At 41.6% G+C, this 60,524-nt stretch overlaps 2 protein-coding genes across 3 annotated transcripts; one reads left to right on the top strand and one right to left on the bottom strand.

Moving 5' to 3' along the window:
- The first annotated feature begins 492 nt into the window (after nucleotides 1-492).
- On the top strand, nucleotides 493-33,517 carry UGT3A2 (UDP glycosyltransferase family 3 member A2). 2 transcript variants are annotated; one of them, XM_054487053.2, is made up of 7 exons: nucleotides 493-722; nucleotides 3,069-3,170; nucleotides 17,142-17,256; nucleotides 19,688-20,219; nucleotides 29,503-29,734; nucleotides 31,198-31,417; nucleotides 33,241-33,517. In XM_054487053.2, exons 1-7 carry the CDS (start codon nucleotides 629-631, stop codon nucleotides 33,515-33,517), a joined length of 1,572 nt encoding a protein of 523 aa, XP_054343028.1. In that variant the 5' UTR covers nucleotides 493-628. The 2 variants fall into 2 exon arrangements, with proteins under 2 accessions (XP_054343028.1, XP_054343029.1); XM_054487054.2 differs by lacking the exon at nucleotides 31,198-31,417 and having other exon boundaries at nucleotides 33,241-33,506.
- Nucleotides 5,730-6,059, bottom strand: LOC129036102 (periphilin-1-like). The gene has a single exon (XM_054487055.1). It carries the CDS (start codon nucleotides 6,057-6,059, stop codon nucleotides 5,730-5,732), a length of 330 nt encoding a protein of 109 aa, XP_054343030.1.
- Nucleotides 33,518-60,524: the final 27,007 nt, after the last annotated feature.

Below are 60,524 nucleotides of genomic sequence, written 5' to 3'. Positions count from 1 at the left end.
TGGACTTCCAGAGGTAGGACTCCAACCTCTTTTCAGGAATGTTACCTTTTAAAGAGATACTAAGAGATAGATTCCAGGGATGGTAGACTGATTTCCCTTGGGGATTCCCTTCCAGGGAGGTCTTGGGCTTGGAACATCAACTCAAGATTTTAAGCAAGTCTCTTAGGAAATAGATCGTGGGGCTGGCAGTATGAGCTAATAGAGGCAGTTAGAAGGGAACTAGAGTAGGTAAATTCACACAGCCTTGGCAAAAGAGAGGTGGGTCCCATGGAGATAGAGCTTTCATCAGCGCGATTTACTGAGGTCCCTGCCCTCCCCGACTAACAGTAAGAATTTTCCAGGCAGGAGGGCTGTGATCACAAGGGCAGAGCAGGGTTAAGGATGGGCTCACCGACCCCTCCTACTGACTGCTGGTAGTTTGGTAGAGCAAGGATAGATTATCCAATGGAGCACGAGGGAGGAGGGGCAGAGGGCAAGAGGGGATGGACAGAAGAGAAGACTGGCAGGATCCTCACTCCTACCTCTACCCACAGCCAGTGCCTTTGGCTCACTGAGGTGCACAGGGTCCCTCAGCCGGGCGCAGGGCGTGCAGCCCAGGCTGAGATCCGCGGCTTCCGTAGAAGTGAGCATGGCTGGGCAGCGGGTGCTGCTTCTAGTGGGCTTCCTTCTCCCTGGGGTCCTGCTCTCAGAGGCTGCCAAAATCCTGACAATATCTACAGTAGGTGAGTGCTTGGCCGGAGAATTCCCAGACAGGCGCGTCCCAGATACTCGCACTGCCAGGGCTCCAGAGAACAGCGCTTGATCAGAGTCATCCACGTGATTTTCCAGGCTGGGCTTGCGGACCCGGCTGGAGGAGGGAGAAGCCCATTCAGCTGTGGGGCAGAGAGGGGCCTCTATTGCTGAGGTGGGGAAGATAGTTTTTGAGAAAAGAGATTCTCCTTTACTGTCTCTTCCTGTTCAGGACGCGCCCCCATCCCGCAGGGCTGGGGCCAGAAATTTGAGACTCATCCCAGAGCTTGAGTTCCTGGGCTGCCTTCTTCAGAGCGCAGTGGGACTTTCAGAGGCTCACCCTAAGCTCCAGAGGGTGCGTGTGTGTGGGTGCACAGTAGCTTCCAGTAGAAACAGTGGTGAGCGTTTTCAGGCTCTTGGAGACCAGGGAAAGGCGCTCCTGAGGGCAGCACTGCAAATGTTGTGAAGCTGCATCCGGAGCCAGGGTGGCGCAGGCAGGTATTTCATGGCTGCAAGGCCAGTGGAGTGTTTTCCACCAGGGGAAAACTGGAGAACTGCCCAGGGCTGAGGAGAAGATCCAGGTCATTCGCATCTTTTGGAGTATCCTTCCTTTTACCTGTGCCGCTGACCGTTTTTGAGGGATTCATGGGACTGTTAATTCTGCATTTTGGGTCTCAGTTTTACTTCTTTTACTTTTACCCCAAAGGGAATAGAAGATAAAAGAGAAACATATATGAACATAAAGGGATCATCTCAGGATCGAGCTTCCCCAAGACTTTATTTCAACCCATAGTGGGTTCTAATGGATTCCTTTTAGATCACGGAGAATTAGGGCTTGTAGAGCTGGGAAGAACCACAGATCATCTAATTTAGTGCCCATTTTCCTTTCCTGAGAGGGCAATTGAGGGATGGGGAGTGAGATGCCTTCCTTAAGAGCACTTGTGGCCTCCCTGATGTCCCATGAGGAATTAACTCAGGGTTTTCTTACTGCAAGACCACGCTCACCACAACTTCCACTCTGAAGCCCTTTTCACGGGGGATTTTCAAAAATCACTGTTTCAGAAACAGTGCAAGTCCATTTGAAGACTTTTTCCCCCTCTTTCTGAGTGTTAGTAGCAGTGAAGCAACAGAGCTTCTTAACTTCTTGAAAATACACAGCCCTCCTTCCTCAGGTTCCAAGAAGGAGTTGATGTCATTTCTGAGGTGCTGGAATGCTGATTTTTGCCCCAGAAAGCCACCTGACTCCCCAAGATCTACTGCTAACAGCTGTTTCTGTGGGGACCCCTCCTTCCCGGCTCCCCGTTCTTACATGGATTAAAATGTGAGCAAGACCTGTTGCAGATTTGTACTTTATACATCCCTTGTTGCTCCAGACTATTCAAGCCTGGGTATAAGTAAACTGAGTCATTCAGAGAGCTGCACACTACTTCTCTACTCCCTTCCACCCCCACCCCCACCCCCAAGCTTTTGGTATTTACTATTACATTACTTTCTCTTCTGATCTTCCTTTCTCTGCTGCTGAGAACCTTAGATGCAAGCAAAGGCTGTGTATTAGAACATGTACTGAGAAGACATTGATTTCGTGGAACCTGTACCTCTTTTGAGGATCAAGCTTCTCTTTCCTTAGGATGGATGTTTCTGGAATCAGTGATTCCCTAGCCTCTGGTGCAACCAGGATCCAGCAGGCCCACCCCAAGGGCCCCACAGTTGTCCTCAAATGTCTTAATTAGAACTTCATCATTGTTTGGCCTAAATTAAGTACATCCTTTCAAAATACATTAGAATCTTAAGGATTTGGATTCTAAGTAGTGGCCCCTCATTCCTTCTGTTCCAGTGATTTCTTGGACCAATCTCTTAAGGTTTCTATCTCCTACAGCAGCATAAATGTCCAAAGAGCAGGATCCCAGAAACAGCTCTCATTGTTTTTTAGGAACTATTCACACTCATACGTACAACACCATACCTGTATTTCCACCAATGCCGTGATTTCTTTTGGACTCTGTGTCTCCATAAGGCCTTAGTTAAAATATACATGTACCTCAGGATGCGGAACTCCTGTGGCTAAGCACATAGTAGCTCGTTACACTGACATGGATAGCGTGATTCACAAGAGGCAATCTCTCATGGACCAGAGCCACAGGTAAAAATTTGGGTGGCCATGCTCTGGGTGAGTGGGCTGGGTTTTAGCCAGAGGGACATGAGGAGACTGGCAAAAGTCATCTTCCTCCACTCACTATCCACTTCTGTTTCCCTACCTTTCCTCTCCTGGATTGATCACTACCGACTTCAGACACTGTGTTCTTCATCATTCCAGAACTGAAGTTGTGCATTGTTCCTAGGTGGAAGCCATTATCTACTGATGGACCGGGTTTCTCAGATTCTTCAAGATCACGGTCATAATGTCACCATGCTTAACCACAAAAGAGGTCCTTTTATGCCAGGTATCTTTCTCACTTTTCTTGATTTCTCCTACTCCAAGCAAAGAGCAAAATGCTGTTTGCATAGAAAGGCTTAGCAAAATGTTTTTTAAAAATCTAATTCTATTGGAAGGATGAAAAGCTTGTGTGTGTGTATGTAAAGTGCCAAAAAACTTCTTAGGCTCTAATTACCAGGACCTGACACTCCATACTCCCATATTTTTTTTTCCCGTTACTTGACTTCTACTCCATCCCAAGCAACCGTCCACTCATTATTATGGATTATTTTAACAAATACTACTTTATAAGATGGCTTAAAAAATATATTAAACATGGTGGGGCAAGGTGGCTCACACTTGTAATCCCAGCACTTTAGGAGGCTGAGACAGATGGATCACTTGAACCCAGGAGTTTGAGACCAGCCTGAGCAATATAGGGACACTCTGTCTCTACAAAAAATACAAAAATTAGCTTGACATGGTGGCACCCACTTGTAGTTTCATCTACTTGGGAGGCTGAGGGTGGAGGATCGCTTGAGCCAGGAAGCAGAGGTTGCAGTGAGCTGAGAATGCACCACTGCACTAGAGCCCGGGCAACAGAGTGAGACTCCATCTCAAAGACTCTCTGTATATAGATAGAACAGAAATATTCAGCCTTATTTAACACTTCTTACATGTAAGAATCACTTTTCTTTTTATAGATTACTTTTCCTCTTTTTATGATATCGGAATTTAAGTAAGCTTTTGCAGGGAGCCCCTTATTTATGCAGCTAAGTTAGGAGTCTATGGCTGAGATGGTCTTGCATTCTTGAAAAATAAGTGGCTGCCCACAAGTTTGCGCATAGTGATTTCAGATGTTCTTAATGGAGTCATTGAATCCAAAGAATTTTAGCCAAAATGAAGCTCATAAATCTTATCAACTCCTCTGTTGATCCACAAGGAAACAGAAACCCTGAGAACGTAACAGATTTGCTTGATAACAGAGTTGGGTGGATTTAGGACTTTATGCTCCAAATTGCTCAATATGAAAGTGTTGCTCAGGGAAAAGCCCAAACTCCATCATCATGCAATACACCTGGACATGCACCCCCTGAAGCTATAATTTTAAAAAAGAAAAAAATCCAAAAGCAAGCATCTTGGAGGAAGAAAATGCTGAGATATTTTCAACCTTTGAAGGTAATATCAGGCCTTGTCATTGTTCAGATTTCTAAAACAATTTTTTTTTTTTTTTTTGCGAGACAGAGTCTCGCTCTGTTGGCCAGGCTGGAGTACAGTGGCATCATCTTGGCTCACTGCAACTTCCATTTCCTGGGCTCAAGCAATTCTCCTGCCTCAGCCTCCTGAATAGCTGAGATTACAGGCATGTGCCACCATGCCCGGCTAATTTTTGTATTTTTAGTAGAGATGGGATTTCACCATGTTGGCCAGGCTGGTCTCAAACTCCTGACCTCAGGTGATCCTCCCGCCTTGGCCTCCCAAAGTGCTGGGATTACAGGTGTGAACCACTGCGTCCAGCCAAAACCATTTTTTAATCTACATTTTTTCATTTAAATTTTAAAATTTCATTATGGTAAAATATATATAACATAATCTACCATTTTAGCCATATTTTTAAATTGAGTCAGAGTCTTCCACTGTCTCCCAGGTTGGAGTGCAGTGGTGTGATCTTGGCTCACTACAACCTCTGTTACCTAGGTTCAAGCGATTCTGGTACCTTAGCCTCCCAAATAACTGGGACTACGGGCACGTGCTATTAGGCGTGCGGCACCACGCCTGGCTAATTTTTTTGTATTTTTAGTAGAGACAGGGTTTCGCCACGTTCACCAAGCCGGTCTTGAACTCCTGATCTCAGGTGATCTGCCTGCCTTGGCCTTCCAAAGTGCTGGGATTACAGGTGTGAGCCACTTTACCTGGCCCCATTTTCAAATGTACCGTTTAGAGGCTTTAAGGACATTCACATTGTTGTAGAACCATCTCTGAAATTTTCAGAAGTTTTTCATCATCGTGAAGTGGAACTCTGCTTATTAAACAGTGACTGCCTGTGGCTGACAGCCACTATTTCTTCTTGAAACCATCACTATGACAGTTATTACTGTTACTACTTGAGACCATCATTACGAGACTAAATGAAGGAGGACGAATGTAAAAATGAAAACTTAAGAGAAACTGTTGTAAAGGGGCCAGGGGAAGAAGAAAAGAGCTCCCCGCTTCTAGTGAGCAAAGGCAGCCGCTGAGCTTCCACAACCCTTTTTATTGGGTAGAATGAGCAGGGAGGAGGAGGTGATGATTGGTCAGCTGCTTGATTGATCACAGGTTCATATTATTACTAACAGGCTTCAGATTTGCCTAATCACAAGAAACACTGCGCTTGGGGCATGACTGCCCTCAGCATGCCTTCTGGGTGGCAGACGCAGTTTGTCAGTTTGCCAACATTCTGCATTTATGAGAAACAGTTTGCTGTTTACTCATATAGCCTCCAGTGGTATACTGAGTTGATCACAATCCTCACTCTTTTGGCCTCCAACATTTCTCCCTTTTTGTTTTTGAATTAATTTGAGAAAGGCAATTACTGGCTGTGCAGCCCTCAATTGCCGGTTGGTGGTCCAGCTGATCTTACAGATGCACAGGAAACCATGGCCAGCATGGCCACAAACATGGAGTCAGGGGTCTTTGCCTGACCCTGATGCTCTAACAGTTTCTCAGCTTCCTGTGTGGTTTTCTTGATCTGTCTGCATGTCATGGGGGTTGATGTGAGTGTGACTCCAGTCAGTCCTCGTTCCATCTTCACATTCAGATTCAACTGGCTCATGGCTTGTACTGGGGGAACCAGGCCTGTGGTTGGAATCCATGAGTCCCTCCAGTCTCCTGTTCCATGGTCACACACACCTTGAGAGCACTCACACAGTTTGTTCATTTTCTGTGAAAACACAAACATACCCTGGTCCCCACCTTAGTAAATCTACCAAAACAAAAGCAGAGGTTTTTGTAGCTGTAGCCAGGAGGCATGCTGTTGCTGAAGCACCTGCTCCTCAAGCTACAATTCAGCTTCTGCCTCTTTTGGTTAATTGCTGCGGGGTAAAACTTTCCACTGATAACAAGAAACAGGCTCTCTCTGATTAACAGAAGACACAGAGAAAGCAAATCTGAGGCTTATCCTTGTGCTCAGTTCCCACATCTTGACAAGCTCTGAGAAAACCTCCCAAGTCCTCTGCACATCTCACAGGTGCCAGCAAATGTTTACAATCCATGAAAGCCAAAGCTAAAGTTAGCCTTTCTGTAGCCACAGAAGACAGTACAAGCCAATTTTCATCCTCCCTCTCCTGTTCACCACCCTTAATAGGTGCTATAGGTGGGGCAAAAAATTCTCTCAAACCCTGAAATAACAAAAAGATGGTATGTACCAAACTCCAAACAAAAAAGAGAAAAGAAATAACCAAATTCTTCCCCATGTTATTTTGATTCAAAAACTTCTCATTCTTTGTACTTCTAGGGCACTAAACAGTACATTTTTTAGAACACTGACCTTATGTTGCTGCCAGCAGACTTGTAACGGGGTTTCTTGTTCATCTGGTTGGTTTTAATTTTTTCTGGGCTTTAGTTTTTTCTGCTCCCAGACCTTCCTCACTCAAGTCCCTGTAGGACTGTATGTGTCCCTATCAGCGCCTGCAAGTTTCTGCTAGTCTCTGCTAGTCTTTATCTGTCCCTATTTGTCCCTGTCGTCCCTATTAGTTCCTGCAAGTTCCTGCAAGTCCCTGTCTTTCCCTACCTATTTCTATTTGTCTCTATCTCTATTTATTGCTATTTATCCCTGCTTATCTCTGTTTGTCCCTGCAGGTCTCTTCAGGTCTCTGTTTGTCCCTGAATGTCCCTATTTATCCCTGTTCAGGCACCACTTGTGGCAGACTGCCACAATTACTACTTGTTACTGTCATTACGAGAGACATTACTCTTACTATTTGAGACCATCATTACGAGACTGAATGAAGGAGGAAAAACACAGAAATGAAAACCTAAGACAAAAGAAACTCTTATAAAGAAGGGGGCCGGGGAAGAAGAAAAGAGCTCCCCACTTCTAGTGAGCAAAGGCAGCTGCTGAGCTTCCACAACCCTTCTTATTTATTGGGTAGAATGAGCAGGGAGGAGGAGGTGATGATTGGTCAGCTGCTTGATTTATCACAGGTTCATATTATTACTAACAGGCTTCAGATTTGCCTAATCACAAGAAACACTGCACTTGGGGCGTGACTGCCCTCAGCATTCCTTCTGGGTGGCAGACGCAGTTTGTCAGTTTGCCAACATTCTGCATTTATGAGAAACAGTTTACTGTTTACTCATATAGTCTCCAGTGCTATCCTGAGTTGATCACGACCCTCACTCTTTTGGCCTCCAACAATGCCCCATTACCCTCCACCTTCAGCCCCTGATAACCATATTTTATTTTATTTCTCTTTTAATTTGACTATTCTGGGTACAGCATATAAGTGAAATGATACAGTATTTGTCGTTTTGTGTCTGGCTTGCTTTATTTAGCATAATATCTTCAAGGTTCATTCATATTTAGCATGTGTTAGAACTTCTTTTTTATGGCTGGATATTCAATTTTATGGATACATCACATTTTGTTTATACATTAATCCATTGATGGACATTTAGTTTTTTCCACTTTTTGACTATTGTGAACAATGCTGCTATGAACACTGGTATACAAATATCTTTTTGAGTCCCTGCTTAAAACCATTTTAATATCTTTTACGTTAGTTTTCATATTCTTCACTGCCTTTGTATCTGCCTAAACTGGATATCTGATTAAATAGTTGTAGTATATTCATTTTTAAGACAATTATTTCTTAATTTCAAAAATTGTAACTAAATTAAATTGATTTAAATTAAAATGTAGATGAAAAATTAATGATGACATTTCCAATAAACTTTGAGAAACTACTGGCCGGGTATAGTGGCTCACAATTGTAATCCCAGCACTTTGGGAGGCTGAGGCAGGAGGATCACTTGAGCCCAGGAGTTAAAACCCTGGGCAACATAGTGAGACTTCATCTCTACTAAAAATAAAAATAAAACATTAGCTGGGCATGGTGTCATGATCCTGTGGTCCCAGCTACATGGGAAGCTGAGGCAGGAGGATTGTGTGAGCCCTGGAGGCTGAAGCTGCAGTGAGCCATTATCACACCACTGCGTTCCAGCCTGGCCAATAAAGTGAGACCCAGTCTGAGAAAAAAAAAAGAGAGAGAGAGAAACTACTGAAAGCTACAGACCTTTTACCCTTTAACAAATACAAGCAGAGCAAAATCTATAAACAATTCAAGGAATGTGTGGATCCTTTCTGTTTTTTCATAGGATTAGGAGTCCAGAGTTTCTTTTAATAATTCCCTCATCACAGATGTCTCTGAAGCTTTGAAATAGAATTCCCATTTTTCATTTCATCCATAGAGCTTGGCTGAAGGTCTGCAAACAAGGAAACACATGATTGGGTTATTATTTCTGATCAGATGCCCAATTTAATGAATTGAAACATTTGAGACAATTATTAACTCCTTATTTGGAAACACTTTCCCATACTGTTTATTTATTTGCAACTTTAATAAATGACATCAGAGTCACGAAGAAGCAAAGGTTTCTAATACTCACATGTACTACTGCTCCAACCAATCAATATCTGGAGTCACAATTGGATTATACATATTGTCTAGAAGAATATTCAAGAGCATAAGAGAGAAAGCCTAAATTGCTTTGAACAGACTGTGAGTAGAACTAGGGATTCTAAGAACTCTGCTAGTGATGACTCAGAAGGAAGGAAGGAACATGATAGAGAAAATCTGTATTGTCTTAGAGACTATAAATCATCATACACAGGCTTTTTGTAGAAATATAGATATTCAAGTGTTCTTACTGTCTATAGTAAAACATGAAAGGAAAGATAAATTGAGAAAATAACTATGAGGCAGAAAACGAGGACTTCATGGTTCTGGAAATTCTCAGCCTATTAGGATGATAAAATATTTTAAAATTAGGGAATTCAATGTCAGGAAAGCAGTGTATCCTGTTGTCTTGTAGAGAAAGCCAATTGTATGGCTGGACAGCCTTTTGCTATTGCCTCTGAAGGATTAAACGGCCAGAGTATTCAGTCACACAGAGAGCTCATTGAAGAGATTAGCATGAAGCAGGTTTGGTATGCACTGGTTACCAACTTGCCTGAGTCCGCTAAGAAAGAACACCCACATAATGCAACAAATTCCATGAAGTGGATTTATCATTTACACGTGGGCAGCAACCAAAACCTAAAATTCATTGTGAGCTGGTCCTCCAAGGTTCAGAAAGCTGCCTGGGATGAATGGAGTCGCAACTGTACATGCCCCACTTGCATTGCAGATAAAGGACCACGAAGTGCAGACCACCTTGGGTATTATATTCTGGAGAAACATGACGTGCTAAGCTAAGTGTTGAAGGACATCCTGTTTCTAGTGGAGACTGTAACAAAGCCTGGGCTGTTCCACCCAGTGCCTCTCTATCTTAGAGTGTTACATTCCCAGCACATTCTGCAGTTATTCTTGATAACTACAAGTGACAGGCAGAGAGGAAAACAGGGTCAGCCCAAGGCCACCCTGAGAACGGTCCTGCAATTAGGTGTATGTCTCATGGATTCCTTCACCCATAATGGCAGAAGCCACCAATCAAGATGAAACTATCTCGTAAAGATGTGTGGAGGCTGTTATTTGTGTATAAGAATGCTTGTGATTTTTTTACATTGATTTTGTATCCTGAGACTTTGCTGAAGTTGCTTATCAGCTTAAGGAGATTTTGGGCTGAGACAATGGGGTTTTCTAGATATACAATCATGTCATCTGCAAACAGGGACAATTTGACTTCCTCTTTTCCTGATTGAACACCCTTTATTTCCTTCTCCTGCCTAATTGCCCTGGCCAGAACTTCCAACACTATGTTGAATAGGAGTGGTGAGAGAGGGCATCCCTGTCTTGTTCCAGTTTTCAAAGGGAATGCTTCCAGTTTTTGCCCATTCAGTATGATATTGGCTGTGGGTTTGTCATAGATAGCTCTTATTATTTTGAGATACATCCCATCAATACCTAATTTATTGAGAGTTTTTAGCATGAAGGGTTGTTGAATTTTGTCAAAGGCCTTTTCTGCATCTATTGAGATAATCATATGGTTTTTGTCTTTGGTTCTGTTTATATGCTGGATTACATTTACTGATTTGCGTATATTGAACCAGCCTTGCATCCCAGGGATGAAGCCCACTTGATCATGGTGGATAAGCTTTTTGATGTGCTGCTGGATTTGGTTTGCCAGTATTTTATTGAGGATTTTTGCATCGATGTTCATCAAGGATATTGGTCTAAAATTCTATTTTTTGGTTGTGTCTCTGCCAGGCTTGGTATCAGGATGATGCTGGCCTCATAAAATGAGTTAGGGAGGATTCCCTCTTTTTCTATTGATTGGAATAGTTTCAGAAGGAATGGTACCAGTTCCTCCTTGTACCTCTGGTAGAATTCAGCTGTGAATCCATCTGGTCCTGGACTCTTTTTGGTTGGTAAGCTATTAATTATTGCCACAATTTCAGAGCCTGTTATTGGTCTATTCAGAGATTCAACTCCTTCCTGGTTTAGCCTTGGGAGGGTGTATGTGTCGAGGAATTTATCAATTTCTTCTAGATTTTCTATTTTATTTGCATATAGGTGTTTGTAGTATTCTCTGATGGTAGTTTGTATTTCTGTGGGATCGGTGGTGATATCCCCTTTATCATTTTTTATTGTGTCTATTTGTTTCTTCTCTCTTTTCTTCTTTATTAGTCTTGCTAATCCTGAGTTCTAGCTTGATTGCACTGTGATTGAGAGATAGTTTGTTATAATTTCCGTTCTTTTACATTTGCTGAGGAGAGCTTTACTTCCAACTATGTGGTCAATTTTGGAATAGGTGTGGTGTGGTGCTGAAAATAATGTATATTCTGTTGATTTGGGGTGGAGAGTTCTGTAGATGTCTATTAGGTCCTCTTGGTGCAGAGCTGAGTTCAATTCCTGGGTATCCTTGTTAACTTTCTGTCTCATTGATCTGTCTAATGTTGACAAACAGAGAGCCAAATCATGAGTGAACTCTTATTCACAATTGCTTCAAAGAGAATAAAATACCTTGGAATCCAGCTTACAAGGGACGTGAAGGACCTCTTCAAGGAGAACTACAAACCACTGCTCAATGAAATAAAAGAGGATACAAACAAATGGAAGAACGTACCATGCTCATGGGTAGGAAGAATCAATATCGTGAAAATGGCCATACTGCCCAAGGTAATTTACAGATTCAATGCCATCCCCATCAGGCTACCAATGACTTTCTTCACAGAATTGGAAAAAACCACTTTAAAGTTCATATGGAACCAAAAAAGAGCCTGCATCACCAAGCCAATCCTAAGCCAAAAGAACAAAGCTGGAAGCATCATGCTACCTGACTTCAAACTATACTACAAGACTACAGTAACCAAAACAGCATGGTACTGGTACCAAAACAGAGATATAGATCAATGGAACAGAACAGAGCCCTCAGAAATAACACCGCATATCTACAACTATCTGATCTTTGACAAACCTGAGGAAAACAAGCAATGGGGAAAGGATTCCCTATTTAATAAATGGTGCTGGGAAAACTGGCTAGCCATATGTAGAAAGCTGAAACTGGATCCCTTCCTTACACCTTATACAAAAATTAATTCAAGATGGATTAAAGACTTACATGTTAGACCTAAAACCATAAACACCCTAGAAGAAAACCTAGGCATTACCATTCAGGACATAGGCATGGGCAAGGACTTCATGTCTAAAACACCAAAAGCAATGGCAACAAAAGCCAAAATTGACAAATGGGATCTAATTATACTAAAGAGCTTCTGCACAGCAAAAGAAACTACCATCAGAGTGAACAGGCAACCTACAAAATGGGAGAAAATTTTCGCAACCTACTCATCTGACAAAGGGCTAATATCCAGAATCTACAATGAACTCCAACAAATTTACAAGAAAAAAACAAGTAACCCCATCAAAAATGGGTGAAGGACATGAACAGACACTTCTCAAAAGAAGACATTTATGCAGCCCAAAAACACATGAAAAAATGCTCACCATCACTGGCCATCAGAGAAATGCAAATCAAAACCACAATGAGATACCATCTCACACCAGTTAGAATGGCAATCATTAAAAAGTCAGGAAACAACAGGTGCTGAAGAGGATGTGGAGAAATAGGAACACTTTTACACTGTTGGAGGGACTGTAAACTAGTTCAACCATTGTGGAAGTCAGTGTGGCGATTCCTCAGGGATCTAGAACTAGAAATACCATTTGACCCAGCCATCCCATTACTGGGTATATACCCAAAGGACTATAAATCATGCTGCTATAAAGACACATGCACACGTATGTTTATTGCGGCACTATTCACAATAGCAAAGACTTGGAACCAACCCAAATGTCCAACAATGATAGACTGGATTAAGAAAATGTGGCACATATACACCATGGAATACTATGCAGCCATAAAAAATGATGAGTTCATGTCCTTTGTAGGGACATGGATGAAATTGGAAATCATCATTCTCAGTAAACTATCGCAAGGACAAAAAACCAAACACCGCATGTTCTCACTCATAGGTGGGAATTGAACAATGAGAACACATGGACACAAAAAGGGGAGCATCACACTCTGGGGACTGTTGTGGGGTGGGGGGAGGGGGGAGGGATAGCATTAGGAGATATACCTAATGCTAAATGACGAGTTGATGGGTGTAGCACACCAGCATGGCACATGTATACATACGTAACTAACCTGCACATTGTGCACATGTACCCTAAAACTTAAAGTATAATTAAAAAAAAAAAAGGTGTGGAGGCTGGGCGCAGTGGCTCATGCCTGTAATCCTAGGAAATGAAAGGAAGTGAAACAAAAGAAAAGGAAATGAAACAAACAAAGGAAAAGATGGAAAAGATGGATAGGACAAGATAATGACTAGTCTACAAATAAAATAAAATATCTATTTCCGCAAATAAACATAAACAGAGGATCATCACTATCTCACAGACCTGGTGAAAAAGAATGAGAACATGTCCCTGAAAGGATATTTATTCTTGTTCAAAATAAACAGGTTGAAATGAAAAGGAAAAGGAATAGAAGTAAAATATTACGGCTACTTAGGTCAGCAAGGTAGAGAGGAAGCACACTGAGATGAGGATAAAAGAAAAGACGTAAATGAGTAAAATAATTGGGGGGATATTCCTATAAGGCAGCCAGCCAGATAAAAGAGTTTAATGGTCCACATTACAGAGGCAACATATTAAAAGGATGATGAGGTGAACATCTAGACTCTAGCTGGTGGTCTTGCTCTTCTAAAAGGCAGCAGATCCTAGGCCGGGCACAGTGGCTCACACCTGTAATCCCAGCACTTTGGGAGGCTGATGCAGGCGGATCACCTGAGGTCAGGCGTTCCAGACCAGCCTGGCCAACAAAGTACAACCCTGTCTCTACTAAAATACAAAAATTAGCCAGGCATGGTGGCTCGTACCTGTAATCCTAGCTACTCAGAGGGCCGAGGCACGCGAATTGTTTGAGCCTGGGAGGCAGAGGTTGCAGTGAGCCGAGATTGTGCCACGCAGCAGCCTGGGTGACAGAATGAGACTCTGTCTAAAAAAAAAAAAAAATCTGTGGAGCAGCCTCTTGTTTAGTGGAATGAATTACTATGACATACCCAGGAGGGTCACAAGGTATCCCCCACAAATTTTTTTTTTTGAGATGAAGTCTTGCTCTTATCACGCAGGCTGGAGTGCCATGGTGTGATCTCAGCTCACTGCAACCTCCGCCTCCCGGGTTTAAACGATTCTCCTGCCTCAGCCTCCCAGTACCCAAGAATTTTATACCTTCAGAAGTACTGCCAATTTGGACTAAAAGGTATGAGGAGAATATGACAGGGAGGAGAATATGACAGGAAGGAGGGCTGTTGAACTCCCCAGATTCTGCAAGTAGGAAATAAACTGGCAAACCACTCAGCTGTAACCACAAGCAACGATTCATGAAAAATGAAGGAAAACTGAAGGTGAAGCAGTGAGCCCAGATGGCAGAGCTTCTAGCCCAGAAGGCTGAGCCAAACCACAGGATTATTCCCAGTCCTTAAAACCTCATTTTGTTTGCCCAGTTGGAGTCAAAATGTCTTGGGACTGGCACCTCATTTTTTTTTAACTTTCTTTTTGCCCCCATTAGAATAATGTCTATAATTGGTATCCTATGCCTGTCCCACTATTGGTTTTGGGGAGCAGCTCATTTTTTCCTAGTTTCATAGATCCACAGAAGGAGAGCAATTTTGCCACTGAATGGATTACACCCAGACTCTCACCCACACTTGATGTAGATTATTTGGATGATGTGATTTGGGAATTCTGAGCTGATGAGCTTTAGATGAGATTTTTCACTTTGAATTGATAATATAATTGTTTGAGACTTTGGGGGGATGTTGGGACAAGATGAATACATTTTCATCCCATGAGGGATGTATATTAATGTCTGGGATCTAGAGAACACACTGTAGTAGGCAAATAATGCCCCCCCCCAAAGATATACATGTTTGAATTCCTGTAATTATGAATGTGCTATTTTACATATTCAAAAGGCAAAAGGATCTTTGCAGATGTGATTAATATAAGGATTTTGAGACAGGGAGATTATCATGGATTACCCAGGTGAATCCAGTTTAATTACAAGAGTTCTTATAAGGCAAGCTTGTCTAACTCGTGGCCCACCAGCTGCATGTGGCCCAGGACAGCTTTGAATGTGGCCCAACACAAATTCATAAACTTTCTTAAAACATTATGAGATTGTTTTTGCAATTTCTTTTTAGCTCATTAGCTATCATGGGTGTTACTGTATTTTATGTGTGGCCCAAGACAATTCTTCTTCCAATGTGGCCCAGGGAAGCCAATAGATTGGACACCCCTGTTATAAAGGAAAGAAGATGGTAGGAGAGTTAAAGAAGTGATGATGGAAGAAGAAATCAGAGTGATGTGATTGCCTGTTGGAAGGGGGCCATGAGCCAGGGATGCAGGTAGCCTTGAGAAGCTGGAAAAGACGAGAAAATGGATCGTTCTCTAGAGCCTCCAGAAGAAATGCAGCTCTACCCACACCTTGAATTTATTCTAATGAGACCCGTTTTGGACTTTTGATCTCCAGAACTATAAGATAATACCTTTTGTTGTGTTAAGCAACTAAGTTTGTTGTAATTTGTTAAAGCAGCAATAGGAAACTGAAACAGCCATGATAGGTGCTCAGAAGAACTCCAGGAGGCATGAAAGGAGGATGCTAAAGCCTTTACAGTGCAGGTGTCCCTGGAGGGCACTAATGAGAGAGCCTGTTGTATTGCAACTTGGACAGATTCTGGAGCCTTCTGTTACAGGGGATCCTATGCAAAGTGCACTGATTTTCAAGTAATAAACATGATTGGACCTAAGTAAAATTTGTAAATAAGGAACATATTGTCTTTGAAATGTAAAAAAGGCCTAAAAGATGTTGGGCTTGTAACATTATGGGCTCAATAATTGTTTCTTAACAGTATTGGGATGGCTCAATACAATAGAGAGGCTCAATAGTTGTTTCTTAATAGTATTGGGGATAGAGAGGCCTTCAACTAACCAAATGATCCTTTGGAATTTAAGTGAGGGACTGGGTCTGACACTTTGCATGGGACAATAGCTTATCCCCTTTGTGAGCTCCTTTTTGAATGTTTCTGTGTCTTAAATGAGTGTGGCAAATGAATCTCCTCAGAGGAGGACACCCTCAATGTAATGTTATATCTGTACTCCTGGAGAAAGCTGGAAGCAGTGGCTCTTGCTGGCAAAGATCGTGGGCAATAGTAGGGCTGTTGAAGTATACTATGGGTAGCCATGCATTGTGTTTCTTCCAAGGTAAAGATGCACCGTGGCTGAGAGCCTGTTAAAATCCGCATGGAAGAGAACGTTCTAGCCAACTCTATGACTGCAAAGTATTTGCTAGTAGATACTTGGATAGAGTCTTTCATTTCAATTAGCTTGAGTATGAGGGCCTTAATATGTGGGACTATGTGTTAACATACCCCCAATCCTTACACAAAATTTGATTTGGATGTGATGAAGGTACACATGCATTAAGAAGATATGTGAGGTTTATGACTCATAGGGTGAGGTATTTTTTTTTTCTTTTTTTCAGAATAGCAGGACAGACTCTTAGGCAAATCTGAAAAATGGCTTTAGAGAGCAGGGAGGGATGACTGGCTTGAGTTTTTACTGTGAGGAGGGGTAGGATGGGCTGAGGATTTCCCTTCATTGTCCTGACTTGCATGGATTGAAACTCCTGCCAGGGATAAGACAGAAGGTGTGTGTGAGTTTTCTTACCAATTTGCTCAGATGAAGCATGGGGTTGGGAACGGGCAATGGGGCTTGACATTTGTCAAGAGGCAAAGAGTGGAAATGGAGTCAGACTTCTTATTACACATGGATAATGAAGAAGGGGCCAAGCTGGCAAGTCGAGATGTAGGAGACTACTCTTTTAATGAAGTCTTTTAGTACTTTTGACTGAATTTAAAAATTATTTGCATGTATCACTTTAAATAATAAAAATGATTGTTTTTGTAAAACAGAAAGAACAGAGGCTCTGGAATCAAACAAATGTGTACTGTAGTTAAATACAAACTATACCAATGTCTCACACCTGTAATCCCAGTGGTTTGTAAGGGAGCTGAGACTGCAATGAGCTAGGATTGTGCTATTGCACTCCAGCCTAAATGACAGAGCAAGACTCTGTCTCAAAAATAAATAAATGCATACATTTGAAAATACTTAAAGAAGCAATCGTTCAAATACATACTAATCTTTGAAATAAGTTTTGATATTGTTATGCTAATGTTACTCTTTTATGTAGCATATTTAACTTTTTTTTTAACCCGTTGCTGTTTCCTTAGATTTTAAAAAGGAAGAAAAATCATATCAAGTTATCAGTTGGCTTGCACCTGAAGATCATCAAAGAGAATTTAAGAAGAGTTTTGATTTCTTTCTGGAAGAAACTTTAGGTGGCAGGTAATTGTTTTTTTATTCTTTGAACCAAAAGTTCACTATTTTCATAATACAAATGAATGGATGGATGCATGGATACTTGGAATGAGGATAAGAGAAAGTAACGAATGGATGGATGGATGGATGGATTGATAGATGGAGAGACAGATGATGGGGGAGTAGATGAGTACTGCATGCCACATCATCCAGTAAAGTCCCTGGAAATTCTTCCTTATACCGTCTTTCTTACACTACAAGCATGAGTGCTTTTCCGCAGAAAGTGGGAAATTGTTTCTTCTGGGACTTCCTTGCAACACCTCACCTACAACCATTGCCTATAATCTCCCCAACACAGAAATTGGGATAGGCTCCTCAACTTTTCATTGTTGGTGGGAAAATTAGTCACCCTTTCCCACTTACTGTCTTCCCTTCTTCTCACATATGTTCATAAATAAAGGGAAGGCTTATGAACATTGGGTTTGTAGAAGCTGAACATATAGCCATGCAAAGTTCTTTCAAAAAGCAATCAACCGGGTACAAATGGAACGTGAAACTGACTCCTTTTGCTTAATCTGGATGGGAAGGAACACATAACTTTTTAATCTTAGACATAAAAGAGGGAACACAGAAATCTATGCCTATCTTGGTTAATCGCAGTGGCCTTACCTACTCTTCTTCCCTGGAAAATTCTACTCAGTAGTCAAAGTAGTGCTCAAATCTGACTTTTTCCATAAAGCCTCCCTCCTCACCCAAGCTGGAACACCACATTCTCTCCTCTATATGTCTGATCTAATCCACCCATTTGACACTTAGCCTATATCATCTTGCAGAGTTAGTTATATATTTTAAGCATATGCCTTGTCTCTTCTTACCCAGTTTAATATTTTTAAGGACAGGTATAGTTAAGAGTGCATTCTTAAAATTTTAATTTATTAGCTTAATTTTAAATATGATTAATGAACTACAGTCTAAACATTTTTACTACATTACTGGCTTCTTTTTTTGAGATGGAGTTTTGCTCTTGTCACCCAGGCTGGAGTGCAATGGCGCGCTCTCAGCTCACTGCAACCTCTGCTTCCAGGGTTCAAGCGATTCTCCTGCCTCAGCCTCCCAAGTAGCTGGGATTACAGGAATGTGCCACCATGCCCAGCTAATTTTTTGTATTATTAGTAGTGACGACATTTCACCATGTTCGCCAGGCTGGTCTCCTCCTAACCTCAGGTGATCCACCCTCCTCGACCTCCCAAAGTGCTAGGATACAGGCGTGAGCCACTGCACCCAGCCCATTACTGAAATTTTCAAAAACATTTGGCAACTTTTCCTTTGTTATGTGAATCTTTAAAAATATACAACAGAGGATGACTTCAGCCAATCTGCACATCACTAGTGAGGGACCTTCTCTAACTGGAGGGCAATGGTATGGTGGTGTACAGGTTACAGGTGTGTCAGGGAATTGATTCTCTCAGTCTTCCTTGCAGCCAGTATGTTTCTGATATCTAGAGCTCTTGCACTTACTGCAGCTGGCCTAGGCATCCTCATCGATTTCCCCAAAATTCTGTAAAAGAGGATCATATTCTGTGCAGGTATTATTGGGAATATATTGCAAAAGAATCATCCCTTTGCATAGGCATATGTCAGTAAAGCTTTGACATTATCTTATCTGAATACCCCAGCCTGCATTGAGGTGGAAAGAAATAATAATAATAAATAATTAAATAAAAATAAATAATAAATAAAAATAATAATAAACAAATATGTAAATAAATAATATCTAAAAATATGTAAAATAAAAATAAATAAAAGTAAATAATAAAGAAAGAAAGAATAATAAAGAAAAAAATAATGCGTTTCAAAAACCAGGTTCCTTTTGTTTTCATTTTTTCCATTGCTTAACTCCTAGGGGTAGAAAGGTGGAATTCTCATTTTCAGCTGAGATTTTTGGTTGTAATATAATCAAAGAGTTCCTTGACTGCGGCAATCTCTCGTATGCAAACACACAGTGCTAAAACATAGCACATATCATCAATATTGATAAACTCTATCGTCAAGTTACTTACACAATTTGGTTGGATAAATAAGAAAATCACTCATAAAAACTCCACGTGTAAATGAGGGCTAAACAGAGTGTCACCTAATTTATCAAGGAGACAGAACTCTGAGGTCTACTCTGAGAGATGGCTCCCAGAGTAGAAGGACCTTGAGCTGGCATTGATGGTGGTTGGGATTTGGATAAGGAGAGAAAAGGGAAAGGGAGAAGGGTACACTCTAGAGAGTAGAAACATTTAAGCCAGGATAATTATGGCAGAGGGTATTTTTGGGAAACTGGTTGAATTTGTGGGTGACTACTAGAAAGATTGTTGCTTTCCTGGGATATTTTCTTTGTATCTCAAGATACTTTTATGTACTGTAAATTAAACACTTCCCATGAATATTTATTATTATTTTTTTCTTACAGAGGAAAATTTGAAAACTTATTAAATGTTCTAGAATACTTGGCGTTGCAGTGCAGTCATTTTTTAAGGAGAAAGGATATCATGGATTCCTTAAAGAATGAGAACTTCGACATGGTTATAGTTGAAACTTTTGACTACTGTCCTTTCCTGATTGCTGAGAAGCTCGGGAAGCCATTTGTGGCCATTCTTTCCACTTCATTCGGCTCTTTGGAATTTGGGCTACCAATCCCCTTGTCTTATGTTCCAGTATTCCGTTCCTTGCTGACTGATCACATGGACTTCTGGGGCCGAGTGAAGAATTTTCTGATGTTCTTTAGTTTCTGCAGGAGGCAATGGCACATGCAATCTACATTTGACAACACCATCAAGGAGCATTTCACAGAAGGCTCTAGGCCAGTTTTGTCTCATCTTCTACTGAAAGCAGAGTTGTGGTTCATTAACTCTGACTTTGCCTTTGATTTTGCTCGACCTCTGCTTCCCAACACTGTTTATGTTGGAGGCTTGATGGAAAAACCTATTAAACCAGTACCACAAGTAAGTGAACCCTCAGCATTCAGTTTGGGATTCACGCAAGGCCTTCAGTGCATAGTTGGTGGCTGCCACCTGCCAGTAGGATCCTGAGGCTGAAGTAGGGATAGGCAAGGGAGGCACCTATGGTATGCTTTTAAAGGAAGTGATGAGTTTCAGGGTTGTGCAACTATAATGTTAGGCCTTGCACCATCCTGAGATGAAGGGCATCTTTATATGGGTTCCTCTGGCTCCTTTCTTGCCACACCCTAGTCCTAGCCTTGATAAAATAAGCCCTGTATTAAAGTTTCATTTTTTGTTTGCATTTTTATTTTGTATGACCACGTGTACAATAAACATGTAGTTAGTGCCCATTACATGTAATAATTGTTATGGAGATGAGATACTCACAGTGAAATGACAACACTATGGATTTGGAGTAAGCAGGGTGGGTCTGTATGGGATGGACAGCAAGAACTGCCAGTGTTATCTCCACTGTTCCCTGCCTGTAGAGCCCTGGCTCCTGGCTCCACCTAGATCTTCTGGCTTGATTTCTCTGGGGTGGACCCCTGCCACTGTAATTTGCATATGCTGCCCAGGTGATTTGAATGCACAGCGCAGTTTCACAACTCATAACGTCTGCTATAGAAATTTTTCAAAGGGAGGAGAGCTAAGATGAGTTGGCTGCCTGTTGCCTCTGAGCACTGGGTTCCCATTTTACAGAAGTTATCATATTTAATATCCTGCCACCTGTAGGGAGGTGTGATCATCTTCATTTTTATAAACGGAGAAGGACAGAAGCTCAGATGATGTAGGTGACCTTCCCACCACCATGTATTTCAGAGGTCCTGAGGGCCTGGGCTTTCCAGCCACCCAAGTGTCTACTCTTTTAACTTTCACTGAGTGAGCAGGAAGAGTTGTGGAATGATCTATGGGTGATATGGGCTTTGCATTGGTGGCAGGAAGTTTTAGGAATGGAGCTGAGAGAGAAAGCACCCCAGGTTGGGGAGCAGGGGTCCCAATATGTGGAGATGTAATTGAGATTGCCATAAGGCTGGCTTCCCTGGGTGGCGCTGGCTACACTAGTGGAGTAGAAGATTCAATTGCATGAGTGAAGTTGTGGGGATTTACCAGAAACCTTAGCTGTCAGGTGGGTGGATCAGGCCTCCACCATGGAGTAAGGGGAGGACATTGTTAAGAGGATAACAATGGGAGTAAGGGTTGTAATGGCTGTGAGACAATATACACTTAAAAAAAAATAATGTTTCTTCTCTGCATTTTCCAATTTTTATATAATGGTCTTCTGTTGCCTTGTCATTATAAAAATGATGACAAGGCTGTTTTAAAGAAGTCCTTGGGAATGGTAAGTGGTATGCTGACTGGAATCCAGTAGAGTCTGGACCACGTAATAGAATGATGGGTTGGGAGCTGGGGTGAGCCCTTGTAGGGCAGAGAGAATCAGAATCAGAATTCAAAGAAATATTTGGAAGTAAGAATTGACAAAATTGTGCTAAACGCAAAATTAAGACATTAGATAGTGTGAGCCCAAAATATATGACACTGGTCTCACCAATTTAGAAACTTTATTTGCCAAGGTTAAGGATGCACCCATGACAGCTTCAGGAGGTCCTGCTGACATGTGCCCAAGGTGGTTGGGACACAGGCTGGTTTTATACATTTTAGGGAGACATGAGACACCAATCAATATGTGTAAGATAAACATTGGTTTGGTCCAGAAAGGCTGGAGAGGGGGATTCTAGGTCATAGGTAGACAAGAGACAAACAATTGCATTTTTTTGAGTCTCTGACTAGCTTTTCACTGAGTGCACAATTTACAGAAATAGTCACTTATGACTTAGTCTGGGTTAGTGAAACAATAGAGCAGAGGAAGCAAGCTGACATACACTTGTCTCAGGCGAGCAGAGGGATGCTTTTGAGTTCAGTCTGCTCTTTGTCCACAAGGAATTTTCTTATGGGCAAGTGGTGAGGGAGGTGTGTAGCTTTTTTTTTTTTTTTTGAATCTTTGTGGCTATCCTATTTAGGAATGGAATGGGAGGCAGTTTTGCCTGATGCAGTTCCCAGCTTGACTTTTCTCTTTGGCTTAGATTTGGGGATCCTGAGATTTATTTTCCTTTCAAAACACTAACTTTGTTAAGAGCTATCCGGGGGACTTTAAGATATAAGCTGTCCAGGCCTGCTTTTGGGACAGAGCATTACTGCTTTATTTTTTTTTTAATCCACCACATCAAGGCATTGATCATTTCTTTATGTTACAAACATTCCAATTATATTCTCTTAGTTACTTGAAAATGTACTACAAATTATTGTTGGCTGTAGTCACCCTGTTGTGCTATCAAACACTGGACCTTATACATTCTAACTATATTTTTGTACCATTAACCATACCCACTCCCCCATCCCCTAACTACCCATCCCAGCCTCTGGTAACAGTCGTTCTACTCTCTATCTCCATGAGTTTAATTGTTTTAATTTTTAGCTTCCATAATTGAGTGAGAACATGCAGTTTGTCTTTCTGTGTCTGGCTTAGTTCACTTAACATAATGTACTCTAGTTTCATCCATATTGTTGCAAATGACAGGATCCCTTTCTTTTTTATGGCTGATGAGTTCTCCATTGTGTACATATACTATATTTTCCTTATCCATTCATCTGATTTTGGAAATTTAGATTAATTCCATATCTTGGCTACAGCGAATAGTGCAGCAATAAACACGGAAGTGCAGGTATCTCTTCAGTATAGTGACTTCTCTTCTTTTGGGTATATACTTAGCAGTGAGATTGCTGAATCATATGGTAGTTCTAGTTTTAGTTTTTCGATGAACCTCTAAACTGCTTTCCATAGTGGTTGTACTGATTTAAATTCCCACAAACAGTGTGTGAGTTTGCTTTCTCCACATCCTTGTTATCGCCTGTCTTCTGGATGAAAGCCATTTTAACTGGGGTGAGATAATATTTCATTGTAGTTTAGTTTGCATTTCTGTGATAATCAGTGACACTGAGCAAACCTGTTATATGCCTGTTTGCCATTTGTATGTCTTTTGAAAAATGTCCATTCAGATCTTTTATTTTTTAATCAGGTTATTAGATTTTTTTTCTCATAGAGTTGTTTGAGTTTTTATATATTCTAGTTATTAATCCTTTGTCAGAAGAAGAATTTGCACATATTTTTTCCCATTCCATGGGTTATCTCTTCTCTTTGTTGATAGTTTCCTTTGTTGTATAGAAGCCTTCTAACTTGATGTGATCTAATTTGTCCATTTTTCCTTTGGTTGCCTGCATTACACAAGAAAAATAAATCTGTCCAGATCAACATCCTGGAGTGTTTCCCCAATGTTTTCTTTTAGTAGTTTAATAGCTTGAGGTCTTTTTCTTTTCTTTTCTTTTTTTTTTTTTTTTTTGAGACTGAGGACTGAGTTTTGCTCTTGTTGCCCAGGCTGGAGTGCAGTGGTGCGATCTTGGCTCACTGCAACCTCCACCTCCTGGATTCAAGCAGTTCTCCTGCCTCAGCTGCCCAAGCAACTGGGATTACAGGTGCCCACCTAATTTTTTGTATTTTTAGTAGAGACGGGGTTTCACCATGTTGGCTAGGCTGGTCTGGAACTCCTGACCTCAGGTGATCCACCTGCCTCGGCCTTCCAAAGTGTTAGATTTAAGTCTTTTAATCCATTTTGATTTGATTTTTGTATATGATGAGATATAGAGGTCTAGCTTTATTCTTCTGCATATGCATATCTAGTTTTTTTTTTAGCACCGTTCATTGAAGAGACTGTCTTTATGTTCTTGGCACCCTTATCAAAAATAAGTTCACCACAGATGTATGGATTTATTGCTGGGTTGTCCATTCTGTTCTGTTGGTCTATGTGCCTTTTTTTTTAATGCCAGTACCATACAGTTTTGGTTACTATAGTCTTGTAGTATAACTTGAAGTCAGGTAATGTGATTCTTCCAGTTTTGTTCTTTTTGTTTGGGACGGCTTTGACGATTCTGGGTCTTTTGTGGTTCCATATAAATTTTAGGATTATTTTTCCTCCTTCTGTGAAGGATGTGATTGGTATTTTTATAGAGATTGAATTGAATCTGTAGATTGCTTTGGGTAGTATGGACATTTTAACAATATTGATTCTTCCAGTGCATGAATGTGGAATAGCTTTCCAGTTTTTAAAATGTCCTCTTCAATTAATTGCAGCAATGTTTTATAGTTTTCATTGGAGAGATCTTTTACTTCTTTGTTTAACTTTATTCCTAGGTATTTTATTTTGTTTGGAGGCATTGTAAATGAAATTACTTTCTTGATTTCTTTTTCAGATTATTCACTGTTGGCATATAGAATTGCTACTGATTTATATATATTGATTTTGTATCCTGCAACTTTACTGAATTTGTGGATCAGTTCTAATACTTATTTTGGTAGAGTCTTTAGGTTTTCCAAATATAAGATTATATAATTTGCAAACTAGCATAATTTAACTTCTCCCCTTCCAATTTAACTGCCCTTTATTTCTTTCTCTTTTCTGATTGCTCTAGCTAGAACTTCCAGTACTATGTTGAATAACAGTGGTAAAAGTGGGCATCCTTGTCATGTTAGAGGAATGGTGTTCAGTTTTTCCCCATTCAGTGTGATACTAACTTTGGGTGTGTCATATATGGTTTTTATTGTGTTGAGGTATGTTTCTTCTATACTCAGTTTTTTTAGGGTTTTTATCATGAAGGGACTTTGAATTTTATTGAATGCTTTTTCAACATCAATTGATATGATCATATGGTTTTTTTCATTCATTCTGTTAATATGATGAATCACATTGATTGATTTGCATATGTTGAATGATCCTTCAGTCCCTCAGATAAATCCCACTTGGTCATGATGAATGATCTTTTTAATGTGTTGTTGATTTTAGTTTGCTAGTATTTTGTCAAGGATTTTTGACTTAATGTTCATCAGAGATATTAGCCTGTAGTTTCCTTTTTCCGATGTGTATTTGTCTTGCTTTGTTAAAAAGGTAATACAGGGCTTTTATTCCCCTCTCTTCTATGTTTTTTAGAATAGTTTGAGTAGGATTGGTATTAGTTCTTTAAATATTTGGTAAAATTCAGCATTGATGCCATTGGATCCTAGGCTTTTCTTTGCTAGGAGACTTTTTATTACAACTTTAGTCTCGTTACTTGTTATTGGTCTGTTCAGGTTCAGGATTTCTTTATGGATTAATCATGGTAAGTTGTATGTGTTTAGGAATGTATTCATTCCTTCTAGGTTTTCCAATTTATTGGCATACAGTTGCTCATAGGTGTTTCTAATGATCCTTTGAATTTCTGTAGCATCAGTTGTAATGTCTCTTTTTTTAGCTCTGATTTTATTTGGGTTTTCTCTCTTTTCTTAGTTTGGCTAAAGGGTTGTCTATTTTCTTATCTTTTCAAAACCAAACTTTTCATTTCATTGATCTTTTATTTTTTTAATTTTAAATTTCATTTATTTCTGCTGTGATCTTTATTTCTTTCTTCTACTAGTTTTGGGTTTGGTTTGCCCTTGATTTTCCAGTTCTTTAAGATGCATCCTTAGATTGTTTATTTGAAGTCTCACTCTTTTGATGTAGGCACTTATAGCTATAAATTTTCCTCTTAGTATTGTTTTCACTGTGTCTCATAGGTTTTGGTATGTTTTCTTTTCATTATCATTTGTTTCAATAAATTTTTAAATTTCCTTCTTAATTACTTCATTGACCTACTGGTCATTCAGGAGCAAATTGTTTTTTTCCATGCATTTGTATAATATCCAGAGTTTCTCTTGTTATTGACTTATAGTTTTATTCCATTGTGGCCTAAGAAGGTAGTTGATATAATTTCAATTGTTTTGAATTGCTTAAAAGTTGTTTTATGGCCTAATGTATGGTCTATACTTAAACATGGTCCATGTGCTGAGTAGAAGAATGTCTTTTTTGCAGTCATTGGATGAAAATTTCTGCAAATATTATTAGGTTCACTTAATCTGTAGTGCAGATTAAGTTCAATGTTTCTTTGTTGATTTTCTGTCTGGATGATGCATCCAATGCTGAAAGTGTTGCATTTTCCATCTATTATTGTATTGGGGTCTCTCTCTCTCTCTTTACCTCTAATAATGTTTGCTTTATAGGTCTGGGTGCTCCAGTTTTGAGTGCCTATATATTTATAATTGTTATATGTGCTTGCTGAATCAACCTTTATAAAATTGTATAATAACCTTCTTTGTCTCTTTTCATGGTATTTGTCTTGATAGCTATTTTATCTGATGTAAGTATAGCTACTCCTTCTTTTTTCTTGGTTTCCACTTTCATGGAATATCTTTTCCTATCCCTTTATTTTCAGTCTATGTGTGTTTTTATAGGCAGTGTGTTTCTTGGAGGCAACATGTTAAGTCTCTTTTTTTATTCATTCAATCACTCTTTTTGTTTTGATTGGAGAGTTTAGTCTGTTTACATTCAATGTTATTATTTGTAAGTAAGGACTTACTCCTGTCATTTTGTTATTTGTTTTCTGGTTGTGTTGTGATCTTCTCTTTCTTCTTTCATTTCTTTTTGTCTTCTTTTAGTGAAAATGATTTTCTCTGGTGGTATGTTTTAATTTCTTGAATTTTATTTTTTGTATATCTGTTTTGAGTTTTGTGATTTGAGGTTATTACAAGGCTTGCAAGTAATATCTTGTAACTCATTATTTTAAACTGATGACAACTTAACTTTGACTGCAGAAAGAAACAAATGATTAAGCAAAAAAGAACAGTAATAAAAATTCTACACTTGATTTCCCAGTCCGCTAAGTTTTTGTTGTTTCTATTTATATCTTATTATGTTGTCTGAGCTCACTTATTCTTTCTTCTGCTTGATCAATTCTTCTGCTAAGAGACTCTGAGGCCTTCTTCATTACGTCAAATGCATTTTCAACTCCAGAATTTCTACTTTTTTGTTTTTAATTCTTTCAATCTCTTTGCTAAATTTAGCTGATAGGATTCTGAATTTCTTCTCTGTGTTATCTTGAATGTCATTGAGCTTCCTCAAAATGGTTATTTTGAATGCCCTGTCTGAAAGATCACATTTTTCTGTGTCTCCAGGATTAGTTGCTGGTGCCTTATTTGGTTCGTTGGGTGAAGTCATGTTTTCCTGGATGGTCTTGATGCTTGTAACTTGTTCATCAATGTCTGGGCATTGAAGAGTTAAGTATTTATTCTAATCTTTGCAGTCTGGGCTTGTTTGTGCCTGTCCTTGAGAAAGCTTTCCAAGTGTTCAAAGGGAATTGAGTGTTGTGATCTAAGTCTTTGGTCACTGCACCTGTGTCTGCATTAGGGGGCACTCCAAGCCCAGTCATGCTGACTCTTGCAGCCTTGTAGAAGTACCACCTTGGTGGTCTTAGGTAAGAGCCAGGAGAATTCCTTGGATTACCAGGCAGAGTCTCTGGTTCTCTTCCCTTACTTTCCCATATACCAACAGAGTTTCTCTCTCTCCCTGTGCTAAGCTGCCTGGAGTTGGGGGAGGGGTGACACAAACACTCTCATGACCACCTCCCCTGAAATTGTGCTGGATTGCTCTTGAAACCAACACAGCACTGGACCTTGTCCAAGACCTATGATAACTATTGCCTGGTTACTGCTGATGTTTATTCAAGGCTCAAGAGCTCTTTAGTCAACAGGTGGTGAATTCTTCCAAGCCTATACCTTTCCCTTTAGGGCAGCAGGTTCCCTTCTGTCCCAGGTTGGGTCTAGGAATTCTGTCCAGGAACTGGGTCCTGGAATTGGGAATTGTAGGGATCTACTTACTCTATTCCCTCCCTTCCTAAAGCAGCAGACTCGCCCATGGCCACCCCACCCCAAGCCTGTGAGAAGTACTGCCTTGCTACTGCTGATGTTTATTTTAGGCCCAAGGGCTTTTGAATTAGCAGGTGGTGAATCCTGCCAGGCTTAGGTCTCTCCCTTCAGGGCTGCAGGTTCTCTTCTGACCCAGGTCATGTCTAGCAATGTTGTCCAGAAGCTAAGGCCTAGATGTGGAGATGTTAGGATTCTCCTTGGTGCTTAATTTTACTGCAGCTAAACTGGTACCCAAATTGCAAGACAAAGACTTTTTAACTCTTCCCTCTCCTCTCCTGGAGGAAGGAGTCTCTCCTGGAGCTGTGAGCTGCCCTGCCTGGAGTTGGGGGAGGGGTGACACAAGCACTCCCTTGGCTGCCCTGGCTGGTGTCTCACCAGGTCATGTGCACTCCAGGGATTTTAGTTCTTGTGGCCTAGATTGCCTTTCAAGTTTATTTTGAACCCCAGAGCATTTTAGCTTGCGGTGGTTGGTCTAACCAGCACTGAGGTTCCTACTGCTAAGGTGGATGATTCCCTTCTAGCAAGGGCTGGTCTAAATGCTCCCTGCATGGGTGCCAGCTGAAATCTTCCCTGTGTTGCTTTGCTCTGTGACTGCAGAGCACTGACTTCCACTGCAAAGTCTATAGCCACTGTGCTCTGCCTCCCCTAAGCACACAGATCCTCTCTCTGCACCACATGGTAATTGAAGACTGTGTTTCCTACCTTCTCAGTGCCTCTTTCCTCAGTACGATGTTAAAACCAGGAATGGTGATTGCTCACCTGATTTTTTTTGTTCTTATGAAGGTGTTTTCTTGTGGATAGTTGTTAATTTGGTATTCCTTCAAGGTATTCCTTCAAGGTTCTATTCTGCCATCTTGCTCCACCTCCCTATGGCATTGCTGCTTTTAAAAAATCTTTCTCTGTGGTTATAATTTGCAGTCCTGTGGGTGAACTACTGAGGTAGAGGATGAAGTATGTACAAAAAGATCAGTGACTGAGACTATCATAAAACATTAGAGGAAAACACACTAAAAGGGTACATTTTGTGTAGATGGAGAGGAGCCTTACCCTATGCTGCCACCATTTCTGCCTGCAACAGAGGTGTTCTCCCAGCATCTCCATTCCAGCCTCCAGAAGTCCCACTCTTTGTGTTGGACCCTGGCCACCTACTAGTACTCTTCCAGATACTATTACCTCTAGTCTGACCTTAGAAAGCTCCTGTGACTCCCTGGACCTATAATAGGTGGAAGGTCAAGAAAGGCCCTGATACTAGGGTCAGGGTTTCAAGAAGAAAGATGTTCTCTCCAACACAAAGGACATGACCACAGTGCAGCTAGTATCGAGCTATACTAGGAGCTATAATAATAGCTTTGGGATAGTGAGGACAGGGCACTGTGTTAGTAAATAGTCTGGCTTTCATTTTCTGGTCAACTAGGCTTTCACCGGTAATTTTGTCACCTCTTTACCTTGGTAATCTTTCTCCAGGACTTGGAGAACTTCATTGCCAAGTTTGGGGACTCTGGTTTTGTCCTTGTGACCTTGGGCTCCATGGTGAACACCTGTCAGAATCCAGAAATCTTCAAGGAGATGAACAATGCCTTTGCCCACCTACCCCAAGGGGTGATATGGAAGTGTCAGTGTTCTCATTGGCCCAAAGATGTCCACCTGGCTGCAAATGTGAAAATTGTGGACTGGCTTCCTCAGAGTGACCTCCTGGGTAAGGGCTGCCCAGGACTGCTCCTCTCCTTCCACTGACCTGTCTTTGGGGCTCATCACAGCTCTGACCTTTAGCTGGACATTTGTACCCACTGGTGAATGGTACAGGTAAGGCTCAGTGGACAGAAAAGTAGCAGCCAGCTGGAGTTCTTGGGAAACCAGGCTATACTTCCAATGGGATCAGATGCCAAAGCACCCAACTTTCCTTCATTCTTTTCTATCCTAGACCTGATGTCTGCAGCCCCATGTGATATTCCTGTCAAGTCTCTTTAACCCTACTGCATTTGGTCTTGGACAAGGTCACCCAAACAAAATTAAAGACAACCTATCAACTCTGAATGTATATACTAGGGGTTGGGAGAGGTGCCACAAACTTTAGTGACTTTGTGAGCACCAGTTTGGCCACATGGACTTACACATACACACATCCACCCATAAATATGGACACATCCTCTTAATTTACTAAGGGTCTGAGCAACTTCTACCATCACAAGATTAATGCCAATGATGTCTTTAGAATGTGCCAACATACCTGTGTGCCAAGCTTAGCAACTTCACAGTTGGTGATTTGGTCTACCGGGTTGTCTGGGACCAGAGAGCTCCCTCACCCCCAACAGGTTTTCTCTGTGCCCAGTGCTGCCATAGACACTGACTAGAGCAGAGATTCACAACCAAGATTATGGCTGAAAAGAATCTGGGCAATTTAAGAAGTAGATTCCTGGTCCTACTTCTGTGAATATATTTTTTAAAAATTCTGGGGTAGGGCATATGCCTCCCATTTCAAAGAAGAGACAAGGAGTCTGATGCACATTGCAGTTGAGTGACCCAGGTTGAGATGTGCTTGTCATTATCAACAATCACTTTAGTTAGCTCTAAGTAACGCTGGCATGGAAAGACAGGAACTGGAAATGCAGAGGCGAAGGATCCAGTCTACTTTCAAGGCACTTCTCTTATAATTGAGGACACCATACAGTCAATACAAGTTTTATGAGTGACACATGAGTTGTGATGTTAACAAATATGTCAGGAATACAAGAAAAGGGAAATTAGCTGTCAGTGGATAAAAGAGGGCTCAATATAGACAGACAGAGGAGGTAGAAACAGAGAGACACACAGAATACAGATGAGAGAAACAAAGAAAGGCACAGGGAGGACAGAGAGAAGGAAGAATGGATGGACAGATAGAGATGTATGCCTTGCTTAGCACTCTTCTCTACAGAATTCACTCAATTCTAAGCCTTAGCTGAGTTTCTGGCTGAGGGAAGATGTTTCCATATGATAGCAACACTTGGAATCTTGTATCTTGGAACTGTAACCTTGGATGTGTCCCAAGCACAGTCATTAGATACAATGTCTCCAACACACCACTAGATCCCCTTGGCACTTTCTTATCCCCTTCATCTCTGCCTGATGTTTTGAAGTTTTCATCCTGAAGTGTCCCACCCTCTTTCTTATTTACAACAGCTCACCCAAGCATCCGTCTGTTTGTCACCCACGGTGGGCAGAATAGCATAATGGAGGCCATCCAGCATGGTGTGCCCATGGTGGGGATCCCTCTCTTTGGAGACCAGCCTGAAAACATGGTCCGAGTAGAAGCCAAAAAGTTTGGTGTCTCTATTCAGTTAAAGAAGCTCAAAGCAGAGACATTGGCTCTTAAGATGAAACAAATCATAGAAGACAAGAGGTATGCAGCTCCCTGGGGTTGTGGTCATAATGATGAATGAAGGCAAAAACACTAAGGGCACTATGGGAGTCTGGTTTTTTGGTTTTGTTTTGTTTTGCTTTAGAGTACAACTGTATTTTCTAGGACATGGGATAATATGTGTGTAATGCCAACAGCTGACCTGTGTCCTCTGAGAGCAAGACTAGAGCATTTAAGTTAGATGCTAAGAATCATTTCCCACCTTTTCATTTTGGGGAACATGGACTATGTACAGGGGGTCTCTGTGAGCTACGTTTCAGGTCAATTGGAATTCAGGTCAGCGGGATTCCAACTGAGGCAGGAGATTGCCTTTCTGTTACCCAAATACTCCGCACTCTTCTCCCTGTTGGCCTTTTGTTTGTGGTGCTCCCTCTTCACATACTGGCTCCTTTGTCACATTCCGGTCTCATCTCCAACTCATTTCTTCTTAGAGTTCGCCTCTGACAGTCCTGAGTAACCTCTTCTCCCACATACCCCAGTTATATCATTTCCTTCTTAACACTTCTTAAGGTCTGTAATTACCTCATTTATTTATGTGTTTGTTTGTTTACAGAGTCTCTTTATGTTGCCCAGGCTGGTCTCAAACTCCTGGGCTCAAATCATCCTCCCGCTTCAGCCTCCCGAGTAGCTGGGATTACATAAGCCACCACGCCCGGCTTATGTTTTCATTTATTTGTCCCCCTCACCTTCCAACCAGAGAGTGGAGAGTTAGCTTAATGAGGACAGCAGCATGTGTCTCTTGTTTTCTGCTATCTTCTTAGTGCCTAGCACAGGGTCTGCCACAAAGTAAGTGGTTAATGAATTTTAGTTAAGTGAGGCAACAGAAGGGGCCCAGTGACCTCCAAGGTAACTAACTGCATATCCAGCACAGTGATCTCATGTGAAGAGAAAAATACACCTCATGTAATAAGTAAAAAGGACTGAATAATTTATTAGAGTTTCAAGGGCACAAACCAAAATCGGACCTCAAGGCTTAACATGTACTAGGAGACACTCAGCAGTTCTAGCTAGATGACATAAAACAACCACATAGCTCATGGTTCTTAGCCCTAGAAGAGTCATTAAATTCCATGGGTTGGTTAACTCCAGATCAATTGTATATATTTGCAATTTCATGTATTGCAGTTGGTCATTTTCTGAAAAATGTGTTTGTAGCTTTCATTGGATTTTTCAATGACCTAGACCCAAAATGACCATTCTGAGCTGGGATGGTCCTCAGACATTGTACATAAGTAGGGTCAGCTTCACAATTTGTAGGACCTGGTGTAAAATAAAAGTGTGGAGCCTCTTATTATAAAGTTTGAGAACTTCAACATGGTGAAACCAAGTACAGGATGCTACTAATTATGTGGTACAAATATGCAGCCTGCAGCCCAGGAAGCCAGCCCTGGTCAACATGATGTTCTGACGGTGCAGGAATGTGTAGGCTTTAGCCTGTGCCTAACATTCCCCAGAGTGAGATTTGTCACCCCATCTAGAGACTGGCACAATGTAGGTGCTCCATGTATATGTATAATAATTATATCATATATAATTTTCCTAGGGTACATCATAAGCCTCCTTGGAGTAGGGACTAGTCTTTGTGGACTGAGTCACTTTTTTGAAGTTAAAGACTTTTAGCATTATACATGGATCTTTGCATGTAGTTGTCATGATTAAACTTCAAGGGAAACCAGGTAGATTACTGCAAAGCCAACAAAATTTCCTTGAAACTCAGTCTTTGGTGCATCATATTAGAACAAATTACACATTCTAACTCTTGTGAGGTCACATTAGTAATGCCCCCTCTCTATCTCTCTCAACAGATACAAGTCCGCGGCAGTGGCTGCCAGCGTCATCCTGCGCTCCCACCCACTCAGCCCCACACAGCGGCTGGTGGGCTGGATTGACCACGTCCTCCAGACAGGGGGGGCGATGCACCTCAAGCCTTATGTCTTCCAGCAGCCCTGGCATGAGCAGTACCTGCTCGACGTTTTTGTGTTTCTGCTGGGGCTCACTCTGGGGACTCTATGGCTTTGTGGGAAGTTGCTGGGCATGGCTGTCTGGTGGCTGCGTGGGGCCAGAAAGGTAAAGGAGACATAAGGCCATGTGCAGCCTTGGCGGGATCTGTTTGGTGGGCGATGTCACCATTTCTAGGGGGCTTCCCACTAGTTCTGGCAGCCCGGTTCTCTAGTCCTTCTAGTTATCTCCTGTTTTCTTGAAGAACAGGAAAAATGGCCAAAAATCATCCTCTCCACTTACTAATTTTGCTACAAATTCACCTTACTAGCTCCTGCCTGCTAGCAGAATTCTTTCCAGTCCTCTTGTCCTCCTTTGTTTGCCATCAGCAAGGGCTGTGCTGTGATTCTGTCTCTGAGTGATTTGGACCACTGACCCTCAGATTTCCAGCCTTAAAATCCACCTTCCTTCTCATGTGCCTCTCCGAATCACACCCTGACTGTTCCAGCCTCCATGTCCAGCTCTTGTCAGCCTCTTTCTGTCACTCCTGCCCCTACCATCTATCATGGAATAACATCCAAGAAAGACACCTTGCATATTCTTTCAGTTTCTGTTTTGTTCTCCCGCATATTCTCTTCAATGCTCAGGAAGCCTGCCCTGTGCTTGAGAGTTCAGGGCCGGACACAGGCTCGCAGGTCTCCACATTGGGTCCCTGTCTCTGGTGCCCACAGTGAGCTCCTTCTTTGCTGATCAGGCATGGAGACTGTAGGTTTCCAGATTTCCTGAAAAATAAAAGTTTACAGCATTATCTCTCCACAACCTCACTAAACGATTGGCCAAGAGATTTCTGTCCTAGTTGCCCAGAATCCTGTCATCTGGCTACTCAAGGCCATCAGGGAATGGGGCAAGTCTGCACTGGCAGCTGGCCAGGATGAAGGCAGTGGGAAGTGGATGGAGGGTTAGCCAACCTGTAGGGTCTGAAGAAAGGGAAAAGTGGCTGAAAATCCTCCAGAATGCTTGACCTGTTGAACCAGAATGTTTTGCTATTTAGTCTTGGCCTATATTCATGCAATCTAAGCAGCAAGCTATCATGGGCATGCTGATAAAGAAACACTTCTGTTTCCTGGTTACAGTCTCTGGCTGGACCTGAGGAAGCACTGAATTGGCTTCAATGACTTTCTAAGTGTGTTGGGGATGCTGAGGTAGGCAGCCAGAGCAGATGATTTCAATCACAGAGCCCCAGGTCCATGTAGATGAGAAGGGGGAATGCAATTGTAGCTGTGTTTCCAAGGACAGGACTGCGTGTTGTTCCTTGAGGGACCATTATCACAAACCAGTGGGCACTAAACCTTAAGTAATATAAGAAGAGTAAAAGACACCCTATTTAGTGTTCTGTAGAAAATACGATTTGCAAACTGACTTTTCAGTCAGTGTGGCTCTGAAGTCCTCAGTGCAAAGGATTTCTTTCTTTTTTTTTTTTTTTTGAGATGGAGTTTTGCTCTTGTTGTCCAGGCTGGAGTGGAGTGCAATGGCACGATCTCGGCTCATCGCAACCTCTGCCTCCCGGGTTCAAGCTATTCTCCTGCCTCAGCCTCCCGAATAGCTGGGATTACAAGCATGCGCCAACATGCCCAGCTAATTTTGTATTTTTGGTAGAGACAGGGTTTCTCCATGTTGGTCAGGCTGGTCTCGAGCTTCCTACCTCAGGTGATCTGCCTCCCTCAGCCTCCCAAAGTACTGGGATTACAGGTGTGAGCCACCATGCCTGGCTGGTGAAAAGGATTTTGTACTAATGAGTAGGAGGTATGTATCCACATCAAAATGTCCCCACATGTATGGGAGAATGGAGACTTTAGGCTTACTAATAGGTGCTAGAATTAATCTTAGCATTCATGTTTACTGTTTCCTTGTGAAGCCTACCCACTCTTTGCTAACGTCCTCCCTTTTGACTGGCATTACGTTTTAGAAAATGTGTAGGTTGGTATTGGGGTGGAGGAAAGAGCACACCATGGGGACTTTTCCCTTCAGGGTCCTCCACAGTCTGCATGTAATGAAATGCTGCATGTGTGATAAAGATAAGCAAGAAGAGCACATAACACCCACAGAACCCATAGCTTCCCAAGAGATGAAACACCAGATTGCAGCAGAGCTATCTCCTGAAATCCTGCTGCCAGTTTTTATGGAGTGCTAATGCGTCTGTAAATATTGTGCTTGTGAAGCAGCCTCACTGTGTACTGGTTCCCAGTTTTTCTGAGTATAGTGAGACAGATCATTTCTCCCCATATGAGTTAGATGAAGTGGACCTGTTATTCATAGATTGGCAGCAAGGGACAACAGAAGTCCAGGATTCATTGCCAGCTGATCCCTCAAGGCTCAGGGACTTCCCCAGGGTGGATGGCATCTCATCTGCCTGTGTCCCACTTGCACCACAGCTGAGGCACACAGGGAAGCAGCCCACCCTGGTTTTACACCTCAGGGACAGCATGACATACTGGGCTACAGTATTGAAAGACCTCCTGTTTTGGGGGGATTGGAACAGAGCCCTGGCTGTTTCAGCCAGACTCTCCCTATATCCAGATGTTGCTGATCCAGCACATTCTACATTATTCCTGTGACCTGCAAACCATAGCTACAATACTTTTTACCATGCCCAAGGTGACTACTACCACAAGGAAGATGAGCAGGCCTGCCCAGGGCAGTAACCTAAGTAACCTCGCCTGGGATCCCCGGGATCTAGGTTAGAAGTTGCTAAAGGGCTCAGAGAAGATTCTTTCAGTGGCCCCACTGTCTGCAATCAGATCTTCTCTACCTGTGTTTCAGCAATACCTGAGTTGTTTATCCAGGTACAGCAGGAGGTGTAGGCAGTTGCATACACTCTTCCCAGCTGGGCTAAAAGGTGGTCTAGAGTGATTCCGTTGTCTAAAATATTCTTCCGAAGAGAGTTGAGGGATGTCTGCTGGGCTACCAAAGCAGTGGCAGTAAAGGAAGCAACATCTGCCATGGTCGGGGACAGGCTTATGATTATTTCTTTAAGAGTGCTGACTCCTATCCATGCTATTAAAGATCTCATAAAGAATGTAAACCCAGAGTCACTTATACCTTCTGATATATCTATAGTTGGCCGGGTGTACAGCTTTAGGCTGCTGGCCCAGTGATGAATCTCATTCCTAGGAGTAGTATATAGGGGCACCCCCAGCATGCAGGACCCAGCCATCCACTGGATTTCCAGGCACAGATATTGCTCATCCCATTTTTGGGTAACCCTCAGACTGCCCATAAAGAGATATGTAGCTGTCAGGTGTACATAGCACCCTTTATCCCATTTTATTGTTCAGTGGCCTACTCATGGGTATGGAGGCACAGCCATTTGCAGCTAAGTCATAGTTGCATGAGCTCAGTTTCACCCCTACACTATTGTTTATAATGTCCCTTCAGAAATGGCTAGCATTATTGCCGTCCTTGTTTTCATCATTGCCACTGGGACACTTATCTTTCATGTAATCAAATAAAAGTAGTGTGTCAGGCTGTGCACGGTGGCTCACGCCTGTAATCTCAGCACTTTGGGAGGCTGAGGTGTGTGGATCACCAGAGGTCAGGAGTTCAAAACCAGCCTGGCCAACATGGTGAAATCCCATCTCTACTAAAAATACAAAATTAGCCAGGCATGGTGGCGGGCGCCTATAATCCCAGCTACTTGCGAGGCTGAAGCAGAAGAATCACCTGAACCCAGGAGGCAGAGGTTGCAGTGAGTTGAGATCATGCCACTGCACTCCAGCCTGGGTGATAGAGCAAGACTCCATCTAAAAAAAAAAAAAAAGAAGAAAAGAAAGAAAAGAAAAGAAAAAAAGAAAGTAGTATGTTAAACTATTAGCCCACCAAAGTTTTACTAATTGTGGTCATGACATTTTGCCACCTTAGGCCAGTTAAGTTAAAACAGGGCACCTCTGGTTCCCTTTCATGGCAGGATGAGAGGGCCACTGTGGTCTGTGACAGAATAAGGTCCAGAGTGGCTGATCCAGCACTTCATCAGCTGACCCATTGTATTAGGCCATTCCTGCATCACTATGAAGGAATACCTGAGACTGGGTAACTTATAAGAAAAAAATGTAATTGGCTCATGATTCTGCTGGTTTTACAGGAAACATGGCGTCAACATCTGCTTCTGGGGAGGCCTCAGGAAGCTTTCACTCAGGGCAGAAGTTGAAGTGAGAGCAGGCACTTCACATGGCAAAAGCAGGAGTGAGAGGGTTGGAGGGAGGCGCCACACTCAACAACAATCAGATCTTGTGAGAACTCACTGACTATCGAGAGGCCAGCACCAAGCCTTGAGGGATCTTCCCCCAACATCCAAACACCTCCCACTGGGCGGCACCTCCAACAATGGGGATTACATTTTAACATAAGATTTGGTGGGGACACAGATCCAATCCATATCACCCATGGTGACCACAGCTTGGGAGGACCTAAAGAAGGCATTGTGCTTCCAGGCCTCTGCTACCATGTCCTTGTGGAGAAAATAGAATGACAGGTTGGTGCCCCACCCCCACACCTTCTGGAGTATCTTGTGTTCCCTACCTATTGGATAGGAGTTGGGCTCAGTTGGTGCACCACCCAGTCCAGAGGCTACTACCTCTTTGGCACTCACTCTCCTTGTTGCTTAACCCAGACTTGTCAGCCTCTGTTTTCCAGTCCAGAAAGGGAGGAAACATCCTGTAAAAACTTGACATGTCTGAAAACGCCACTCACCCGACTGGAAAGATCAGATGTCCCTGGAGCCAATAGAGGGACCTGTGCATGGTGGTATTCCTTGGTCCTATCCATTACTCTATGAGACTCCATATAGGGGAGTTAACAGGGGGAAGCATCACCTCCAGTTTAGATTTTGTGAGCTCTGTCTGGGGTACTATGGAGGCCCAAACCACAAGCCACCCCTGGGAGGTGCATTCTAAAGGGAGAAAGGAAAAAGAACAGTTGAGAATACTGTGATTGGGATTTCACAGGTGTAGCCTAATCAAGCAGCTGCCTGATCCACCTCCACACTCACCAAGCCCAATGTTTCCCGACATGCACTCAGGGCTGTGCTTCCCTGGCACTGGAGAGCAGTGTTTAGTGTCCTTATTGCCCTAGTTGGATAGGGATACTATCCCACTAGCAGACCGTTCCTTGGTCAGAGTGAAGTCCTGCAGTGTATCCAAAAAGATGATATAAATTCTTTTCATGGGTTGCCATGGTAGTCCCAGCATCCACGCAAGTGACAGATATTTCTGCCTTTTAGGCAGCGAGTGGTTGTAGTCTTTGTTCCCACACAGAGGTCCTTTAATAGTTCAGTCACTCAGTTGCCATTTTCATGACCTGAGAGTGAACAGCCCACTGGTCAAAAAGTATGCATTAAGATATGGTAGCAGGGGTGGCTGGCATGGCCATCACCACTGTGTGAAGTCGGCCCATTGGGCAGAACATCTATGTCCAGTATAAGTCAAGAGATGGCCATTCACTGGCTGGCCATCTATAAATTACATCTGGGAAACCACAAGAGACCCCATCTGTTTGTAGTTTCCCAGAGCCATCTGTAAACCAAGAAATGCCAAGTGGCCTTGGCATTCAGCCTGCAACAGTCCATTGTTAGTCTTCATGCCCTGAAGGCCTTTTTGACCAGTCAAACTGGGCTGTTACATTGCAATAGGATGTTTTGTATCAAATCCAGAATTAACAAAGCAATGTGCAATTCTGCACTCAGTATGCAGTACGGCTTTTGTTGAATAACCCACTGGGACTTGGGTAGCTTGGGTGATAGGCAGGAGTGGATATGTCCCATTGTTATGGCTCAAATTCTTGGCTGTGAGGGGCAGAGCTTCTCAGGCAGCTGTGATGTTCTCTCCCAGAGCAGTCAACATGTCAATGCCTGTAATAATGCACTCAGGGTTAGGAACTGCAGTCACTGCCACACAAAATGGCACAAAAAGCCTTATCCAAAGCAGATAAACACCTTCCATCACTGTGTTCATCCTAAAACTTCCTGATGTCATCAGTTTAATTTTTTCTCTCTTTCCTCCTTTTAGCTTGACAGCAGTATAGGACCACTGGTCTCTGGTGGGCACCTGGAGACCTTAACCTTACCCCTAATTGCACCATCCAGCCAGACATTTGGGTCTGCATTATCCCTTCTTCAAACAACCACACTAACCATACTGTGCGAGACTTCCCTGGGCTTTCTCCATATCTGCCCTTTGAAAAGAAAGTCTCCCTCTTAGGTCCCACATCTCATGTTGGTTCTCACTCAGAGACCTCAGGGATCATCTGAGACTGTCTTTCCTGTTCCCTCTCAAGTACCTCAGGCTGCTGCTGAGTTCCCACTCCTGGGAGTTTCCCGCCCCAGGAATAAGCGATTACATAAGTGCCCCCAAACCAGAGGATTATGAGCTGCAGTCACATTTCCACATCCCTTTCTGCTGCCTATGTTCATGCAGCCAGCTTGTTCACATCTTTGTGGGTGACTTTTGTTCCACTTCTCACTGTTCCGTCCCAAGAAAACATCCAGATGCATGTTCAGACCCTGCAACCCAGACTGGCCTTTCCACCATGTGTTAGAAACTGGGGGGTATCACCCCTCCTGTTTCACTAATAAGCCATGCTTCTATCAGACCGAACCGTGCTTGCTGTGCCAATTTTGTTAAACACGTTCACTGTGCACTGGTTAGTAACTTATCTGAGTCCAGTGAGACAGAACCCAGCCTTCACCTCCAGCAAGTGACACGAAGTGGGTTTATTACTTAACAGATAGGCAGCAAGGGGGCCTAGATTCACTGGGAGCTGATTCCCCAAAGCTCAGGAAAGCTGCCCAGTGTTGATGGAATCTCCATGTAGTACGCCACACTTGCACAGCAGATGAGTGACCCCAGAGAGCATCCCAGCCTGGGTTTTATACCTGAAGGCAACGTGACACACTGGGCTAAAGCACTGAAGGACATCCTGTTCTAGAGGTGGGGGCATGGGAACAGAGCCTGGGCTGTCCCAGCCAGTTCCTCCCTGTCTCAAGATGTTGCTTTCCCAGTATACTATTCTACAATTATTCTTGAGATCTACAGGCAAGACATGATAAGAGAACTGGATCAGCCCAAGACCATCTAGAGAACTGTCCTGCAGTGTAGGAAAAGAGAAAAGGACGATGGACGGCCTACAGGTGAGTTAAATGTATGCCCAGGAAGAGACAATCTACATTGCATATGAAAATTCTGAGAAAAAGTCCTCGGAGATCCAAGCTTTGATGACAGGAAAAGGACATGAAAGCATTAGGGACCCTTGGTGACAGTCTGGAGAAGTCTTCATTTCCGAGGGAGGAAAGGGTGAAAGAAGGGGGAGGCATTCTTTGGATACTGGATGATGAAGAAAAAATATGCAACAGGAGGGAATGTGTGGTTCTGCAGAGGACAGACAAGTAGGAAGTTGGACAATGCAACCTCCTAACCCCGATCACCAACAGCAAAATCCATGCATTAAGGAGATCGCAACTCACCATACTCCACCCTACCATATAGAAGAGTCTTAAAATTGAGGGAAAAGTATTATTGAAAATCCCAAGTGAAAAATGGGCAAGGAGCCAGGCTCCTTGCCACCATGTCTCAGAGCAAATCAGCCCCCAGAGCTTTGTGAGTCCTTGAATCCACAGGAATGCCCACCTCGCCATCCGCCATGTCCCAGAGCCTGCTGGAGCCACTGGGGGCTCCCGGGGCCTCAGGCCTGGCTCGGTGCAGACCTCCTCCTTTCTTTGCCACCCAAGGCTGGCACGAATGCCTTCCCTCCTCCAGGATGGTAGGCAGGGGTGCTTGGTTGTCACCTCATTCCTGTGATGGAGGTGGGGAGTCAGGAATGTGAGGGTCACAGGGAGCTCCCCGGGCTCCCTGCTAACTTCTCCATAAAAAAGTTGTTGGTGTTCGCATGTTCTCACTCATATGTGGGAATTGAACAATGAGAACACTTGGACACAGGAAGGGGAACATCACACACCAAGGCCTGTCATGGGGTGGGGGGAGGGAGGAGGGATAGCATTAAGAGATATAACTAATGTAAATGACGAGTTAATGGGTGCAGCACACCAACATGGTGCATGTATACATATGTAACAAACCTGCACATTGTGCACATGTATCCTAGAACTTAAAGTATATTTTTTTTAAAAAAGTTGTTGGTGTTGAGCAAGACAAAATAACTAAACACTGGTGGGTCTGTTCTATTCCATTCTCTTCTGTTGTGTTTTAGGGGTATGTAAGGGTGGGAGAGGTGTGATCTTGCTATGGTGTGACTCTGACAAGAAAGCAGCCTACCAGACCCCGTTTCAGAATCTTGCTGGATTTTGCTTCCTCAGGCCAGATGCTGAACTCTGCTGGGCCTTATGATTGAGCTGAAGTAGGCGTTTGGATGGTCCAATCAAGTTTGCTTTCCACAGCTTCCAAGTTCACTGAGCACAGAGACCATCTGTTTTCTGGACACTCTGTTTATCTAACTGCAATTGTACTCTCCTTTGAGGATTCTTGACACTAGTGTTATTCAAATATCCCAATAGACTAACAAATGAGAAGAAACTTAAAAATGGGCAAAATCTGAGAGCATAAAATTTACACAGACGCGTCTGTGCACACACGTGCATCACATAAGTGACCCTTAACACATGAAAAGATGTTTGCCTTTGCTCATTTTCAGAGGAAGGCAAGTTAAAACTACATTATGATACCATTTCCCATTAGATTGGCAAACATTACAAAGATTTAGTAACACTCTGTGGTGAGGCCGTGAGGATACAGGCTCTGTCAGCATTGCTGGTGGGGAAACAAAATGGTAGAACCTTATGGAGGAGGATTTGGCAATATTTATGAAAACTACACAACACACGCATTTATCTTTTGACCCAGGATTCTCACATCTAGGAATTTTCCTTGAAGATTATCTCCAACCAGATCCAAATACATCTGCTTATTGCAGCATTATCTACCACACATGGAAAAATATTAGAAACATCCTAAATGCCCATATGTAGGAGATTAGTTGAAGAAACCATGGCACAGCCACAAAATGGAATACTATACAGCCATGTAAATGAATTAGAAAGATTTCTATAGAGTGAAGTGTTGTGGGTTCTAGGAGATGGTTTATTCTTTGAAAGAATTTATAATACCTTTTGTGTATCTGCTTATTTTTGCAAAAAGAAATAAGGAAGGATAAATTAGAAAAGAATGAGACTGGTTATCTCCAGGGGCTGGGTGGAAACAGGGAAGGGATTGGGGAGGAAGTGACTTTTCCTTTCTAGATAGGTTTGACATCTAGAATTATGTTATTATCTTACATAGTTTTAAGCCTAAATTAAAGGATGGAGACTAAATGGAATCAACATAAAAATAAATTGGCTATATTTCAATAAATAAGATAACCATACTTAAAAAGAAGATAAGTAATATATGTAGATTTTGAATCTGTCTGTTATCTATCCACTATCTGTCTATCTATCTATCTATCTATCTATCTATCTATCTATCTATCTATCTATTATCTATCTATATATCTATCTATCTCTGTCTCTCTCTCTCTATCTCCCCAGTCTAAAGACAAAAACAAGTACAAGTAAATCTTGAAGTCTAACCAGTGTTGTAGTGTTGTTTAAATCATGATGAAATATGGATTACATAGAATTTACTACTTCAACTATTGAAAAGTGCACAATTCAGTGGCATTGCATAGAGTCTTGTTGTTGTGCAGCCATCACCACTATCTATCTTCAGAACTGTTTCATCATCCCAAACTGAAACTCTTTACTTATTAAACAATAAATCCCCTTACTTCTTCCCCCTAGCCCCTGGTAGTCTGCATTCTACTTTCTGTCTCCATGAATTGACTATGTTGCATACCTCATTAAGTGGAAGTAGGTTTGGTTTTACCAGTAGCATGAGTTAGAAAATTTGGCACTGTGTTCTGACTGTAGGATTGAGCAAATGTGTAAATATATTGAAGATGTCAGGAGTCAGGTTGCTCACTGTCGGAAAGAAGACACAATATAGAAAGAAAGAAAACTGGCAGGAACCCTGTGGTATTGAATTGAAATAATGGAACTTGAGTTATTAGTATGAACTCATGGTTTTTAATAAATATATAGAAATAGACGTAAATGTATTTGTGTATCTGTACACTTCAGGGCCTAGAACTTCTTTTCTGGCTAAAAAGTAAGAAAGTGCTTAAAAACAGAATAAGAATGTAAACAAACCTAACAAAAAAACACACAGGCCCGTTTTGTGAGGCTACAACAACTCAAACCTGGGACAATTTTAGCATTAAAATAAATACGATAGTTCTTGCAGTGCTGGCTTAGTAGTGGCGAATTCTCTCAGCATGTGTTTGTCTAAAAAAGATTTTATCTTTTCTTCATTTATTAAGTGTAGTTTCTCTGGATATGGAATTCTTAGTTGAAACTTGTTTTGTTTCAGGAGGCTAAAGATAGGACCCCAATTCCTTCTAATAGCTTGCAGGGTTTCTGCTGAGAAATCTGCTGTTAATCTGATAGGTTTTCCTTTATAGGTTACCTGATGCTTTATCCTCACAACTCTTAAGATTCTTTCCATCATCTTAGCTTTAGATAACAAGATGACTATGTGCCTAGGTGATTATCTTTTTGTGGTATATTTCCCAGGTGGTTTTTAAGCTTCTGGTGTTTGGATGTCTAGATCTCTGGCAAAGCTGGGGATGTTTTCCTCAATTATTCCCTCAAATATATTTTTCAAACCTTCAGATTTCTCTTCATCCTGAGGAACACCAATTATTCTCAGGTTCAGTCATTTAACATAATACAAAACTTCTTGTAGGCTTTGTTCATCTTTTTAGGTTCTTTTTCTTTTGTCTTTGTTGAACAAGGTTAATTTGAAAGTCTTGTCTTCGAGGTCTGAAGTTCTTTCTTCTACTTGTTTGATTCTATTGCTGAGACTTTCCAGTGCATTTTGCAATTATCTGTGTCCTTCATTTCCAGAAGTTGTGATTGCTTTTATTTATGCTCTCTATTTCACTGGAGATTTTCCCATTCATATCCTGAATCATTTTTTTGATTGCTTTAAGTTTGGTTTCACTTTTCTCTGGTGTCTCCTTGATTGGCTTAATAGTCAACCTTCTAAGTTCTTTTTGTAATTCAGAGATTTCATCTTGGTTTGGATACATTGCTTGTGAGCTAGTGTGATCTTTTGGGGGTATAAAAGATCCTTGTTTTGTCATAATACCAGAATTCTTTTTCTGATTCTTTCTCATTTGGGTAAACTATGTCAGAGGGAAGATCTAGGACTCAAGGGCTGCTGTTCAGATTCTTTTGTCCCACAGGGTGCTCCCTTGATATGGTACTCTCCCCTTCCCCCTAGGGATGGGGCTTCCTGAGAGCCAAACTGCAGTGATTGTTATTTCTCTTCTGGATCTAGCCACTGAAGAAAGCTACCAGCCTCCAGACTGGTAATGGGGAGTGTCTTCAGTGTCTTGTGATGTGATCTGTCTTCAGCTGTCTCAGCCATGGATACCAGCACCTGCTCCAGTGGAGACAGCAGGGGAATGAAGTGGACTCTGTGGGGGTCCTTGGTTGTATTTTTGTTAAATGCACTGGTTTTGTGTTGGTTGGCCTCCAGCCAGGAGGTGGCATTTTCAAGAGCACATCAGCTGTGGTAAAATAGGAGGGCTCGGGTGGTGAGCAAAGCCATAGAAGTTTCAAGAGATCATGTCCTTTGTATTCTAAAAGAAGCTCTAAATCTTGAAACAAATCTTTGAAATACACCAAAATAGAATCTCCTTAAACAACACAATGAAGAAAAAAGAAGCCAAGGTATACAGGCAACAAATAATGTGATGAATAGAATAGTATCTCACATCTCAATACTAACGTTGAATGTAAATGGCCTAAATGCTTCACTCAAAAGATACAGAATGACAGAATGGATAAGAATTCACCAACCATCTGCTGGATTCAAAAAACTCACATAAGGACTCATAGAAACTTAAGGTAAAGGAGTAGAAAAAGATATTCTATGCATATGGACACCAAAAGTGAGCAGGAGTATCTATACTTATATAAGACAAAACAGACTTTAAAGCAACAGCAGTTAAAAAAAGACAAATAGGCACATTATATAATCATAAAAGGACTAGTCCAACAGGAAAATATCACAATCCAAAATATATATGCACCTAACACTGGAGTTCCCAAATTTATAAAACAATTACTATTAGATCTAAGAAATAAGGTATATGGCAACATAATAATAGTGGGGGACTTCAATACTCCACTGACAGCACTAGACAGAAAGTCAACAAAGAAACAATGGACTTAAAGTATACCCTAGAACAAATAAACTTAACAGATATTTACAGAATATTCTACCCAACAACTACAGAATATACATTCTATTCATCAGCACATGGAATATTCTCCAAGATAGACCATATGATAGGCCACAAAACAAGTCTCAACAAATTTAAGAAAATTGAATTTATAGCATGTACTCTCTCAGACCACAGTGAAGAAAATTGGAAGTCCATTCCAAAAGGAACCCTCAAAACCATGCAAAAACATGGAAATTAAATAACCTGCTTCTGAGTGATCATTGGGTCAACAATGAAATAAAGATGTAAGTTAAAAAATTATTTGAACTGAATGATAATAGTGACACAACCTATCAAAATCTCTGAGATACAGCAAAGGCAGTGCTAAGAGGAAAGTTCATAGCATTAAATGCCTACATCAAAAAGTCTGAAAGAGCACAAATAGACAATCTAAGGTCACACCTCACGGAGCTAGAGAAACAAAAATGAACAAAACCCAAACCCAGCAGAAGAAAAATAACAAGATCAGAGCAGAACTAAATGAAATTGAAACAAAAAAATACAAAAGATAAATAAAGCAAAAATCTGGTTCTTTGAAAAGATAAATAAAATTGATAGACCATTAGCAAGATTAACCAAGAAAAGAAGAGAGAAGAGCAAAATAAGCTCAATTAGAAACAATACTGTTGGGAAAAAGCTGAGTGTTGGGGAGAAAACTGAGGCAGGGCATGCATGTCTGACATAATGTCCTCTGGAGTGTGTCTAGACTTGCTGGCTCCTTGCTTCTAGCCCTCCCAGGCTCCTAGATTGATTGTATTCCTATTATCTCAAGTAGCAGAACATGTTCCTTATAAATGCTAAACTGTCACAGCTGTAGATCATGCTCCTGCTCTTTTGACCCCCACATTCTCACCACCTGTTTCTTTGTTGGATTACCAGTAAATACCGTGGGCTTCCAGAACTTGGGGTCTTTGCACCCTCCATGATTGTGATGGCCCCCTGGTGCCCACATTTCTCTCTCTAACTGTCTTTTCTCAATCCTTTGACTCCACCAGACTTTGTCACCCCCAGGACCTTGTGTTGGATCTGATCACTCCAACACAAAACAGCAGATATCACAACGGATACCACAGAAATACAAAAGATCATTCAAGGATACTGTGAACACCTTTACACACATAAAATACAAAACCTAGAGGAGATGGATAAGTTCCTAAAAATATACAACCCTCCTAGATTGAACCAGAAAAATATAGCGATTCCGAACATACCAATAACAAGCAGTAAAATTGAAATGGTGATTAAGAAATTACAAAAAAAAAAAAAAAAAAAAAAAAAGGCCAGGACCAGACAGATTCACAGCTGAATTTTATCAGACATTCGAAGGGTTGGTACCAATCTTATTGACACTATTCCAAAGATAGAGAAAGAGGGAATCCTTCCTAAATAATTCTGTGAGGCTGTTATTTCCCTAGTACCAAAACCAGGACAGGACATAGCAAAGAAAAGAAAACTACAGACCAGTATCTCTGATGAACATAGAGATGCAAAAATCCTCAACAAAACACAAGCTAACTGAATACAACAGTGTATCAAAAAGATAATCCACCATCATCAAGTAGGATTCATACCAGGGATGCAGAGATGGTTTAACATCTGCAAGTCAATAAATATGATACATCACATGAACAGTACAAAAATCACATGATCATCTCCATAGATGCAGAAAAAGCGTTTGACAAAATCCAGCCTTCTTTTGATTAAACCCTCAGCAAAATCGGCATAGAAGGGACATACTTTAAGCTGATAAAAACCATCTATGACAAACCCATATTCAACATTATAATAAACAGGGAAAAATTGAAAGCATCTCCCCTGAGAACTGGAATAAGACAAGGATGCCCACTTTCACCACTTCTATGCAACATATTACTGGAAGTCCTAGCCAGAGCAATGGGACAAGAGAAAGAAATAAAGGGCATCCAAATCAGTAAAAAAGAAGTCAAATTGTCCGTGTTTACTGATGACATAATCGTATACCTAGAAAACCCTAAAGACTCATCCAAAAAGCTCCTAGAACTGGTAAATGAATTCAGCAAAGTTTCAGGATACAAAATTAAAGTACACAAATCAGTAGCCCTGCTATACGTCAATAGCAAACAAGCCAAGAATAAAATCAGTAACTCAATCCATTTTATAACAGCTGCAAAAAAAAGTACTTAGGAATATACTCAACCAAGCAGGTGAAAGACCTTTACAAGGAAAACCAGACAACACTGCTGAAAGAAATCATAGATGACACAAACAAATGGAAACACATTTCATGCTCATGGATGAGTAGAATCAATATTGTGAAAATGACCATTCTGCCAAAAAAATCTGCAAATTCAATGCAATTTCCATCAAAATACCACCAGCATTTTTCACAGACTAGAAAAAATATACTAAAATGTATATGGAATCAAAAAGAGCCCACATAGCCAAACCAGGACTAAGCAAAAAGAAGAAATCTGAAGACATTACATTTCCTGACTTCAAACTATACTATAAGGCCATAGTCACCAAAACAACATGACACTGGTGTAAAAATAGACATATAGACCAATGGAACACAATAGAGAACTGAGAAATGAATCCAAATACTTACAGTCAACTGGTAGTCAACAAAACAATCAAAAACAAAATGTGGGGAAAGGACGCCCTATTCAACAACTGGTGCTGGGATAACTGGCAAGCCACATGAAGAAGAATGAAACTGGATCCTCATCTCTCACCTTATACAAAAATCAACTGAGGATGGATCAAGGCCTTAACTGAAGACATGAAACCATAAAAATTCTAGAAGATAATGTTGGAAAAACCCTTCTGGACATTGGCTTAGGCAAAGACTTCATGACTAAGAACCAAAAAGCAAATGCAACAAAAACAAAGATTAATAGATGGGACCTAATTAAACCGAAAAAGCTTTTGCACAGCAAAAGAAATAATCAGCAGATTAAACAGACAACCCACAAGGTGGGAGAAAATCTTTGCAATCTATACATCTGACAAAGGGCTAATATCCAGAATCTACAAGGAACTCAAACGAATTAACAAGAAATAAACCAAACAATCCCACCAAAAAGTGGGCTAAGGACACAAATAGAAAATTCTGAAAAGAAGGTATACAAATGGCCAACAAGCATATGGAAAAAATGCTCAATATCACTAATGATCAGGGAAATGTAAATCAAAACCACAATGTGATACCACCTCACTTCTGCAAGAATGGCCATCATCAAAAAATATAAAAAAAAATAGGCCAGGCATGGTGGCTCACTCCTGTAACCCCAGCACTTTGGAGGCCAAGGCAGGCAGATTGCCTGAGGTCAGGAGTTTGAGACCAGCCTGGTGAACATTGCAAAACCCTGTCTCCACTAAAAATACAAAAATTAGCTGGGTATGATAGTAAGTGCCTGTAATCCCAGCTCCTTGGGAGGCTAAGGCAGGAGAATCGCTTGAACCTGGGAGGCAGAGGTTGCAGTGAGCTGAGATTGCACCACTGCACTCCAGCCTGGGAGACAGAGCAAGACATCATCTCAAAGTAAATAAATAAATAAATAAATAATAGATGTTGGCATGGATGTGATAGATGTGGTGAAAGGGAACACTTTTTTTTTTTTTTTTTTGAGATGGAGTCTCACTCTGTCACCAGGCTGGAGTGCAGTAGTGTGATCTTGGCTCACTGCTACCTCCACCTCCTGGGTTCAAGCGATTCTCTTGTCTCAGCCTCATGAGTAACTGGGACTACAGGCACATGCCCAGCTAATTTTTGTATTTTTAGCAGACAGTGTTTCACCACGTTGGCCAGGATGGTCTCGATTTCCTGACCTTGTGATCTGCCCTCCTCAACCTCTCAAAGTGCTGGGATTACAGGTGTGAGCCACCACACTCAGTCAAAAAGGGAACACTTTTACACTGTTGGTGGGAATATAAACTAGTACAACCACTATGGAAAACAGTGTGGAGATTCCTTAAAGAACTAACAGTAGATCTAACATTTGATCCAGCAATCAATCCCTCTCCTGGGTATGTACCTCAAGGAAAAAAGGTCATTATATGAAAAAGATACTTGCACACGCATGTTTATAGCAGCACAATTCACAATTGCAAGAATATAAAACCAGCCCAAATGTCCATCAATTGACAAGTGTATAAAGAAAATGTGATATATATACACACCATGGAATACTACTCAGCAATAACAAGGAACAAAATAATGACATTTGCAGCAACCTGGATGGAATTGGAGACCATTATTCTAAGTGAAGTAACTCAGGAATGGAAAACCAAATATTGTACGTTCTCACTCATAAGTGGGAGCTCAGCTATAAAGACACAAAGGCATAAGAATGATACAATGAAATTTGGAGACTCAGGGCAAATGTTGGGACGGATGTGAGGAATAAAAGCTCACACATTGGGTACAGTGTACATGGCTAGGGTGATGGGTGCACCAAAATCTCAGAAATCACCACTAAAGAATCTATTGATGTAAGCAAACAACACCTGTTCCTCCGTAAACCTATTGAAAGAAAAAAAAGATAACAATATATTATACCTCATTCAGTGAATTTAATATCCATGATTTGCTACTGATATGAAATAGATAGGTAAATAGATGAATTGACAGACAGATAGATGAGGGATAAATGAAGCTCTTCCTTACAGCTGAATGCTAATCTAATAAATATCAAAGGAATAATGGGTTTAGAAAAATCATCATTTTGCAACCATCATCCTAATAGCTAAATTTGCAAGAATCATTCATGGATGCTAAATGTAGTGGATACAAATTTGATGATACTTCATAATTTCAAAATATCTCTTCACTCAGTAATTATAAGAGGGAAAATAACTGCCAATAAATGGACTTAATGAATGTAAACCAGTTCAATGGTATCACCAATGTCAGAACAGACAGACATTATGTGACTGGGCTGTTGAGTGAGGTCTCTTCACTGTGGCTCATTGGAACTTCCCTGTTTTTCAGCACTGAGATTCATAGAATTTCAAATCTTCCAGGGCTGTTATTGTAGAAATACTCATACACAAAAGTTTCAGATTATTTGCTATAGAGTTTATAGATATAGACAGATATCTCTATTTTATAGATATAGACAGATATCTATATCTGTCTACTACTTGATAGCTATATTATTCACTATGACAGGGAACATGAATGAAATTGTGACTCTTTTCCCACAATTTGAAAACTTCAATTAGCAATATATGTACAGACTTGTATGTCTCCTAAGCTTCATAACTGTCAAAAATTAGCAACTATAGAATATTTTGACTATGCTTATAATTTGTTTTTGATAAAAATCCCACCCTACACTTCTGTAATCTATGATTTGGTTTAAGCTTTAAGGAGACCTGCATACATGTTTATGCATGCATGGCAATTTTCTCACTGGTATTTCTGCCCAGCAGTCCTGGACTTTGATATCTGATTTCCCAGTTCTGCAAGTTCACTGTACCCTGCCTGGGTTCCTCCTCTCTGCACAGCAGTCTGAAAAGAGCCTCCGGGGAGAAAATGAGAGCCATTGTGAGGCTCTCCTCCAGTATTTCCCTCTTTTCAGGCATCACAGTTCTGCACCACTTGCTGTCCAACATTTGAAAACAATCGTCTCCTAGGTACCTGACTAGTTTTGTAGGCAGCGATGGTAGGAAGGACAATCTGGTTATAAGTACTCTGTTGTGAATGAAAGGAGAAATCTACTTGTTCGAGTTTTAACTAAAACTTTTAATACTTTCATAAGATTCCAAGTGAGGCTTCATAGGTAAAACGAAAGAAGACTGTACTAGTTTTCTCTTGCTGTGTGATAAATTATCACTAACTTAGGAACTTAAAGCAATGCAAATTTATTATCTCATGTTTATAAACTCAGATTTCAGTTTGAGTGGGTCTAGAGTCTGGAAATGGTTCAGTTAGGTCATCTGTTCAGGGTCTCACCAAGTGAAATCAAGATTTTGGTCAGCTGTATCCTTATTTAAAGGTTTAATTAGGGAAATGTTCAGTTCCAAGCTCCCTTAGGTTGTTGGCAGAACTTAGTTACTTGCTGTTGTAGGACCAAGGCCTTCAGCTGTCTAGAGGATGACAGCTGTTCCTGACCACATGGCCCACTCTACAACATGGTAGGGTGCTGCCTCAATGCCAGCAGGAGAGTGCCTGCTGCTGCTTTCAATCTATATTAAGGACTCACTTGATTAGTTCAGGCACACCCAAGATAATCTCCCTTGTTATTAACTTAAACTCAACTGATTAATGGCCTTAATTTCATATGAAATATTCTTTTGACATATAAAGTGACATAATAACAGGAGTAATGCCCCGTTATATTCACAGATTCTACCTACATTTAATTGAAGGCTGTATAAATCCACTCCTACACTGCTACACAGAAGTATATGAGACTAAATAATTTATAAAGAAAAGAGGTTCAATTGGTACCGGCTCAAATTCCTCAGGACATACAGGAATCAAGATTCTGGCATCTGCCTGAATTCTGGGGAGGCCTGAGGAAATGTACAATAATGGCAGAAGCCAAGGGGGAAGCAAGGCATCTTCATATAGTGGAAGCAGGAGCAGGAGAGAGACTGGGGAGGTGTTACACACTTTTAAACAACCAGATCTCATGAGAACTTACTGTCACAATGATAGCACTGAGAGATGGTGTTAAACCATGAGAAACCACCCCCATGATCCAATAATCTTCCACTAGGCCTCCAACATTAGAAATTACAATTCAATATGAGATTTAGGAGAGAACACAGATCTAAATCATATCATTCCATCCCTGGCCCCTTCAAATCTCATGTCCTTCTCACATTGCAAAATACAATCCTGACTTCCCCACAGTCCCCCAAAGTCTTAACTCATTCTAGCATTAACTTCAAAGTCCAAAGTCTCATCTGAGACAAGGCTAGTCCCTTGTGCCTATGAACCTGCAAAATAAAAAACGTTACTTCCAAGATACAATGGGGGTATAGGCATTAGGTAAATACTCCTGTCCCCCATGGGAGAAATCTGCCAAAAGAAAGGGTCTACAGGCCCCATGAAAATCTGAAACACAGCAGGGCAGTCATTACATCTTAATGTTCCAAAATAATATCCTTTAACTCCATATCATACATCCAGGGGATCCCAAAGCCTTGGGCAACTCCAGGGCTGTGGCTTTGCAGCATTCAGCCCACAAGACTACTCTCACAGACTGGTGTTGAGGGCCTGTGGCATTTCCAAGTACATGGTGCCAGATGCTGGTGGATCTACCATTCTGGAGCCTGGAGGACAGTGGTCCTCTTCTCACAGCTCCACAATGCAGTGCCCTGGTGGGGACTCTGTGTGGGGAATCTAATCCCACATTTATCCTCTGCTTTACCCTAGTAGTGGTTTCCACTACTCTGTCCCATGAGAGCTGCACCCCTTCAGCAGGCTTCTGTCTGGACATCTGGGCTTTTCCATACATCCTCTGAAATTTACACAGAAGCTCCTAAGTCTCAACTCTTGCACTCTGCACACCTGTAAGCTTAACACCACATGGAAGCTGCCAAAGATTATGCTTGCATGCTCTGAGGCAGGGTCTGAGCTGTACCTGGGCATGTTTTAGCCATAGCTGGAGCTGGAGCAGCTGGGATGAAGGTACCAGCATCCCAATCATCCCAAGGCTTCACAGGGCAGTGAGGCCCTGGGCCTGGCCCACATAATCATTTAATCCTCTTAGGAGTCTGGGTCTGTGATGGGAGGGGCTGCTGCAAAGGTCTCTGAAATGCCTTAGAGGCCTTTCCTCATTGTCTTGGCTATGAGCACTTGCCTTCATTTTAGTTATGTAAACTTGTGTAGTCTGCTTGAATTTCTCCCCTGAAAATGGGCTTTTCTTCTTTCCCACATGGCCAGGCTGCAAATTTTTCAGACTTTTATACTCTGCTTCCCTTTTAAATACAAGTTCCAGTTTTAAGTAATTTATTTTCTCACGCATATGAGCATATGTTGCTAGAAGCAGCCAGGCCACATCTTGAGTTCTTTGCTCCTTAGAAATTTCTTCTGCCAGTAACCCTAAATCATCACTCTCAAGTTCAAAATTCCACAGATCCCTAAAGCAGGAGCACAATGCAGCCGGGCTCTTTGCTAAAGCATAGCAAAAGTAAACTTAACTCCATTTTTCAGTAAGTTCCCCATTTTGATCTGAGAGCTTCTCAGCCTGGACTTCATTGTTCATATCACCACCTGAATTTTGGTCACAATAATCTAACAAGTCTCTAGGAAGTCCTGTATCAGTCCATTTCTCACTGCTATAAAGAAATACCTGGGCTGGGCATGGTGGCTCATGCCTGTAATCCCAGCACTTTGGGAGGCTGAGGTAGATAACCTGAGGTCAGGAGTTCAAGACCAGCTTGGCCAACATGGTGAAACCCTATCTCTACTAAAAACATGGTGAAACCCTATCTCTACTAAAAAAAAAAAAATCAAAAATGAACTGTGAATGGTGGTGGATGCCTGTAATCCCAGCTACTTGAGAGGCTGAGGCAAGGGAATCACTTGAACTGGGGGGTGGAGGTTGCAGTGAGCTGAGATCACGCCACTACACTCCAGCCTGGGTGACAGAGGGAGACTCTGTCTTAAAAAAAAAAAAAGAAAAGAAAAAGAAATACCGGAGACTGGGTAATTTATAAAGGAAAGAGGTCTAATCGACTCAGAGTTCTACATGGCTGGGTAGGCCTCAGGAAGTTTACAATGATGGTGGAAGGTTAACAAGAAGGAAGGACCTTCTTCACATGGTGGCAGAAGAGAGCAATGCAGCAAGGGAAATACCAGATGCTTATAAAACCATCAGATCTCATCAGAACTCATTCACTATCATGAGAACAGGATGGGGGAACTGCCCCCATGATCCAATTACCTCCCTCCCTCGACACGTGGGGATTACAAGTTCCTCCCTTGACACATGGGGATTACAATTTGAGATGAGATTTGATTGGGGCCAAAAAGCAAAACTGTATTATTCTGCCCCGGCCTCTCCCAAATCTCATGTTCTTTATACATTTCAAAGCCAAGCCTGGCTTCCCAACAGTTCCCCAAAGTCTTAACTCATTCCAGCATTAACTCAGAAGTCAAACTCCAAAGTCTTATCTGAGACAAGGCAAATTCCTTCCACCTATGAACCTGTAAAATCAAAACCAAGTTAGTTACTTCCAAGATACAATGGGATTATAGGCATTGGATAAATGCTTTTATACCAAATGGGAGAATTTGGCCAAAACATAGGAGCTACAGGCCCCATGCAAGTTCAAAACCCAGAAAGGCAGTCATTAAATCTCAAAACTTCTAAATAATCTTTGACTCCTTGCCTCACAACCTGGTCATGCTGATGCAAGAGGAGGGCTCCCACAGTCCTGGGCAGCTATGCTCCTGTGGCTTTGCAGGGTAAAGCCTCTCTCTTGGCTGCTTTCATGGGCTGGTGTTGAGTGTCTAGAGCTTTTCCACATGCACAGTGCAAGCTGTTGGTGGATCTATAGTACTGGGGTCTGGAGGATGCTGGGCCTCTTCTTACAGCTCCACTAGGCAGTGCCCCTGTGGGGCTGCTGTTTGAGGGCTCCAGCCCACATTTCCCTTCTGCACTTCCCTAGCAGAGTTTGTCCATGAGGGAACCACCCCTGCAGCAGGCTTCTGCCTGGACATTCAGGTGTATTCATACATCCTCTGAAATCTAGGTGGAGGTTCTCTAACCTCAATTTTTGTCTTCTGTGCACCTGCAGTCCAACATCACGTGGATGCCACCAAGACTTGAGGCTTGCACCATCTGAAGTCATGGCCCAAGCTGCACCTTGGACCCTTAGCTCTGGCTGCTGGCACACAGGCACCAAGTCCTGAGTCTGTACAGAGCAGTGGGTGACCATTAACCTAGCCCAGGTCATCATTTTTTTCCTTCTAGGCCTCCAGGCCTGTGATGGGAGGAGCTGTTTCAAAGGTCTCTCACATGCCCTGAAGACATTTTCCTCCATTGTCTTGGTTATTAACATTTAGTTCCTCATTGTTTATGCAAATTGTTGCAGCAGGCTTTAATTTCTCCCAATAAAATGGGTTTTCCTTTTCCATCACATGGTCAGGCTGCACATTTTCCAAACTTTTACAGTCTGTCACCTCTTGAATGCATTGCTGCTTAGAATTTCTTCCACCAGATATGCTAAATTATCTCTCTCAAGTTGAAATTTCCACAGTTTCCTAGAGAAGAGGATCAATGCCTCCAAGTTCTTTGCTAAAGTATAGCAAGAGTGACTTTTGTTCCAGTTCCCAATAAGTTTTTCATCTCTGTCTGAGGCCACCTCAGTCTGGACATCAATGTCCACATCACTATCAGCATTTTGGGCAAAATTATTCAACAAGTCTCTAGGAAGTTCCAAACTTTCCCATATCTTTCTGTATTCTTGTGAGCCCTCCAAACTCTTCCAATCTCTGCCTGATACCCAGTTCCAAAGTTGCTTCCACATTTTTAAGTATCTTTATGGCAGTGTCCCACTCCTGATACCAGCTTATTGTATTAATCCTTTCACACTGCTATAAAGAAATACCCAAGATTGGGTAATGTATAGAGGAAAAAGGTTTAATTGACTCAGAGTTCTACATGGCTGGGAAGATCTCAGGAAACTTCAAATCATGGCAGAATGTGAAGGAGAAACAAGAACTTCCTTCACATGGTGGCAGGAGGGAGAAGTGCAAGCAGGGGAAATCCCATATGCTTATAAAATTATCTCATCATGAGACCTCACTCACTATGATGAAAACAGCATGGGAGAAACAACCCCCATGATCCTATCACCTCCCTCCCTTGACACATGAGGATTACAGGTCCTCTCTTGAAATGTGGGGATTACAAATCAAAATGAGATTTAAGTGGGGACAGAGAGCCAAACCATATCAAATCCCAAATGTTCCCCCATCTTCCTATTTCTGAGCCCTCCACACTTTTTCAACCTCTGACTGTTACCCAGGCTCAAAGTCGCTTCCACATTTCAGTTGTAATTCCCTATTCCTTGGTACCAATTTTCTGTATTAGTCTGTTTTTGCATTGCTATAAAGAAATACCTGAGACTGGGTCATTTACAAAGAAAAGAGGTTTAATTTGCTCATGGTTCTGCAGGCTGTACAGAAAGCATGATTCTGGCATCTTCTTAGCTTCTGGGGATGCCTCAGGAAACTTACAGTCACTTTGCAGAAGGCAAGGGGGAGCAAGGCATTTCACATGGTGAGAGCAGGAGCAAGAGAGAGAGTGGGGAGGAGCTACAAACTTTTGAATAACAGATCTCATGAGAACTCACTATCGCTATACAGCACCAAGAGGGAATGTGTTAAACCATGAGAAACTGCCCCCATGACCCAGCTACCTCCCACCAGGCCCTACCTCCAACATTGGGAATTATCATTTGAATGAGATTTGTGCAGGGACACAGATTCAAACCATATCAGAGGGCATAATACAGGATGTGGGCACCAGGGAATGGTAATCTCCAGAGCCATTTTTATACTTCTTCCTACTAGAAATATGAAAAAAAATCACAACTATAAAAGCTGTTACTGTAAAAACACATACACAGAAGTTTCAGATTTTTGCTATAGAATTCTGTATATCATTAGATATCTATATCTGCCTGTCACTTATTTTGTTCTCATACTGCTATGAAGAAATACCTGAGAATAGGTAATTTATAAATGACAGAGTTTTCATTTATTTCTGGGGAGGCTGTGGAGGCCTCAGGAAACTTACAATCATGGCAGAAGGCGGCTCTTCACAGGGCATCAGTGAGAGAATGAGTGCCAACAGGGAAAATGCCAGATGCTTGTAAAACCATCAGATCTCATGAGAACTCACTCACTGTCATGAGAACAGATGGGAGAAATTGCCCACATGATTCAATTACCTCCCTCCAGGTGTGGATTATGGGGATTACAATTGAAGACGAGATTTAAGTGTGGACACAGCCAAACCTTATCATACATTATTCACTGTTATGGCAGGGAATATGAATGAAACAGTGACTCTTTTTCTACAATTAAAAAAATTCAGTCAACCATGTATGTAGTCTCATGTTTCCTATTCTTCACATCTGTCAAAAATTTACAAATTTAGGATATACTGCTTATGCTGATAATTTGTTTTTCATCAAATGTATAATTGAATATTAAACTTGTGGGAAATGATTCCATTAACAGATCCCAGGATGTACTGGAATTATGAAAACTAAGAAATTACAAAAATTATGAAAATTGGTTCTTTAAGAAAGGAATTGACCAAATATCTTTTTTCCTCACAATTACCTTATTCAATATTTTTGAAAGTTTAAAACTGTAAGTAAAATTTTATCATGTTCAAATGCAAATACAGTCATAAAACTACATATTCTGTATACTTCAGTGGCAATTATGGAGAATTATCATATAATACAACTAATTTGGTTTGGATCTGTGTCCCTGCCCAAATCTCATGTCAAATTGTAATTCCCAGTGTTGGAGGTGGGGCCTAGTGGGAGATGACTGGATAATGGGGACAGATTTTCCCTTGGATAGATGCTGTTTCACAATTGTTAGGAAGTTCTCATGAGATCTGGTTGTTCAAAACTGTGTAGTACCTTCCTCACCCTTTCTCCTACTCTGACCATGTAAGACTTACCTATTTCTCCTTCAATTTCTACCATAATTGTAAGTTTCCTGTGGCCTCTCCAGAAGCAGAAGTCATCTAGTCATCACGCACAGCCTGCAGAAACATGAATCAATTGAATATCTTTTTTCTTTATAAACTACCCAGCCTCAGGTGTTTCTTTTGTTTCTTTTTTTCTTTTCTCTCTCTTTTTTTTTTTTTTTTTTTTTTTTTGTAGACAGAGTCTCTCTCTGTCACCCAGGCTGGAGTACAGTGGTGTGATCTCAGCTTACTGCAACCTCTGCCTCCCAGATTCAAGCAATTCTCCTGCCTCAGCCTCCCCAGTAGCTGGGACTACAGGCATGCGCCACCATGCCTGGGTAATTTTTGTATTTTTAGTAGAGATGGGGTTTCACCATGTTGGCCAGGCTGGTTACAAACTCCTGACCTCAAGTGACCCACCTGCCTTGGCCTCTCAAAGTGCAAGATTACAGACGTGAGCCACCATTCCTGGCCTCAGGTATTTCTTTATAGCATTGCAAGTATGAACTAATATAGAAAATTGGTACTGAGAAGTGGGACATTGCTATAAAAGTACCTGAAAAGGTAAGGGTGACTTTGGAACTGGGTAGTGGGCAGTGGTTGGAAGAGTGTGGAAGACTCAGAAAAAGAAAGAAAAATGAGGGAATTCTTGGAACATCCTAGAGACTTGTTAAATGGTTGTGACCAAAATGCTAATAGTGATAGGGACAGTGAAGGCCTGGCTGAGGAGGTCTCAGATAGAAATGAGTAACTTACTGGGAACTGGACCAAAGGCAACTTTTGTTATGTATTAGCAGATAACTTGGAGGTATTGAGCCCCTTGTCTAGGAAACTGTGAAGCTTTGAACTTAAGAGTGATGATTTCAGGTATGTGGTGGAATAAATCTAAGCAGCAAAGTGTTCCAGAGACAGCCTGGCCTCTTATAACAACCTATGCTCATGTGTGAGCAAAGAAGTTACCTTATAAGGTAATTTAATATATAAACCTTATATAAGGAACTTATGTTTAGAAGGGAAGCCGTGTGAAAATTTGGAAAATTTGCAGCTTAGCTATGTTGTAGAGAAGAAAAGATTTTCAGGGAAGGAATTCAAGGAGGCTGCTGAAATATGCATAATTAAAAGGAAGGAAAATGCTGGTAGTCAAAACAATGGAGAAAAGGACTTGAAGATGTTTCTTAGACCTTCATGGAAGCCCCTCCCACCACAGGCAAGGAGGCCTAGAAGGGAAGAATGGTTTCATAGGCCAGATCCAGGGCCTCACCAACCTGTGCAGCATCAAACAAACACTGCTTCTTGTGTTCCAGCTGCTCCAGCTTCAGCCATAGCTAAAAGGTGTCCAGGTACAGCTCAAACCATTGCTTCTGAGAGTGCAAGTAATAAGTCTTGGCAGCTTCCATAAAATGTTAAGACTGGGAGCACAGAGTGCAAGAGTTGAGGTTTGGGAGCCTCTGCCTAAATTTCAGAGGATGTATGGAAAAGCCTGGATATCCAAGCAGAAGCTTGTTGTAAAGGTGAAGCCCTCACAAGGAACCTCCACTAAGGCAATGCTGAGGGGATTTGTAAAATTGAAGCACTGTCTAGTGGAGCTGTGGGAGGAAGGCCACCATCCTCCAGATCCTAGAATGGTAGATCCACTGGCAGCTTGCACCCTGCCCCAGGAAAAGCTGTAGGGACTCAATGACAGCCCAGGGGAGCAGTCTTGGGGGATGAACCCCACAAAACCATGGGGCTGGAGCTGTTCAAGGCATTGGGAGCCCACCCCTTGCAAAAGTATGCCATGGATGTGTGATATAAGGTGAAAGGAAATTATTTTGGAGCTTTAAGGTTTAACTACTGCACTGTTGGGTTTCAGACTTGCTTGGGACAATTAATGTTTTTGTTTTGGCTGATTTCTCCATTTTGGAAGATGAGTATCTACCCAATCCTTGTAATCTCATTTTGTCTTGAGAGTAACAAACTTGATTTTGATTTACTGGCTTATAGGTGAAAGAGACTGCCTTGTTTCAAATGAGACTTTGGACATTGAACTTCGGTGTTAATGCTGAAATGAGTTATGACTTTGGAGGACTGTTGGGAAGACATGATTGTATTTTGTCATGTCA

This window comes from Pongo pygmaeus, chromosome 4 (genome assembly GCF_028885625.2).
Source record: "Pongo pygmaeus isolate AG05252 chromosome 4, NHGRI_mPonPyg2-v2.0_pri, whole genome shotgun sequence".
Classification (NCBI taxonomy): Eukaryota; Metazoa; Chordata; class Mammalia; order Primates; family Hominidae; genus Pongo; species Pongo pygmaeus.
Note: the sequence above shows the minus strand (reverse complement) of the source record. Positions and strands in the feature narration are given on the sequence as shown.

What these genes read in the sequence shown, in the direction of transcription:
- UGT3A2 (XM_054487053.2), top strand. Translation starts at nt 629, where the DNA reads ATGGCTGGGCAGCGGGTGCTGCTTCTAGTGGGCTTCCTTCTCCCTGGG. An exon ending in GAAGAAACTTTAGGTGGCAG is followed by an intron (nt 17,257 to 19,687) that starts GTAATTGTTTTT and finishes TTTTTCTTACAG; the next exon opens with AGGAAAATTTGAAAACTTAT. An exon ending in CTATTAAACCAGTACCACAA is followed by an intron (nt 20,220 to 29,502) that starts GTAAGTGAACCC and finishes ATCTTTCTCCAG; the next exon opens with GACTTGGAGAACTTCATTGC.
- LOC129036102 (XM_054487055.1), bottom strand. Translation starts at nt 6,059, where the DNA reads ATGAACAAACTGTGTGAGTGCTCTCAAGGTGTGTGTGACCATGGAACA.